This window comes from Ascaphus truei, unplaced genomic scaffold, assembly GCF_040206685.1.
Source record: "Ascaphus truei isolate aAscTru1 unplaced genomic scaffold, aAscTru1.hap1 HAP1_SCAFFOLD_1427, whole genome shotgun sequence".
Classification (NCBI taxonomy): Eukaryota; Metazoa; Chordata; class Amphibia; order Anura; family Ascaphidae; genus Ascaphus; species Ascaphus truei.
The window spans coordinates 17,264-85,000 of NW_027454310.1; the positions used below are offsets into that span (position 1 = coordinate 17,264).

At 43.4% G+C, this 67,737-nt stretch overlaps 1 protein-coding gene across 1 annotated transcript; it reads left to right on the forward strand.

Annotated features, from left to right (window-relative positions):
* The first annotated feature begins 4,381 nt into the window (after positions 1–4,381).
* Positions 4,382–60,294, forward strand: PDCD6IP (programmed cell death 6 interacting protein). Its single transcript, XM_075581578.1, has 10 exons — positions 4,382–4,546; positions 5,350–5,409; positions 5,809–5,878; positions 6,162–6,289; positions 22,502–22,655; positions 38,726–38,826; positions 54,111–54,227; positions 55,224–55,446; positions 56,256–56,379; positions 60,082–60,294. Exons 1-10 carry the CDS (start codon positions 4,382–4,384, stop codon positions 60,266–60,268), a joined length of 1,329 nt encoding a protein of 442 aa, XP_075437693.1. The 3' UTR covers positions 60,269–60,294.
* The last annotated feature ends 7,443 nt before the right edge of the window (positions 60,295–67,737 follow it).

Here is a 67,737-nt window from a genome sequence, read left to right on the forward strand (position 1 = left end):
CGCATACTATAAGCGCTTGCAACGGTTTCAATGGCTTTGTTTTGGAGTGACGTCGTGTCTCCAGGCTCTATAAGCGCAGCTCAAGTATGCTGGTTAGAAAGCACATCGACAGCAGATGCCAATTTTATATATATATATATATATCCAGGTGCCTGTGATTGGCTTTGAGGAACGGACCGCAGCTCTGGCAATTTAGAAATTTGTATAAAGACTAGCTCACCTCCACTTGTCTGTATCACTCCGGGATGAAGCCCACCCACGGGCGAAACGCGTAGAGTGCTTTCCTTTTGGCGGCTTCTTTCACGTTATCATTTACAAGCAGGACTCTCACTGCATGATGCAGTCTCTGTGGACATCTATACCCTTTAATACCAACACACAGAGGAGCTGAAAGAACCGGGAACTGACCCCTCTGTTACGACACGGCGGCTGAGTATAAAAATATTTTCTCTCCGGCTAGGAGTCAGGTTTTCCTGCGATACATATGCTCCTGTGTGCTTGGCTAATTTAAGGATGTCGGCACCTTAATATATCTTGATATATACTTTTGCATCCTGTCTACCTTTGTGCCTGGACCCCAGAGACTTTACACACTTTTCCCATGCTGTATTTTTTTGACCCTCATTATTATATATATACTTTTTGGTATTTGCTGGCCAGGGTATGAGTTTTGATAACATCCCCTTTTTTTCTCCCCTGTGCTTTTCCCTTGGTATAATTTGTTTTTTGTCCCATGCACACCTTTGTGTGTAAAGGTTTATTACATGTTATATTTTTCCAATGCCTGTAGCTTTAACTATTTTAGTATAGCTAGGGGTTTTTGCTTTAAGGGTGTCTTTTCTTTAACTTAGATTTGTGTAATATTATAATTTGGACACATTCTAGTTATTTGATTACTAGTTAATTTTGGTATATAAAATATATTTTTTTAGGAGTCAGAGTCAGTGCCTGTTTCATATTCTTTAGAAGCTGCCATTTGTGTGTTTATGTTTTTTAAACAAGTTCACGTTTGTTGCTGTTCTAAATAAAACCTTGTTCAATTTCTGCACTTGAGGAGCATCCAGTTCTTTACACATCAGTTTAATTTAATTTAATTACATTTGTGGTATATTTTAGAGTGCTTGTCAGGGGATTGTCTTAGTTCTTTTTTGTGTGTTTTATATATATATATATATATATATATGACAGTCGCCACATGTGACTGTCTCTAAACCAATCACAGAGTGGTGTCCTCCTTGGTGACGTCACTGGCCTTGTCGCCAGTGACGTCGCTTAAAACTAAAGTTTAACTTTTCGCCAGTGGCGCCGGGTGACGTCATCGGTCCCGTCGCCGTCACTATAAACGTGGCCATAGGGAGGCTTTGTTCCTATAAAACTAGTTACAGGGGCTAGAATAGTATTAGTTCTGATCTGGAGCACATTCATTGGAAGCCTAAGAAAATTAGCGTTGGTCCCTAATAGCATTTGTTACAATCTTGTCCGTGTTTAAAAACAGTTTGTTTTGGGAAATACAATTTTCAAGTGTCAAAAAGTCAGATTGAAGTACGTGTTCAAGGTCGGAGAGGCTTGGGCTGTTTGCATGCAAGATTGTGTCATCTGCATAAATGTGTATTGAGGCTCCCTTACAAGCTGTAGGAAAATCATTGATGAACACTGTGAGAAAAGTAGGGGCCCCAGAACATAGCCTTGCGGGACACCGTAGGTGATATCCAAAGGGTTTGGAGTTAGTGTTACGTTGGTATCTACCTGATAGGTAGGAATGAAAACAGTTTGAAGCATGCTTTCCTATTCCAGCGCACTGGAGTTTGTTTAGCAAGATAACATGATAAACAGTATCAAAAGCATTATTGGATCTTATTGAAAAAAAATTTGTGCTAAGTTACCGTGGAGTGATTGGAGGCGAAAGCCAGATTGGAATTGGGTAGGGAAATTTGTCTGTTATAGTAATCTCTTAATTGGGAATGAACACATTTTCAATGACTTTGGATAATATTAGGATAAGAGAGATTGGCCTGTAGTTTGAGACAGAGTTTTCATCCCCACTTTTGAAGATTGGGACAACTCTGGCAGTTTTCCAGGTCTTAGGGATATGGCCTAAAGACAAGATAGAGTTGATTAGGGAAGCAAGCGGTTTGACAATGGCTGGAGCACCAAGTCGTAGGACTATATGGTTTTTGTATTTTTGGGTGGTTTTAATATATGCTATAATATTGTTAATCATGTTTGTATTTATACATTAATGTGACAGTGTAGAAGTGTAATAGTATTAATCACTGGTAGTTTGTGTTGTATATTGGATGGAATGAATATAGCTCTAATCTCGGGTTTTACTAGTGCTATAGAGGGGTTAATTGGAGTCATTGGTAGTGTATGTATAATGGCTTTGTGTGATTTGTCTCTAATTGGTTTATGGGATACGTGTGTCACTGTGGAGTGGTTGAAAGGGAATAGGATTTTTAAGCACCAATGGAAAACAAATTGAATTATGAGGCATCCCCCTATATAAGGGGTATCCTTTGAGTGCTAGGATACACCCCCTGAAGTGTTGCTGAAACACGTAGAGGTATCCTGAGTTTCTGCGGGACGTGTGACGTCATCGCAGGACGCGGCTGGGATTCCCACAATTCACCTCCCTTCCCTCAGTAGCGGGCGTGCAGCTTGAGCTCCGCTGCTAGCCCAGGTGTTATTAACGTGGACATCATCCACAGCCTCCGACCGGGACCGGTTGCGAGGGAATAATACTAAGCACTGAGGTAATTGTTTACATCTCAGGAAAGGGGGTGTGTGGGAATGTGCCGTTACTGAAGATGGTCTTATTTATTGTATGTGCTGTTAACAATTATGTTTTTACCATTAATTGAGTAAATATAAAATTATTTAATTGATTATGGTTTTTCTTGCGCCCCTTTCTTTTATATCATACATACTGTAGTGCCGAGGGTTATTCTAAAACAAACCAGTGGCAATTATCAAAGTGTTAATCCGATGGGCCATTAGCCTCTGCAGAAATGTCACTAAAATGTACCCAGCATGTACCTGGCTAGTTTAAGGCAAGTTTTAGGATGCTCGTGTTTGTGTGTTTGTGTGTGTGTGTGTGTGTGTACACACATACACTTCTGGAAGCCAGATTCGAGGAGGTGAAGTAGTGGGATCTTGCTGTGAATAGTGTAAATACGTTCATATGATACAGATGCATTATTCGAACATTTACCTGGGTACATCCCGCGTTACACCGCGTGGTGGACCCGAGATGGTCAGTTGCAGACATAATGGCCCACAGGAGTAACACAGCAGGGTTTTTTTTAAATGTAATTTAAAGGGAATGATGCCAGCTAATCAGAATGACTGTGCTTCATTTCCCTTTAACATGACGTCACTAAGCCGGCGTCACATGGTATTTCAGCCAATCAGATCGTGGTTAACAAATCCCCAATCTTATTGGTTGTTGTACACCATGTGACTCCCTTTGGATGACGTCACATACTTGACCTAAAATGACTCCGTCACACAGTGTACGAGCCACTCAAGGGCCCCAGATACCTGTGGGAATGACCCGGGAACCCCCAGACACCCTCGGGACCACCCGTGGATCCCATTGGGGCCCGCAGGGACCACCTGGAGACCCACAGCGTCTAGCGGGGACCACCCGGAGACCCCTAGACACCCGTGGGTACCCACCAGGGTGCACTGTGGGGCCTGCGGACACCCATCGGGACCACCAGGGACCCCCGTCGGCCTGGAGTATTAATCCTGTGTGTAAAATAATAAATCATGGTTTTATGGGTGGGGTATTGGTGCTAACTACAGTAAATATTTTTACATTTAAATTGTATTCCTAGTGTAGATGAGCAGGGGGTCTCCGGAGCAGAACCGCGTTGGTTTCAGGTCCGAGGACCTTCTGCTTCCCGAGATTCAGGCCCCGGTATGGGGTGCCGATATCCCTCTGCTTTGTTTACATACCACGCTGATTTTAACATGGAGATGCCGGCACCCCATACTGGGGCCAGTAACTCAGGAAGTAAGGGGTCCCCGATTCTGAAATTTAATTTGTTCAGCTCAGGATACCCCCTGCTCACACACACTATGAATAAAAATAAAATGTAAGCAGCTTCATTACAATAGCAGCTATCCGCTAAGTAATGATTTTTTTATTTGGGGGGTAGAGGGGGGTTTGATACGAGTGTGAGGGAGCAGGGGTTCTCCTGAGTTGAACAAAGTTGATTTCAGCCTCGGGGACCCCCTACTTCCCGAGATACAGGCCCCGGGCCATTAGTCTGCCGCGGCGCAACTCGTGAGAATTTCGGGCATATCTTGAAATTATATCCCCTTTTATTGGTTTATAGTGAGGGACAGTGTCCTGTTTAGGTAGAATCCCACTAAGATGGTTTGCTTCATCACAGAGGATTCATGGAGAGGCAGCCTATGCCCAGAAGGGACTCAAAAGACCGTAGTCCTGAGGCATATTCTGACCGGCCCCATCGGAGGGTCTATAGCTATCCCCAATTCAAGATGCCACAAAGTGACTCAGGGCCCAAGGGAAGGACCCGTATCCCCAGTTTAGGGAGGTTAGCACCAGTGCTGACGGGCCCATATGGACAAAAGGTCTACCGAAGTCTCCCTGAAGAGACAGCTAACCAAGTGAATTAAGCCTCAGCACCTCCCTAGTGGGCCGAGTTGGGGGCAGCTATGGAAATAGGTTCGCGGGCGTCCGAAAGCATGCGGTTATGTCTATACCAAGTTACCAGTGTATATAAATGTAATAATAAAGATGCTGTTGAATTAATAAAGTTCCTGGTGCTCATCATTGTTTTAGCATCAATCAGCCGCTCAAATCCAACACCCTGATAAGGTAACCACATGTGAGAGAGCCACGATAAGAGACATTGATGTAAACTCCCTAGGAGGCGGGCAGGGAAGGTTACCAATTTTCACGAAGCAGAAACTGGCTAGTTCTGAATAAAGTTTACAAGATGTATGGCTACAAGGTGTGTTTTCTATTTAGCATTGATGCCTTTAGGAGACATAATTTTTCCCTAAAAATTGTAATGTATTTTAGGAAAATGGAATAGATGCAGGAACAAAGACTACAGTAACGTGACCTGCAAACCGCTCTGGCAAGAATGAGGTTATGGATGATCTTTGTAAATAAACTGCTGCTTCAGTGACCGCTTACTGTACTTGCTTGTTTTGTTGTATAATACTTTGTGTTTGAAAAACTACACATGTGAAACATGTACTATTTGAAGATCTGTTTAGTGTGTGGGCTAAACAAAGTTTGGTAAATGCTAATGTAGACAAACTGGAGGACACATATCCTGATTTAATTCTAAAACCTGCTCATTTTCTCTTTCTAGGTATTATGATCAGCTATGTTCCATTGAGCCAAAGTTCCCTTTTACGGAGAGCCAGGTAAGATTTACTGTATTTTTCAGATTGCATTTTCGTAAATATGAAATCCATATTGCACATATCGTAGCACAATTGCAAGAGTTGTCACTAAATTGCAGCAACAAAAGTGCAAGGAAGCTAATCAATAACATCTTTGAAATTGTTAACCGTGGCAACCCTTTTTTTATTTTTTATTAAAATTACAAATATTTAGCACAGTAAGCAGTGTTATTTGTCCTTTTTTAATGGCCTTTGGGTTTTTGGTTAACATGGGGTTTTTCGTGATTCTGCTTAATGAATACTGCACATGTACATGCTCCCGAAACCCACTCATATCTATCTTGTCTGTTTAAAATGCACACGTTTTGTTATACCTGTGAGTAGTATTTTTATATATTGTTTTTCCCCCTTCATTTTCAGTTTTGTTTAACTTTCACATGGAAAGATGCTTTTGACAAAGGATCACTTTTTGGAGGATCTGTGAAACTTGGTATGTTACGTTTTTATTACAGCCCTTGTAAAACTTTGCGTCGATCAGTTGCATTAAATAACACAGTATCTGACACAACCTCACTTACAAGAAGGAACCAATATATTAATTGCTTGGCTAAGCAAAATCATTTCCAGCATAGTAAAGATAGCTCCATTATATACCCAAACAATTATATTTTAGAGATTGAAACAAAATAGGGCACTGATAACTGCATTTTTATGAAATGTATTGTTTTACATCTTATGCCTCTGCCTTTTATTTATTTTTTTTCCTTTTATAGCTTTGCCTAATTTGGGATATGAAAAAACATGTGTTCTGTTCAATATTGGTGCTTTGGCTAGTCAGATTGCATCTGAACAAAACCTTGACAACGATGAAGCATTGAAAGCAGCTTCTAAATTTTACCAGGTATGACAATCATGTTGGTTTTGCAATTGGCGCTCTTTTTGTTGAAATTAGCTCCCACTATCACTTGCTATATTTACATTTTTGAATGTATGTTGGCTAATTGGAAATATTTAACCTCAGTTGAAAATGTCATATGCGGTGTCACAAATGGCACATCTGTGAGCATGTGACTTCTGTATGTGACATGGGTTAATACAGGGGAGCGCAAACTTTTGCTGCGCTCCCTGTCTTGCCTGCCTCAGTGCTCGCGCCCCCCCCCCCCCACCTTGTAGCTGTCACATGACCCGCGGAGTCATTTGGCACCGTGTTGCCATGGTGATGCGTCGCAGTGTCTGAATCATGGTAAGTAGAGTGTTGCAGAGGCCAAAATGCAGTTCTCTTCCAAGCGTGCAAGTTTAATTAGGGCCCAAAGACATACATTTTAGATTTAATATACAAAAGTAGTACAGTGTTTAGTTACAGAAAGTTGTTACAAGAAACATACAGTATAATATATACAGACTGTTTAATAAAATAAACAGAAAAAAATAAAAAAAACCTCTAAGTATGTTGTACCTAACAATATTGGATTTATCCACAATTCATGGATTTAGAAATAAGAGAATTCACATGTCCTCTGTTGAATTCTAAATTCATATTTCAAATACAAACCTTTTATCCACAACCTTTGTAATGGGACCAGACTAAGCCCACCCTTCTGGGTGTGTCATATTTTCCCACTCATCCATCTCTAATCTAATTTTTATGGGTTAAGAGAGGACAGGTGTGTTTTATTTTTATTTTTATTTTTTTTAATTAAAAAATGTCTCAGAGGATAAGGTCTTCACTCTATACTCGTAATTCCTACAATTATTGTGACCCACTTCATTGCGTTTGGGCAAGTTTGCTGCTGGCAAGTAGATCAGGCTAGACGGGGTTAATGCTAAGTTTGAGAGAGAAATGGATATCTGGCCTTTGCACCCTAACTATCGTGGTTGTTTAGCATCACTTAATTCTTCAGATTGCAAATGTTAAAAACATATATTTTGTTATTCTTGTGGATCATATCAGATCCACAATATTTTATAGTTCGTAAACTTACACAGATATCTGAAATGTCTACCTGACAACACCCTCTTGCGTTCCCCAGATCACTTTACAAATTTGTTAAAGCTGCAGTTCTAATATGTGCATCAATACAATCTGCACACTGACCAATGATTAGCTAAGCTGCAGATCGATACATAGTAGATGAGGTTGAAAAAAGACATACATCCATCAAGTTCAAACTATGCTAAATTTAGACAACAGATTATTTATCCTATATCTATGCTTATTGATCCAGAGGAAGGCAAACACAAAACCCCATTAAGGGGAAAAATAAATTCCTTCCTGACTCCAAGAATTGGCAATCGGATTAATCCCTGGATCAACATCCTTCCCATGTATACTTATTTGGTATATCCCTGTATACCTTTCCTTTCTAAAAAGATGTCCAACTTCTTTGAACAAATCTATTGTATCTGCCATCACAGTATCCATGGGTAATGAATTCCACATTTGAATTGTCCTTACTGTAAAGAATCCTTTCCTTTGTTGCTGGTGAAATCTCCTTTCCTCCAACCTTAAGGGATGGCCCGAGTCCTTTGTACTGCCCGTGGGATGAATAGTTCTTTTGAAAGCTCCTTGTATTGTCCCCGAATATATTTGTATATAGTTATCATATCCCCTCTTAGATGCCTCCTTTCTAATGTAAATAAATCTAATTTAGCTAGCCTCTCCTCATAAGTTAGAATGTCCATCCCCTTTATTAATTTGGTGGCTCTTCTCTGCACTCTCTCTAGTTCCATAATGTCTTTTCTTAGGATTGGTGCCCAAAATTGTACTCCATATTCAAGGTGTGGTCTTACAAATGCTTTGTAAAGGGGCATAATTATGTTTACTTCCCTTCCATCCATTGCCCGTTTGATGCAAGATAAGATCTTGTTTGCCTTTGCAGCTACTGCATGACTTTGGGCACTATTGCTAAGCCTGTTGTCTACAAGCACTCCTAAATCCTTCTCCATCAAGGATTCCCTCCAATATATCTCCATTTAATTTGTAAGTCGCCTTTTTATTCTTGCATCCCAAATGCATAACCTTACATTTATCTGTATTAAACCTCATTTGCCATTTACTTGCCCACGTTTCCAGTCTATCCAAGTCCTTCTGAAGAAAAATTACATCCTGCTCTGATTCTACTACCTTACACAATTTAGTATCATCAGCAAAGATGGAGACTTTGCTCTCGATGCCAACCTCAAGGTCATTAATAAACAAGTTAAAAAGCAGGGGTCCCAGTACCGATCCCTGAGGTACTCCACTCACGACTTTAGCACAACCTGAAAAAGTTACATTTATGACAACTCTCTGTTGTCTGTCCTTCAACCAGTTTTCAATCCAGTTGCATATATTACCAAGTCCAATTTTCTTTATTTTGTACTCCAACCTCTTGTGTGAAACCGTATCAAAAGCCTTTGCAAAATCTAAGTAGACCACATCAACTGCATTACCCTGGTCTAAATTCCTACTTACCTCCTCAAAGAAACAAATAAGGTTAGTTTGGCATGATCTATTCTTCATAAATTCATGCTGACTATTACTAATAATTTTGTTTTCCATTAGGTATTCCTGAATATTATCCTGTATTAAACCTTTGTTAAAGCTGTATAAATGTTAAAACAAAAAAGGTAGTTATCAAATGAGTTTATTCAGTGTACACAGGAGAAAGCTTCTGTAGAAAAGCTCTCTAACAGTTAGTATGGTATGACATATCTTTATACCCTAAAAACTAAAACATACACTCCTTTGAGGTCACTTGTGCGTCATAAAAATAACGTAATTGTATAATAAAGAAACAAAATGAATATATGTAAATCAGCAAAAAGGATTACATCAACTTCAGTAACCTTTCCTCCACATTATTATTGATACTTTGTTTCTGAGTTGCAATGTGAGAAACTGTGCTTAACTCAGACTCTAGCTAATTCTACCAAGGTTTCTCATTATTGCCTGGACTTTTCTCTACCTCCCCACACTCCCACATACTCCTTCCGCATCACCTCATCATTTGCAGCTGGTAAAGGATGCAAAGAATCGGAGAGCCCAACAACCCCTGCTTCTCACGTTCACACAGACAAGTTTCACAGAAATCTGCACATAACACATAGAAGACAGACACAGACTGAATGACATACAAAACTTATAGCAAACAAGACAACATGGCTGACGAGGATAGTCTGCCAAAATGGCTGCTGAGATTTGAATGCTGTTTACGTTAGACCCCCTAATGTCAAATTTCTCAACATTCTTACCTTAAAGTAGTTTCCCCACTATTGAAGTCAGGCTTGCAGGTCTGTAATTCCGTGGTTGTGATCTAGCTCTCTTTTTAAATATAGGCACCACATCTGCTTTACGCCAATCTTGTGGTACTGAGCCTGTGGAAATGGAGTCTTTGAATATTAAATATAATGGTTTGGCTATTACTGAGCTTAACTCCTTGAGAACTCTTGGATATGCCATCGGGGCCAGGTGCCTTGTTTACTTTAATTTTTTCAAGCCGCTTATGAACTTCTTCCTCAGTTAACCAATTGTTCATTAATATGGAGGTTGTGGCTTCCTCCTGCGGCACTACTATTGAACTTGATTCTTCCCTGGTAACCACAGAGGCAAAGAATTTGTTTAATACTTCTGCTTTTTCCTTATCTCCAATAATCTGCCTACCCATCTCACACTGAAAGGGTCCTATATTTTCTTTTCTCATTTTTTTGTTAAGGTACTTAAAGAACTTCTTAGGGTTGATCTTATTTTCTATTGCAATCCTTTTTTCATTATCCATTTTTGCTCATTTGATTGCCTTTTTGCAATTTTTGTTACATTGCTTATAATTCTGATATGTCTCCGTCTCTTCTGAATTAAAGAATCTAAACGCCTTCCTCTTCTTGTCCATTTACTTTCGTACCTGTTTATTTAGCCACATTGGTTTTGACTTATTTCTTTTATACTGATTACCCATGGGTATACACTGATAAGTGTGCGTTTCTAATAATGTTTTAAAGACTGCTCATTTATCTTCTACATTTTTCCCTGCAGAAACATCATCCCAGTGTATTACTACTAGATTAGACCTCAGTTATTAAAATCTGCCTTTCTAAAGTTTAAAGTCTTTGTTGAACCCAAGTAATCTGTTTTTTGATCATTTATTTCAAATGAGACCATGTTATGATCACTGTTACCCAAATGTTCCAGGACTTGAATATTTGTTATTACTTCTACATTGTTTGATATGACCAAATCCAGAACTGCCCCTGTCCTGGTTGGTTCCTCAACAATTTGGATCATATAATTGTCTTTAAGCACCCCCAAAAACCTGTTTCCTTTTGTTGTAACGCTAATCTCATTGCCCCAGTCTATGTCTGGATAATTAAAATCCCCCATTATGCAAACATGACCCAGTTTTGATGACTTCTCCAATTGCAAAACTATTTTAGCTTACTCAATCTCACAGATATTTGGTGGTTTATAGCATATCCCTACAAACATTTTCTTTATACTTTTACCTCCACTGCTAATTTCTATCCACAATGTTTCTACATTTTCATCATTTCCATTCATTAACATCGTCACTTATAATAGGTTTTAGATCCGGTTTGACATATAAACATACTCCACCTCCCCTTCGATTTGTTTGATCCTTCTGAAAAAGGGAATAACCCTCTAAATTAACTGCCCAGTCATGAGTTTCATCCCACCATGTTTCATTAATGCTTATGATAACATACTGCTCCCTTGCAGCTATTAATTCTAGCTCCCCCATTTTATCTGTCAGGCTTCTTGCATTAGCAAGCATGTATTTCAGTTTTTTTCAGCCTGTACTATTATCTTATCTGCTCCTTCCTTTCTGCGCCCACTTGGTTTAGTCTTTAGAAGTTTTCTTGTATAAATCTGTATTTACTATGGGTGTCTCACTGCTTGTTAAACTCGCACTTGCCCCCATTCTACCTCCATAACCCCTTGTATCCTCCTCCTATTCTATTTAGTTTATCTGTTTCATTCCCCTCCCCCCTCCATCCTAGTTTAAAATCTCCTCCAACCTTTTTAACATTCTCCCCCCCTAGCACAGAAGATCCCTCTTCATTGAGGTGCAATCCGTCCCAAGAATATAGATGGCACCTCTCAGAAAAGGATTCCCAGTGCTCTAAAAACCCAAAACCCTCCTTCTTGCTCCACTTTCTTACCCATGCAAGTTGCCTCTTCAGATCAGCAAGCTCTGACTCTAAAGAGACCACCCGCTCACAATTCCCACAGCGGTATGCTCCTTTGAGCAGCTGCTCCAAGTGCACATACATGTGGCAAGATGTGGATTGAGTGACATTTTCAATCCTGCTCATTCTAGCAACTATGAAGTTTAGAAGTATTAACAGTAAACTGTACTTCAATATACTATACCTTGTTTAACCGCTTCCTTGTTCAAACTGCTTCTGGTTTTAACTGCTCACGTTAAACAACCAGCCCTTCAAATCAACCACACAGATCAGTATATACAAGTCTTGTTCAACTGTAATCGATCACTTATAACACAAAGAAAAGTGCTTAGGCGCTACGTGCAATAAAATAAAATACTAACAATAATAACACAATGTGTACACTAGCAGAACAACACCAGAGAGAACACAAAGAACATATACCGACCAGCGCCCAAAAAGAATCCAAAGTCCCTAATAGAGTCCAAACAGATGGAAGGGAAGATAATCCAAATGCTCCAATCACTGTAAAATCTCCAATCCGGGGGTCCGTGACATAGGGACAGAAACAAAGAAAAATAATAGTGTAATACGTAATGTTAAAATGGGACAAACAACATGAAGCACTTAACAGAAGACAAACATAAAACAATCAAGCTGAAAGAAAAATAACTATTTAATAAAACAAACGGAGCCTGCTGCAGCGGGTCATCAAGGGGTTAAAACCCAAAACCCTACTTACAGCAGGACTGGAATAACAAGCATGTGTAACCATGTGGGGCAGATGCCTGCAGCAGTGGGGGTCCTCAGGGGCTCCCTGTGTAGTATCTTTCCCTCTAGCTTCAAAACACTCTCCAAGATGGACGCCGAGTAAGGGAACTCCACACTCTTTTTGGGCGCTGGTCTGTATATGTTCTTTGTAATCGATCACCTGCTCCAGGTTATTTAATTCAGTTCTTGCAAGGCATTCTGGGCAATGTAGTCCTGGAATATGATTGACTGGGCAGTTACTAGATTCTATTGGTGCACTGCTAGAGACAGGGTGGGGCTCAAGAGCCAGAGCCTATCAGAAGGGGATGGGGGCTGACACTTTGGAAATGCTTCCTACATTAGAAACATTAAAAATGTCTTTAAAACATTTTTATTTTTTTTAAATATTTTTCCTTTATTGGTGTCAGTCAGCGTATTGGTACATGTTACAAACATTGGAAATCAAGCCATCATGGCAATGAGGCGCATTACATGTACATGGTATGGGGATAGATGATGACACACAATAATCCATTTTCCCATTTTCAGTGGTGAAAAAGAGAGGGGGAGACGAAGGGTGGGTGGATAGTTGGGAGCGACTTGGAAGAGAGAGGGGGGGGAAAGAGGGGAGGGGGGGGAAATCTTGTAGGGGTGGGGAGCTTTGGGGTTCGGAGGTCTGGGGTCTAGGGCTGCGATAAGATTTGTGTCAGAATCGGGGTTCCTGATCCTGGCCAAGGTTCCCAGGTTGTGTAAAATTGCGGCATTTTTTGCTTCAGCATTGCCGTCAATCTTTCCATACTCTTAATTCCATCTATCCTAGTGATTACCGTTCTCCTGGAAGGGGCTTTGACTTTCTTCCAAGCCGCTGCTACGCAGCATCTGGCGGCCGTTAGGATCACTACTGTGAGTGTAGCCGTGGGGGCGGGGAGGTCATCGACTGGTTTACCCAGCACATAGGTCAGGGGGTCCAGTGGGATTTCTACATCCAAAGTCTCGGTCAGGAGACTCTGGATCCGGGTCCAGAATTTTTGGATCTCCGGGCATGTCCACCAAATGTGGGACATGTCCCCCCTTTGACCACATCCCCTCCAGCATTCGTCGGGGGTGCCTGGGTAGATTTGGCTCAGTCTACTCGGGGTCAGGTACCAGTGAAATAGTATTTTGTAGATGTTTTCTTTTGTGACGGAACAGATTGATGTTTTGGTAGCTGCCTCCCAGATATCCTCCCAGTCCTCAAGGTCTATGGTGTCTTTAAAACATTTTTTAAATGCTACAAGTATTTTCTCATAGTACAGAACTGATTTATTTAAAAAAAAAAACACGTAGGATATTGCTTGAACTGCTGCTTTGAGGTGTATATAAAAAGGGCTTTTCTTATTTCCACTGCTAAAAAGAGTTGTGCTTCTAGGGTTTTAATCCCCCCTTAATACCAGAACGCCCTTAGATAAACCAACACAGAACTAGATTGGGATCATTGCTCTGACTTCTCATAAAACATTACCATGTATTTTTATAATGCAACTAGTAACTCAAATTAACCTTTTGTGTGTCAGATTATTAAAATACTGATAAACGTAATGATAGTATCAAGACATGCTGCATTGTATAATGCTCAGTACTTCTCGACAATTGTGTACCCTTTTTTAATGTTAAAGGAAGATGTTTTTTTGGGGGGGGAGAAACACAACATATTTTAGAGAAGTGTACAGTTGAGCGGTGCGAGTAGAAGTGCTATTTTTTGTAATCATTTTTGGGTGTATACAAAAGTAGCTTTGAAGCTGCGTTTCATAGTTGCATAGTTACATAGTAGATGAGGTTGAAAAAAGACACACGTCCATCAAGTTCAGCCTATGCTAAATTTAGACAACAGATACTTTATCCATACTTACAGTATATTGATCCATAGGAAGTCAAACAAAAAGCCCCAGTGAAATATCCAATGATATTTTATAAGGGGAAAAATAAATTCCTTCCTCACTCCAAGAATTGGCAATCAGATTATTCCCTGGATCAACATCCTTCCCATGTTTACTTATGTGCTATATCCCTGTATAGAGAACACACAAGGTGTAGACCACTCAGTCTATAAGTGAATGAATTACTTACTAGAGGGGTGCTAAGGGAAATTACATATGTGAATAGAAGCACAAAAAGAATCTCTGAAGAAAGCACTCTGCCTCTACTAAAATGACCATGAATACATAATGCTTTATTTTACAAATAATTGAAGAGAATAAACACAATAATTAAAACCTAAAAGACACCAAGTGCCTTAAACCATCCCATTTACAAATCGGGGAAAAGTATCACTTCAAATTCCCAAACAAGCAGATATAGCAAGGTACAAACTAACAAGCTGAATCTATAATGCAGTCAGACTGTAGCTGCATTGTATGTAAAAGCCGTATGTGCAATTATATTTACACCGGTAGGATTATGTTCTACCAAAGCACCCCCACATCACATAGACAAGGCTAAGTGTGCACATGGAGTCGGTGTACTCATATAATTAGATTTAACTCATTTAGATCAAGATGTGTACAAACTAGTCACACATAAACAACCGGAAACAGTATAACAGTAAGGTTCGTAAATTATACACTCATACCATACATCTACTGCACGTCTCAGGGATGTCCGTTATAACTCAAAATGCCGCCTCCATTGTATAGACCTCCGGTGTAAGAATTCTGTGTGCTACTGCTCCGAGTGGTAGTTACAATACTGGAGTGCTGTTTAACACTAGTGGATGCCTCCTGGGCCCACATCTTAATTTAGCTTGCTAAAACAATTACAAAAAGCCGAAAGGGGTATGGTGGTTGAGACCGCAGCCGAACACTAGCGGTCGCGTCCATGACGTCATAGTTTTTGCGTCATCTAAGCCCCGACGTGCGTTTTGTTCCAATAGGGAACTTCTTCGGAGGTGGGTGTTGACAGCGTTGCTGTTCTCCTTTTTGTATCCTCCCACACTAGCATAGGTAGACTGCTCCACCAATCAGAACACTCCTTTCGGGCTGATCATGGAAGGTAAAATGGGACACTACTATTGCCTAGGTTAAAAGCTGTACTTGAAACACAACGCTATGCTCAACAAAGTGGAGAATAAGTTAATGAATACAAATCTTAAAGGGAAGATATAGAAATGCCCATTATAAACCTGAATGTGTTAAGTGGATTATATTAGCAAGTATAAAATACTACCACTTCACAGCTACGGAGTGGAGTAAGGCTAAGGTCCTGCTGGAGGCTGCTGCACGCGTGCCTGGCTTTTTGGCGGCACGTGCACAGCTGACAACCGCGATCTGCGATGTGCTATCGGCGATTGGAGGTGCGGGGGGCGTGACCTTAACGGGGCTCGGAGCAGAGTTGTTTCGATCCATACAGTTGACTGCAATGAATCCTAATGTATTGACTCCAAAGACAGATTTTCTCTGCCCCTTCGCACCAGAGAGACAAACAGACACGGTACCAGGTAAAGGGTTAAACCATCGCACTCTGACCCTCACTTCCTCTTACCGGATCACTTAGTTCCCCGCTCACTTCACCATATAAAAGCCTTAAAAAAAGGATTATACATAGTTTTACTGTAGTTGCCAATATCCAGCCTCAGATTGGCTCCCTGGCGCACCATGTGACGCGTCGCCACTTGGGAAACCAATCCTTTTGTATCCTCTGCTGGCTGACATGTCACAGTGTGCAGTGATATAACAAAGAGTAAATGCTGCACACCACAATATAACGAGTGATACAATTACCGGTGCTCCCATCAATGTACGATCGGCTGCATCCAATCCACGGCATACAAAAAGGAATGAAGATGGGGCACACGGATTTCCAAAATAAAGAGATTTATTAAAGCATACACAACGTTTCGACCCTAAGGTCTTTGTCAAGTGCAAAAAGTGGTTAGTGTGCAGTGAGCCAGGAAGCAAGGGAGCACTGGGGACAGCTAGGGAGGATGTAAGGGGCTGGTGAGAGGGGCGCACGCAGCCGAGCGCGCTGCCGGCTGCACTGGGGACCTAGCTTAACTGTCCTCATATGCTTGACTTGTAATTCCACTATAATGGCTGTAATGACCATCATATTAATAGATATGATTCTATTACTCATATTATAAGGTTAGTTAAGATAATAAACACTTACTGGTGAGTCTTTACTACATTTGTATCTTGGTTCCCAATATATAGTTCTCTAAAGTTGACCAGGTAAGTAGAGTGATCTACAGGGATACCAAAAGTTGAATTATATGCTGTACCTATTAATATCAAAATAATTAAGTATGCCAAGATTAATTAATTCCAGGGGGAAACTGTCCAGAGGGTAAAACCGGAGTGCTTTATAGTAAGATATGTCAATTAAAGCAATAATGGTAATGAACCAAAAAAAAAAAAACTTTAAATTGAAATATGCTCAGGAAAGCCACATAGCTAAAAATTTCACTTAGTCAATGTGGTGATTGTGTACCTAACATATAGATCCATTTTGCCTCGGACTTGAGCAGAATGCTCTCCAAATCACCACATCTAGCACCTAGGGCAAAATGATCAATGCCATGGAAACTTAAAAAATCCGCATCCCCGTTATGCATATGGTTTACATGCCTGGCCACCGGCGTATCCACGTCATTCCTTATACAGCTAAACCCCGTTATAACGCGGGTCTCGGGGTCCACCCCGAGACCACCGCGTTACTAACGGGGTCGCGAGAAAAAAAAATGGCCGCCGCGCTTTAGCGCATATTCATCCCGCGGGACAGGAGATGGGAGCGGGCATGTCCCTCCGCTCCCCGCTTCCCCCTGTCACCGCGGGACAGGCCGCGGGGCAGGAGATGGGAGCGGGGATGTCTCTCCTGTCCCCGCTTCCCCCTGTCACCTCGGGACAGGCCGCGGGGCAGGAGATGGGAGCGGGGATGTCTCTCCTGTCCCCGCTTCCCCCTGTCACCTCGGGACAGGCCGCGGGGCAGGAGATGGGAGCGGGGATGTCCCTCCTGTCCCCGCTTCCCCCTGTCACCTCGGGACAGGCCGCGGGGCAGGAGATGGGAGCGGGGATGTCTCTCCTGTCCCCGCTTCCCCCTGTCACCTCGGGACAGGCCGCGGGGCAGGAGATGGGAGCGGGGATGTCCCTCCTGTCCCCGCTTCCCCCTGTCACCTCGGGACAGGCCGCGGGGCAGGAGATGGGAGCGGGGATGTCTCTCCTGTCCCCGCTTCCCCCTGTCACCTCGGGACAGGCCGCGGGGCAGGAGATGGGAGCGGGGATGTCTCTCCTGTCCCCGCTTCCCCCTGTCACCTCGGGACAGGCCGCGGGGCAGGAGATGGGAGCGGGGATGTCTCTCCTGTCCCCGCTTCCCCCTGTCACCTCGGGACAGGCCGCGGGGCAGGAGATGGGAGTGGGGATGTCCCCTCAGGTCGCCGCTTACCTCAGAACCATGCTGCCTGCATGGAGGTTGTAGCGGGGGGTTTCTTCTCCCCACCGCTGTCCCCGGTGCTCCCGCTGCCTGCGCGGGAGGAGGGGGGGGAGCGGGTGGTGGTGCTGGTCGCGGCCCGTCTGTGTAGAGTGAGAGAGTGTGTGTGTATGTATATATGGGAGAGAAAGTGTGTGTGTGTATATGGGTGTGTGAGTGTGGGTAAGTGTCTGAGTGTGTGTGTAAGTGTGTGTAAGTGTGTGTGAGTGTGTGTGAGTGTCTGTGAGTGTGTGAGTGTGTGTGAGTGTCTGTGAGTGTCTGTGAGTGTCTGTGAGTGTCTGTGAGTGTCTAAGTGTGTGTGAGTGTCTGTGAGTGTCTGTGAGTGTGTAAGTGTGTGTGAGTGTGTGTGAGTGTCTGTGAGTGTCTAAGTGTGTGTAAGTGTGTGTAAGTGTGTGTGAGTGTGTGTGAGTGTCTAAGTGTGTGTAAGTGTGTGTGTGTGTGTGTGTGTGTGAGTGTGTGTGAGTGTCTGTAAGTGTGCGTAAGTGTGCGTGAGTGTGCGTAAGTGTGTGTGAGTGTGCGTGAGTGTGGTCAGTGTGTGTGCAGTGTGTCAGTGTGAGCAATGAGCAGTGTGTGTGCAGTGTGCAGTGTGTGTGCAGTGTGGCAGTGAGCAATGAGCAGTGTGTGTGCAGTGAGTGTGTGCAGTGTGTCAGTGTGAGCAATGAGCAGTGTGTGTGCAGTGTGCAGTGTGTGTGCAGTGTGGCAGTGTGAGCAATGAGCAGTGTGTGTGCAGTGAGTGTGTGCAGTGTGCAAAAAAAAAAATGTAAAAAAATTTTTTTTAAAAATTTTTTTTTTTTTTTTTTTTTTTTTTAAAAAAAAACGGGAGCCACGGGAAAACCGCGTTATAACCGAATCGCGGTATAACGAGGCGCGTTATAACGGGGTTTAGCTGTAGTTCCAATATGCTCGAGGAACTGTCTAGTGGTTTTGCCCACGTACTTCATCCCACATCTGCACGTGGCCAGATATATCACACCATGAGTCTTGCCATTAATAAACTTCCTAATGGTAAATTTTTGGCTTTTATCCCAATTCCAAAATTCTTTAGACGGATTTAGAAAGCTGCATCCTTTGCAGGACCGACACACATATGTGCCAGCGGTCTTGGAGTGTAGCCACTTTTTTTTTTTTTTAATTGGTTCCACTTAATGGCTATGGACCAAGAGATCAGACAGGTTTTTTTTGTCTTTTGTAGGTAATTAAGGCAATTTTATTGAGGGTTTGTAACAGGGGACTTATCCCTGTTCAAAAATGTGCCTCTAATCCAGCAGTGTGGTGGTTAACTGCTGGTAGGCAATTAACCAACACCACCTGGCTGATTACAGGTGTCAGAAAAAGCCTGCCTCTGAGACAGGAAGGGGAGATTCTTCCTGAGCTCACACGTGAGCTGTGCTGACCCAGGAAGCAGAAAGAGCAGAATTCCTTAGTCTCACAATTGGGGGACTGAACCAAGGAAGGACAGATGTATTGAGCTGCAAGCTGACAACAAGCCAAAGAGGACAAGATTCTAAACCTGGATCCTGACATTGCCTTAACACACAAGGGTGCGGACCCAAGAGAGCAGAGAAACCTCCCCTACAGCTACAAGAGACAGATAAGACTTTGATTTTGTTTGCGGATTTTCACATGTTTGCTGTGTTTAAAGCGACAGGCGCAATAAAGCCTCACTTAAGTTTAACTTTAAATGGTCTCCATTGCGTGCCTCTGAACACGTCTCTTACAGGGTTCCTCTCAAATCCTCATTCTCCAACAAAATGTGCCAGTGGCGATTGAGTACGTCCCGGACACTGTGCCACTTCCTGTTGTATGTGCCTATAACTCTAATCGTCTGTTTAGGTGTAACTTGGTTGCTATTCTTTGCATACAGGAGGCTGTGGTGGTTTGTACTCTTAGTTCTCATATACGCCTTCCTTACAGTAGTTTTACTGTAACCACGATTCAAAAACTTTGATCTCATTATTTCTACCTGATGTCCGAACAGTGTCATTAGAGCAATTTCTCTTTGCCCTTAAGAATTGGCATGTGGGTATTCTCCGTACTAGAGCCCTAGGGTGGTGGCTTGAAGCCAACAAAAGATTATTCGCTGCCATGGTTTTTGTGTGGACAGTGGTGGTTATGGTACCATCTGGACCCTTGTTTATTACTACTGTAGGTCAAGAAGTTAGATTTTTACTTCATTTATTTCACACATTAATCTTAAATTGTGATTGTTCTGATATTGACGAAGTCGTGGAATGGGTCCATGGTGCTGTTCCATAGAACCAGCACGTCATCAATAAACCTTGATCATAACTCGATTTGAGTGTAGTCAGACATTTCCTCAGTGAAAAACTTGCACTCCTCCCACAAACCCAAGTAGATGTTCGCGTACTTAGGGGCGCATGTTGTCCCCATAGCCAAACCTTGGAGTTGGTGGTACATCTTCCCATTGAATAAAAAATACTTATGAACCTTGGGGTTCTTGACCATAATAAAAATCATACTCCTTTTTTTTTTTTTTTTTTTTTTTGTGATCACTTTGTTGTGAAAGCCCTTGTTGGAGAATTGTTCTCAAAACCTTGCAATATGCTAAGGTTGGGTTAGTGGATAAGACCTCATAACAATTGCCATCCCAATGTAACCTCAAGTTCTCCTGGATATAATATTTTTCTTCCAAAAGGACAATATCCCCCCCCCCCCCTTTGTAGGAGGGTTTTATTACTACATACATATCGATTAACTCTGAGGGCTTGTCTCTCCTCAAAGTTCATATTATTTATCCCTCCTTTTTGTGTAATGACTCTAGAACTTTGGTGACCAATTGCAAGAAGGCATCAATATTTGTACATGAGCTGATATTTGGGGTGAACTTACTCCTATGACCCAGGTTGGTAAAGGAGCCATGTCCAGGCTCTCTTTCACTGTCCTTCAACAATGTCATAAGATCTCTTAAATTCGCCAAATCTGGGTCATCGGGTGGATAACTAATTAGGCTTTAACAGAAGGTGGTCCTTCCGTTTGTATAATTTACATAAGGCCAGCTTATGTGCAAAAAGATTGATATCTTTGATCTACTCAAAAAGGTTCATGTCACAATCTTTGGGAATGACAGACCCTTTTTGAGGACATTGAGCTGGTTGGTTGTTAACACTTTAGGGGTTAAGTTAATGTTGATTAATGTTGACTCCACTCCTGCCTCTGTTTCTCCCTCTCCCCCTGTACCCCCAGACATCTGTCTTTGAGTTCTCTGGTCCCTTCTTGTCTTGAACCTCTTTCTCTTGGATTCTCCCCTCTCCCGATTTCGGGGTAACCCTAAAAAATGAGGTGGCCGCTTACTCTTAGATCCTGATGGGATCTCTGTAACTGACTGCTGTTCTACCTCATCCCCTCCCTCCGTATCAGAGTTATCCCACTCAGTGGAAGAATCATGAGGTTCATGATAATGACGCTTAGAATTTTATATATCTTCCCTGTCTTAAAATCATTGCAATCCCTTTGAAATTTCCTTTTGATTTTTCTCTTTGATTTCATTTATCAACTTATCCATATTCTTTTTCAACTTAATTTCTAAATCTTGATATCCCTGTATACCTTCCCTTTCTAAAAAAATGTCCAACCTTTTGAACAAATCTATTGTATCTGCCATCACAGTCTCCATGGGTAGTGATTTCCACATTTTAACATAAAGAACCCTTTTTTTTTTGTTGCTGGTGAACTCTCCTTTCCTCCAACCTTAAGGGATGAACCTGAGTCCTTTGTACTACCCTTGGGATTAATAGTTCTTTTGAAAGCTCCTTGTACTGTTCCCAGATATATTTGTATATAGTTATCATATCCCCTCTTAGTCGCCTCTTTTCTAATGTATATAAATCTAATTTAACTAGCCTCTCTTCAATATCTTTTATTAATTTGGTGGCTCTTCTCTGTACTATCTCTAGTTCCATAATGTTTTTTCTAAGGAGTGGTGCCCAAAATAGTACTCTATATTCAAGGTGTGGTATTACTAATGCTTTATAAAGGGGCATCATTGTTTACTTCCCTTCCATACATTGCCCGTTTAATGCAAGATAAGATCTCGTTTGCCTTTTGCAGCTACTGCATGACTTTGGGCACTATTTCATATCGTAATGATCATGACACGTTTGATGTCGCCCCAAACACAATGCACCATTAGTTGTAAAAAAAAAAATCTTGGTTTTTCCAATTTGGTTAATGAATACTTTTAGCATTTCCAATGTGAATTCTTGTTCTCCAAAACGGAATGTGATTTATGTCAAATTCCAAGTAATCTGTCTGCAAATCTTCACATCTATAGTATTCATGTCCCTGTGCCTGAAGGGCCAAAATATTATTTACAAACTTTTTGTTTGCCTTCCTCTGTATCAATATACTATAAATACAAATATAGGATAAGTATCTTAACTTTCTGTTGTCTAAATGTATCATAGTTTGAACTCTATGGACGTATGTCTTTCAATCTCATCTACTATGTAACTAACTATGTAGCAGATATATATATGCGTTTTCCACATTATACATTGTTATAGTCACTGAAAGACCTCAATAAATCTCTTGCCCACAACATAAACCATTAAATGATAATTGACACAAGCTGCATTGAAGAGGAGTAGCCCTGGTGATAATGCAATGAATTGGAGGCATTGACTTGTGACCAGTGCCAGCCCTATGAAATATTGTTTTTTTTTCTATTTTGTGTGTGTACGCGCGCACTTGGGGTTCACATAATGTTTGTCTTTCTTCACAGTTGGCTAGCGGAGCCTTCTCATACATTAAAGATACTGTTTTGTCTTCATTAAACCGTGATCCTACCGTGGACATCTCTCCAGACACAGTTGGGACCCTCAACCTGATAATGCTCGCACAGGCCCAGGAGGTGTTTTTCTTAAAAGCTACAAGAGGTAAATGTGCATGAAGTATTCAGACACAACTCTTTTATGTAAATGCTTCCTATTGTTAAGCAATGCCTACAACTAAAAATTCATGGGTTCTCTAGCGATCTGGTGCCTAAAGAGAACATAATATATGCAGTTAATTTAATTTATTTTTAATTCACATTACACGACGTTTTGGTAACATATGTTTTAAGGAAATTTATTAAAAGTAAAATTTTACACAATGTAGGAGTGCAGTATAGTGAATTCTTTTAGGAGGCACATTCATTTTGTGCTCTCCTTCCCCCCCCTTTTCTGAATATATGCATTGCCCTGTACTATTACTACTACTAATAATAATAACTTTATGTAGCGCTTTTTTTTTTCCCAATGGGACACAAAGCACTTCACTGTTGCAGAAAGGGAATAAGAAGAAAACATTTACGGTTATATATGAAACCACACACAAGGAAAGATACAATACAGGATGGAACGGTACTTTAGCTATTAAATGCAGATGAGATTGTGGTTCATTAAGTAAATGCCTGGTAAACCGGTAGGTCTTGAACCTGTGTTTTTTTTTTTTTATAACTTTATTTTTATTGGGTTTTACATTGCAATGTGTACAGGAGAAAAGGAAACCTAGTGTATAAGCACTCAATCACAACTAAATGTATAATGATAATGGTAAAATACTTTATTGGCAAACAATGAATAAAAAAATGGGGTTTAAAATAAAAAATATATCAAACAGCACGTTACTGTGATCATTTGTAACATAACGTAAGTAGTTAAGTAGTGTAAACATATGGGGATCCTTGATAGATATTCAGGATCTTGTGCTATAAATATAGCCTCCTATAGATATGGAGGTAGGGCCGTGATACGACCACCATACAAATAATGTCTCATCCAAGTATAGATGTATATTGTCAGAACGTATAGTTGTGAACGCTCTGAGTATATGGTGACATTAATGTGGTATATATATTAATACATCTAGGCAAACAATGCAGAGATATGTGTGTGGCTACCTGTTATATAGGTTAGTGAGTAACTGGTGGGTAAATCCCAGTCATCCGAACACTGAAAGCTGCTTTTCCGTAAGGGTAACACTAGTGGAAGCACTACGTAAGTAAGAGCCCCTTGAGCCGTAATATCCAAAGGACTGCAGGTATATGCGCAATTAAATGATTAGTACGAACACCCTCAATAAGGTACCTTAGCATATAGTGTCAACATAGGTAGCATAGACAAATTATATGGCTTGGCTACTGGGCTAATGGAAGGGGTACTTTTGCATCCTCAGTGAAGACATAAGCAGCTGATCGTGTATATCCTCAGCATGCGGTAAGTATTGCGGTAAGTATTGACACCGATATGCAGCTGATCCGTGCTGAAGGCATAAGCAGCTGATCGTGTATATCCTCAGCATGCGGTAAGTATTGTTGCAGTGGTAAGTATAGTGTATACCGTTAACCCACACAAACCCTCTGTCAGGGAAGTATTGGCAGGTAGATGCAGTAGAAGCACTAAAAGACTGCTGATCCGAGATATCAGCTAAATAGCCGAAGAATAAAGCTAGTGCTTCCTAAATACCGCATCAGCTGTTCCATGCCGGTATTTAGGAAGCACTAGCTTTATTCTTCGGCTATTTAGCTGATCCTCTAGTGACCCCAAGTAAACTCAGCCTGTATTGAATGCATTTATCACCCGATTGAGGAGGGCCTAATTGGATGACTATTTGCCTATTATTTGCATTCCGGGCTGACAGGGTTCAAAGGGGCTCTCTCTCTTTTCTGGTGCTTCGCTCGTGATAATATCTCGGATCAGCAGTCTTTTAGTGCTTCTACTGCATCTACCTGCCAATACTTCCCTGACAGAGGGTTTGTGTGGGTTAACGGTATACACTATACTTACCACTGCAATAACAGCTACCGCATGCTGAGGATATACACGATCAGCTGCTTATGCCTTCAGCACGGATCAGCTGCATATCGGTGTCAATACTTACCGCAATACTTACCGCATGCTGAGGATATACACGATCAGCTGCTTATGTCTTCACTGAGGATGCAAAAGTACCCCTTCCATTAGCCCAGTAGCCAAGCCATATAATTTGTCTAAGCTACCTATGTTGACACTATATGCTAAGGTACCTTATTGAGGGTGTTCGTACTAATCATTTAATTGCGCATATACCTGCAGTCCTTTGGATATTACGACTCAAGGGGCTTTTACTTACGTAGTGCTTCCACTAGTGTTACCCTTACGGAAAAGCAGCTTTCAGTGTTCGGATGACTGGGATTTACCCACCAGTTACTCACTAACCTATATAACAGGTAGCCACACACATATCTCTGCATTGTTTGCCTAGATGTATTAATATATACACCACATTAATGTCACCATATACTCAGAGCGTTCACAACTATACGTTCTGACAATATACATCTATACTTGGATGAGACATTATTTGTATGGTGGTCGTATCACGGCCCTACCTCCATATCTATAGGAGGCTATATTTATAGCACAAGATCCTGAATATCTATCAAGGATCCCCATATGTTTACACTACTTAACTACTTACAGTTATGTTACAAATGATCACAGTAACGTGCTGTTTGATATATTTTTTATTTTAAACCCCATTTTTTTTATTCATTGTTTGCCAATAAAGTATTTTACCATTATCATTATACATTTAGTTGTGATTGAGTGCTTATACACTAGGCTTCCTTTTCTCCTGTACACATTTATTCCCTACCTAGCTAGCACCTCACCGTGGTTCATTATTTAGCTGTGCGGGAGTTCCTTTTATGTGTAGTTTTACATTGTAAACATGATAACACATTCCATTGTCCAATACATATACACCCCGTAGTGTGTAGCACGGACAGACACGCAAGACAACTGACATGGGTGATACCAGATCACGACTTACAGGACCGACAAGACAGACAGGACTAACGTGAACGGGGAAACGAGGTGGAATGACACCAGGAGGGGAAAAAAATGGGGGGGGGGGGGTGGTGAGGGGCTGAGCACATGGTTTATCTATGCCTCTCGTATCGTCTTCCTCTTTGACTTTGGGCACCTGTTGTGCGCAAATCTGCATGTCTTCTATTCTAGACTTTACACGGACATCGTCTCTCCAGTCTCCCTATCTGTATCGTTGCTATGTGGTCGTGGACCCTGTCTGGTTACCGGAGAATGCATTTCTTTCTATCACTGCAATATTGTGGTAACATCTACCCCCAGAATGTCCGTCTGGGCCAGCCAAGGCGACCAGACCTTTAGGAAATTTGAGCCGGAGTCATTGATCAGACTCGTCAACTGCTCCATCCGACACACATGCCAAATTCTGTTCCTGATTTTGGAGATGATTGGTAATTCAGATTGTTTCCACAATGCTGCGATCTCGCAACGCGTAGCTGTTACAAAATGTGCTACCAATTTGTGTGTCGCGTTCGACACTCCCTGAATCCGCCTGCCCAGCAGGAACAGCCACCGGTCCAGGGGGATCTCTAAGTTGAGGATCCTTTGCAACCAGTCTCTAATCTTTTCCCAAATCGGGACCACCTTTGTGTAAGACCACAGCATGTGACGCAAGTCAGCTATTTCCCCGCATTGCTTAGGGCAAAGCGGGGAATATCCTCTGACAAATTTAGATAGTTTTAGTGGGGTATGGTACCAACGCATAAGGACCTTATATGCGTTCTCCTTTAACGTGATGCAGATTGAGCTCTTGACTGCTGCCTGCAGGATCCTGTCCCAGTCTTCTTCCTCTAAGGTCTCCCCTAGGTCTACTTCCCATTGTCTGATATAACTGAGTTTTGGTTCGTCCGCCGTCTCAGGACAGATCACCTCCCTGTACATCTTAGATGTTGGTCTCCTTGTGTCCGTTCCTCTGGAAACAGCTGCTCAAAATTTGTTCTGACTGGCCGAATTGGGAATTTGTTATAGAACACTTTGATCTGGAGGTACCTAAACAATTCAGAATTTGGTATTTCCTTTTTCAGCTTTGATGTGATCGAATGTTTTAATGGGCTTTCTACCCTCCAGATCCTTCAGTCACAAATATCCCGACTGGAACCACCGTGAGAAGTTAGTGCTATTCATGCCTGGAGCGAAATCTGGGTTGCCTACCAGTGGGGTCATCAAGGAATTTTTAGTGGTGAGAGAACAGCTACATTTGGATGCCTCCCACACCGCCAAGGAGTTAGAAACAGCCTGCAGCGGCAATCCTAGTGTAGTCCTACACTGTGTGGGTAACCAAATTAAGTTGTGCAGCTCCACTGGTGGACAGCACTCTCTCCAGTGTCACCCATCTCCGGAGGCCCGGGTCTGTGTGCCACTGAACAATTTGACATAATTGGGCTGCCTTGTAGTATGCCAACAAGCAAGGTACCGCCAACCCCCCCTCTCGAGGTAGGCCTCCTCAAGATATTTTTCTTCATTCTCGAACTCTTTTTATTCCAGATAAACTTCGTTATTCTCGACAATAGAGAGGATGTCTTCTTTTAGTAGGGGAACTGGGAGGGCTTGGAAAAGGTACAGCACTCTTGGAAGAAGATTCATCTTCACGCTGTGAATCCTCCTGATCCAAGAGATGCCACATTCCGCCCATCTCCTGAGATCCTCTCCTAAAGTCTTGAACAACCTGGGATAATTGGCCTTGTATAATGCCTTATAGTCCTTTGTGATATTAATCCCAAAATATTTGATCGCGGAGGTTTGCCATTTAAAATTGAAGTTTAATTCAATCAGTTTTTCTATCAGTTTGGGCAAATTTATGTTGAGGGCTTCTGATTTGGCCTGGTTAATTTTAAACCCTGAAATTTGGTTGAATCTCCCCAATATTGCAAAAACATTGGACAGAGAGGTAAGCGGTCTCGACAACGTTAGGATCACGTCATCTGCGTACAGTGCCACTTTATGTGACTGCTCTTTCAACGAAATCCCTGTTACATCGGGGTTTAGTCTCACATGCGCTGCCAGGGGTTCTACACATAGGGCAAACAGCAACGGGGACAAAGGGCAACCCCTTCCTTGTTCCGCTACGAATGTGAAATTGTTCTGATGGGAAGCCCTGGTGCCTCACCCTTGCCGTTGGGCCCTCGTATAGTGCCTAGTTGGCTCTCAGGAGGCGTTCTTCAAAGCCGAATACCTTCAGCGTCTCTCTTAGGTAAGGCCAATCTATTCTATCGAAGGCTTTCTCTGCATCCAGACTTAATACCATTGACGGGATATTTTGCTTCTGGGCCAGATCGATCAAGTCTATTATACGTCTGGTATTGTCTGCCGCTTGCCTGTCCCCGTTGAACCCTACCTGATCCGGATGAATCAACCTGGGAAGGACACTACCCACCCTGTTTGCTAGCATTTTGGGAAAAAAATTGATGTTGGCATTAATCAGAGAATTGGGCCGGTAGCTCTTACAGTCTGCCGTGTCCTTTCCCGGCTTATGGATCAGGGAGATAGACACCTGTAGCATTTGTGCTGGGAACGAGGCCCCTGCCAGGATTGAATTGAATAATTTTAAAAACTGTTGGGATAGTATTTTCAAATACTTTTTTATAATACAGGTTTGAAAAGCCACCTGGGCCTGGCGCCTTTGCTGGTTTAAGTGACTTTATTACCTCTGCTAGCTCCTCTAATGAGTAGTCTTTCTGTAACGCCTCTCGCTCCTCTCTGCTCAATGCCGGCAGCTGTGCTTCTTGTAGAAACCCTTTCAGATTCTCCCTCGTTTTCTAATTGTGGTCAACCTTATCTCCATCATAGAGCTTTTTGTAGTAGGATTTTAATTCCTCCACAATTCGCCTAGGATTAGAGGTAAGGTCCCCTCCCTGCATTCGGATAGATTGTATTTGGTAATTTGGCAACTTATTCCCAATCTTATTGGCAAGCAGGGTATCTGGCTTGTTCGCTTTTTCGTAAAACCTACGTTTGGTCCAGCCTAACTCCTTTTCGGCCTGGGAGGATAGCAACAAATTAAATTGATGTTTGGTGTCTAGTAGCTCTTTCAGAATATCGTCCTGTTTTAGTGTCTTAGGTAGAGCAGAAAGGGATACCAATTTCTCCCGCAGCTCCTTGATCTTACACTCACGCTCGCTTTTTCATCTAGCAGCCAAACTCATCAGAATTCACCTGAGGGGTAGCCTTATGGGCCTCCCAGAGCATGGAGTGTGACGACACACTACCCTCATGCTCCCTAAAATAGTCTTTGATCCTCTCCCCTACTTCCCTTTCAATGTCTGGGATCTTCAGCAGTAGCTCATTAAGCTTCCAGTTCGCTCCTGACCTGTCTAGCGAATTTAAGGTGCACCTCAGCTCAATCGGTGCGTGGTCTGACCACGAAATATCGTCTATCCCTGTGTGGAAGACCACTGGAACCATTCTATTAGACACAAGGAAGTAATCTATCCTGCTGTATCGGTTGTGTGGGTGGGAGAAGAAAGTGAATTCCTTAACTCCCTGGTGCTGCTCCCTCCAAATATCCACCAATTGGCAGTCCCGTAGGCCCTGTGTGATGGTTAGTATGTCCTGTCTGTGGGAAAGGTTAATCCCCGTGAATTTATCCAAGTCTGGGTTAAGCGTTCTGTTGAGGTCCCCTGCCACTATAGTGTTTCCTTTTGCTTCGTCGTGTAGCCTTCGAAAAAGAGTGGAAGAACTCCGGCGCTTGCTCACAAAGAGCATATATTGAGGCCTGGGTGAGCGGCTGGCCCTGTAGGGACCCTATAAGGATTATGTAACGCCCTTCCTTGTCTACTTGGAACGCAACTCTATTATGTATTGCGATAGCCACCCCTCTCTTCTTTACTCTGGCCGAGGCCATAAACACTGACCTAAAGTTCTTGTCCAAGAACCTGGGATAACTGTCTATGGAAAAATGAGTCTCCTGTAAGAAGACAATGTCCGTGTTGTGCCGTTTATAATCTCTAAATGCCAACTTGCGTTTAGCCGGGCCATTAAATCCTTTTACATTGTGCGATAAGCATCTAACTTCCCTACTCATCTTGAATCCATGCAGCGACCCTTCTGCTGTTGTGCGTTGAAGAGACTTTCTGGAATTGTGCCGCCACTGCGACGCCACCTTTTAATCGGCCGTTTTCGCATGCATAGAAGGGGGTGGGTAGGACACACAAGGGAAGGCCGAGGGAAAACAACATGACATAAACACATGAAACGCATAAACCTTGTCGTCGGCTTCAGGGCACTCCCTCCCCGATGCCATGTCCAGCGCCTTTGTGTTTAGGCTTATAGAGGTGGCCTCTCTCCGGAACCGGATGTTGCATCTGTGCCGCTCGTCGCCTCCCTCTGACGTGTCTCCGGGTTGCCGTCTCCATCAATGCCCACTCCAAGATGGCGTCCATCTGCCCGCCCCCAAGCTATGATGTATATCCGGTTTCCGGCGGCCGCCATTTTGGATCTGCCCTCGCACCAGGGATGAGGTGAGTGCGCGCTTTCTTCCCGCCTTCTCTGCTCTTCCTGGTCCTGCATTTCATGCTGGCTCTGGGGGGACTCCGCTGCCTCTGCCATCTTCCATCCACCAGGTCCACGCTCACAGGTATGTTTTTACTTTTTTATTTTTACAGGAACGGGTACTGCCGCGGGGTACTGCCGCGGTAGCGATGTGTATCCACAGGGTCCATCTACTGGCATTTCAGCAACTTTTTCTTTCAGCGTCCTCTTTGTGACTTTTCATGACACAACTTTTTTCCCAAGCCCCTAAACACCGGCAATCTGGGTAACTTTTCTGTGAGCATCTGCGTCCATTCCACCTCCTCAGCTCTTGTCCACTCTTGCCTTGGGGGACCTTGTATTTCCGGACCAGGTTGGCACCAGGGCTTCTTCCGCCTCCCCCCCCCACCCCCCCTCTGGCAGGGGCTCCTTTAAGGCTAAACTTGGCCACGAAAGCCGGGCCCTCCACTGGGTCTTTCATCGTGATGGCCCTCCCGTTCCGTACCACCATCAGGCCGAACGGGAAGGTCCACCTGTAGCGGATGTCCTGGTCCCTCAGTGTTTTGGTAATGGGAAGTTGGTTTAGTCTCCTGGCTAGCGTAGCCGGGGACAGATCCTGAAATATTCGCATCTTTGCGCCCTCGAATTCCACCACCGGCAGGGCCCTCGTCTTTCACAGTACCGCCTCCCTGGTAGTGTAGAAGTGCAGCCGTACTATGATGTCCCTTTGTTGCTCGGCTTGCATTGGTCTGGAACGCAGCGCTCTATGGCATCTGTCCATGGCTAATGCCTCCATAGGGCTGTCCGGGAGCATGGATTCTAGCCACCTCGAGGTAAACTCCTCACAGTCCCCTATCTCCTCTGGAACCCCCCTGATCCTGATATTATTTCTTCTTTCTCTTTTTTCCTGGTCTTCCTGACGCTCTTTTAATTCATCAATTTGTTTCTGCAGCTCCCCTGACCGGTTCTCCGTTTTTTTCACTACCTTTACCGTCAGGTCCATTTTATTTTCAAGTTCCCTGTTCGTTCCCCCAGGCTGTCCACATCTCTCCTCACCTCATTTATTTCAGCCTGCAGGAGTGCTTTCAGGTCTTTGTAAAGCCTTTCGAAATCACAGCGCCGAACAGCTAGTAAGGCTTGACTCCCCAGTCGCTCATCCTCCGCCTCCTGCTCTGTATCAGAGCCAGGATTTGAACTGGGCGCCATTTCCTCCGCCGTTCCGCTCGGTCCCGCACCTTCGAATTAGTGTCTCACGTCGGACAGTTTCTGTTTTTTTTTTCCCGTCGGCATACTCTGGACCATCTCCCCTGCTTTATACTAACTCCGCTGTTGTTTTGGGGCAACTTCTGATGTTTTGAAGGTTTTATTTTGTTGATTCTCTAAAACGAGGCACGGAGCTAGCTGATCAGACAACCATGCTCTTAGCCGTCGCACATGCGCCTTGACCCTGTTTTTATAGATTTCCTGAGATGGGGTATCGAACTGTATGAGGCAAAGTTTTCTGTAGACGGCGAGCAGTGCGGCTAAAAGCTCGAGCCCCAAAGGAAGTGAAGGAACTTCTCTGAACTTTTAGGAGTCCTTCATCTGCAGATCGAAGTGAGTGAATGGTAAAGTAGGGAACTAGAAGCTCTTTCAGATAACTGGGATTCTGGTCACATAGTACTTTGAACGTCAACAAGCCAATCTTGAAATAAATTTGCCATTTTACATGCAGCTAGTGCGGAGAATGGAGAACCGGTGTCATGTGGCAAGAACGGGCCAGATTAATAAACAACCTGGCTGCAGCATTCTGCCCCAACTGGTTTTTTGTTTTTTTCCCTGAAGTGTGCATTTCCGTTGTCCAGACGTGAGGACACAAAGGCATGGGCAAATGTAGTAAAATCCTCTGGCAGGGATCAAGTGCTTAATCCTGGCTATGTTCTTTAGATGGAAGAATGAAGATTTGATCACGACTGACACCTGATGTTTAAGGGTCAAATCATAGTCAAGGACAACATGAAGATTAAGCACATGGACAGAGTTGAGCAGCCTGGAGCACTCATGCTAAAGGCCAGTGAGTTGACGTAGCTGCAGTTTTGTTGTCTTCTGACGGGGAGTATCCACCACAAGCACTTCTTTCTTATCAGAATTCAACCTCAACCAACTGGAACTCATCTACTCTAGGAGCTCAGATAAACATTCATTGAAGTCTGATAATGGGTCAATCGTGCCTGATGCAACGGACAAGTAAAGCTTAGTGCCATCTGCATAGCAGTGATAACCGAGGCCATGCCTTCTGATTATGTCACTTAGTGGCAGCATGTACACTGCAACCAACATGGGAGAAAGGATAGAACCCTGTGGCAATCCACATGACAGGGGCATTGGTGCAGAGGAGTACATTCCTGAAAATATTCTCTGTGACCTGTCAGTGAGGAGATTTGACTGTGCCACACAATTGAAGGAAATCCATCAGGCTCTCCATTAAGATCCCATGTTCCACTATCAAATACTGCAGAGAGGTCAAGGAGTACTAAGATCTAACAGTCCCCTCCATCTCTCGCCATCAGGAGATCATTTAGCACACAAACCATTGTTGTTTCAGTGCTATACCATCTACTGAATCCTGACTGGAATGGGTCATACATTTCATGGCTTGATAGATTGTTTTTTTTTTAGTTGAGTTGCCACCACTTTCTCAATAACTTTATCTAGGAAAGGAAGGTTTGATACACACCCGAATTACCCATACAATCAGGGTCTGATGAAGGTGTTTTTTAGAAGACTAAGAAGACCTTGTTGGAAGATATACTATTTAGGAAGCCTGAATACAAATAATTTATCACATCTAGTAACATAAACTTCAACTGTGTACAATGTGTAAGCATTGACGTTTGAAAAAATGACATTGAATGTCATGGCATAAGCATAATAAGGATTTCAGATATAACCATCGTTTTTTTACAAAATATCTGGTCGTCAAAGAAAAACCTTGTAAAAGGGATAAAAGGTAATGCAATGTGTAGTGCAGAATAGCTTCCTCACAGCCATGTCGTTAACACTAACAGATTAAAAACATTTTTAAAGCTACTGTGTACCTTTGATCCGCTTTTTTTAAATCATTAATTATTGGCATAAACATTTTTATTTTTTTGGACACCATACAATTATCACGTCTTGCAAAATGTAGAATTCATTCTTAAAAGGCAAACAAGCTGAATTTGTACTTCAATTAGTTTTGCAGTTTTTTTGTATGAATGAGAGAAGAGAAGGTAGTCCACATAGTGGAATATATTAATTTGTTTATTGCTTAATACGCTTAGGTCTCTGGCATGCTTTCTCTGCCCCTCTCTCTCTTTGTCACTCCTCTTTCTTTTCCACATTGTATATCTCCCAGTATGTATGTCTTTATTTATATAGCGCCATTAATGTACATAGAGCTTCACAGTAGTAATACATATGACAATCATATAAATAACAAATAATGCAAATAACAGATCATGGGAATAAGTGCTTCAGACATAAATTTAACATTGTGGAAGAGGTGTCCCTGCTCTGAAGAGCTTACAATCTAATGGTAGGAAGAACATGCAGAGACAGTAGGAGGGCATTCTGGTAAGTGCGTCTGCAGGGGGCCAAGCTTTATGAATCATGTGTATAGTATTGGCCAAAGTGCTACTCATATACTTCTTTTAAGCAAGTGTGTCTTAATATGGGTCTTAAAGGTGGATAGAAAGGGTGCTAGTCTGGTATTGAGGGGGAGGGCATTCCAGTGATGTGGGGCAGTCAGTGAGATGTTTAAGTCGGGAGAGGGCTTTAGATGCGGGATTTGATAGGGAGCCAGGAGAGTGATTTCAGCAGGGGAGACGCTGAAACAGATTTAGGAAAGAGTTGTATGATTCTGGTAGCAGCCTTAAGGATAGATTGTAGGGGAGACAGGTGAGAGGCAGGAAGGCCGGACAGCAGGAGGTTGCAGTAATCGAGACGGGAGAGAATGAGGGCCTGAGTCAGAGTTTTAGCAGTCAAGGTACAGAGGAAAGGGTATATCTTTGTAATATTGCGGAGGGAAAAGCGTCAGGTTTTAGATACTTTTTGAATGTGAGGGGAGAATGTGAGAGAGGAGTCGTGTGACCCCTATGCAGCGTGCTTGGGCTACTGGGTGAATGATGGTACTTCCAACAGTAATGTGGAATGAGGTAGCAGGGCCAGGTCTGGGAGCAAGTATGAGGAGCTCTGTTTTTGCCATGTTGAGTTGAAGTCGGTGGAGGGTGATCCAGAATATCGCAGAGACATTCAGAAACTTTTGTCTGTACAGCAGGTGTAAGGTCAGTGGTTGAAAAGTAAATTTGTGGGTCATTAGCATAGAGGTGATATTTAAACTCAAGAGATGTGATTAGGTCACCTAGAGAGAGAGAGTGTGTACAAAGAAAAGAGAAGAGGTCCCAGGACAGAGCCTGGGGTACCCCCACAGAGAGATCGATTGAGGAGGAGGTGTTTGCAAAAGAGGCACTTAAAGTGCGATGGGAGAAGTAGGCAGAGATCCAGGATATAGCTTTGTTACGAATACCAAGAGTATGGAGAATGTGAAGAAGAGGGTGGTCCACGGTGTCAAATGCTGCAGAGAGGAGCAGAGTTTAATGACCTCTGTCTTTGGCAGCACGGGGGTCATTAGTTATTTTAGTGAGGGCTGTTTCAGTCGGGTGTGCAGTGCGGAAGCCAGATTTATTTATTTATAAAATGTTTTACCAGGAAGTAATACATTGAGAGTTACCTCTCGTTTTCAAGTATGTCCTGGACATAGATAATATGACAAATAATACATGGTTAAAAATACAGTTACATAAATGAACAGGGTATACATTATATACAATACATTGCATGCACAGTTAGAGAGGATGTATATTATAGGCTTATGTAACAGTTACAGGCCAGATTAAAATGTGAGACAGCCTTAGTTTTGAAAGAACTTAAACTGGTGGTGGATGTGAGAGTCTCCGGTAGGTTGTTCCAGTTTTGGGGTGCACGGTAAGAGAAGAAGCGGCCGGATACTTTGTTGAGCCTTGGGACCATGAACAGTCTTTTGGAGTCAGATCTCAGATGAGTGCTGCATGTGGTAGGGGTGAGGAGCTTGTTCAGATAGATGGGTAGCTTGCCCAGAAAGTATTTGAAGGCAAGACAGGAAAGGTGAACTTGTAGAGGGTGTCAAGTTTGCTAAGGTGGGTTTGGGGTGCCAAGCCAAATACTATATCTCCATAGTCTATAATTGGCATTAGCATCTGCTTTGCAATACGCTTTCTGACCAGCAGGCTAAGGGAGGATTTGTTCCTGTAAAGTACACCTAGTTTGGCATAGGTTTTGGATGTCGGGGTATCAATGTGCATTCCGAATGTTAAGTGGGAGTCAAACAATATGTCCAGGTATTTAAAACTAGTAACAGGAGTTAGGGTGGTGTTAGCGTTGGTTCTGATCTGGATCTCAGTCACTGGAAGCTTTAAAAATGGAATCTTGGTCCCAAATACCATTGTTACAGTCTTTTCAGTGTTTAAAAACAGTTTGTTTTGGGAAATCCAGTTTTCAAGTCTCAAAAAGTCAGACTGAAGTATGTGTTGAAGGTCAGAGAGGCTATGGCTGTGTGCATGTAGGATTGTGTCATCTCCATACATGTGTATTGAAGCTTCCTTACAAGCTGTGGGAAGATCATTGATGAACACTGAGAAGAGTAGGGGCCCCAGAACAGAGCCTTGTGGGACGCCACAGGTGATATCCAGGGGGTTGGCGTTAGAGCCCGAAATGGACGCATGTTGGGATCTACCTGATAGGTTGGACTGAAACCAGTTTAAAGCATGCTTCCCTTTTCCAGAGCTCTGGAGTTTGTTAAGCAGGATAGCATGATCAACAGTATCAAAAGCCTTTGCAAAATCTAGGAATATTGCACCAGTGAGTTGACCCTGTTCCATTCCACACTGGATTTCATTGCAAACTTTTAGCAGGGTAGTTACAGTGGAGTGTTTGGGGGCGAAAACCAGATTGGAATTAGCTAGGGAAATTTGTCTTGGTATAGTAATCGCTTAATTGGGAGTGGACACATTTTTCCATGACTTTGGACAGCATTGGGAGAAGGGAGATTGGCCTGTAGTTTGAGACAGTGTTTTTGTCCCCACATTTGAAGATTGGGACAACTCTGGCAGTTTTCCAGGTCTTAGGGATATGGCCTGCAGACAGGATAGAGTTGACTATGGAAGCAATTGGTTTGGCAATTGCTGGGGCACCAAGTCTTAGGAACCTAGATTGTAGTAAGTCAGGTCCACATTGGCTGCTTAGTTTTAATTTAAGGAGCGCTTGTGTAATCTCCCCTTTGGATACTAGGCCAAATTGAGAATTGTGGGCAGTGTTAGGAGTGGGTGGGGCTATATGGGTAACCCCAGGATGAGATTCAGGTGTGTGGTTTAAGTTGCGTTTCGCTAATAAGTTAGTAGCACACCCCACAAAATAATCATTGCAATGTCAGTGGGGTTTGTCAGAGTAATATCACCCTTAGTGATATTACTTGGATGTTGATGGTTAGAAGGCTGGAATATATTGTTGATAACCTTCCAGAAGTTAGCTGGGTTTGATGTATTCTGGTGGAGATTGTCAGAGTAATATTGTGCTTTTGCATGCATTGTTTGCCTTGTGCACATGTTCCGCAGGCATCTGTAGTTATTGAGATCCTTGGTAGTGCCAGTTACTTTGTAGCTTTTCCACAAGGCATCCCTGAACTGGTAGAGTGCTATAAGGTCAGGTGTAACCCATGGAAGGTGGGCACCCCATACTCTTATTCTGCGTAGTGGAGCATGGGTATCACAGAGTTTTAAGAACTTGGATTGGAAATAGTCGAGCGCAGAATCGGGGTCGGGAATTAAATCAATTCTGTGCCAGGGGCAGTTGGTAAGGTTAGACAGAAACTGTTGTGGGTTAAAGTTTTTCTAAATGTTCTAGTGAGGAGAACTTTAGGGCTTGATTGGGGCAGTTTAATTTTCCTTACACAGTACACTATTGCATGGTCACTGAAAATGTCAGGAAGGATGCCAGAGGATACGATTCTGCTGGGATTTGAGGAGAGAATCCAGTCAAGCAGGGAATGGTTGTGCGATTTCAGTTTTGTCCGTGTTGGTTGGGAAATGAGTTGCGATAGGTTAAGCGATTTGATTTGTATCTGGATTTTGTGGATTTTAGTGTCAAGCCAATTGAAGTTGAAATCCCCAAGAACTAGCAGCTCACTCTTCTCATTCAGAGAGGAAATGGAACCAAGAAACTGGATGATATCAGTCAGGGACTGTAGAGGGCCTTTAGGGGGGCGGTAGATGCCAGCAAGCATGATGGGCTTAGAAAAGGGGAGGCAGATTTTGCCAACTAGGATTTCAAAATAGGGTGGGCCTGGGGGGCAATTTAGCAGTGTAAATTGTAAGGTGTCTGCAATATAAAATAACACCCCTCCTCCTCCTCTCTTTGACCTATCTCTCCTAGTTATGGAGTATCCCTGAATGGCAATATGTGCATCAGGGGTTTTAGGGGTTAGCCATGTTTCTGTAAGAATGATGGCTTTTGGTTTATGCATAAGGCACCATGCTCTTAGTTCATTCAGTTTGAGCAGCAGGCTCCGGATATTTATATGGGCGACAGATAGCCCTTTTTGGCATTTGAAGGGGGTATTCTATGGGGTATGGGACAGAGTTGAAATGGGAGGGCCTGGGTTAGGTTCAATATCACCTGCTAAAGAGAGTAATAGTAGGATTAGAAATTTGAGTAGTTGTTTGCAAGTTGTACATTTGTGGTGTTTGCCATTAGAGTGAGCAGTGGTTGGTGTGCTGGTTTTCAGGGTTCTCCACCAACATTCAGTAGATAGTGCAAGGCTTTTAAGTAATCCAGGGTGTATGGTGATGATGGGCGTGGGCCAGGAGGGAGGAGTTTGTAATGGATAGAGGGAGTAATATTTCCATGACGCCATGAGAAAGAACAAAGTGGAGGTACATACCAGGTTCATTATGCCAGAGGTAGGTAATGTTGCATGGAGCTGTTTTGAGCCAAGTGTGTGCAGACTAAACATCAGGGGTGTGCCTTTACCTTGTCAAATGTTTTTCTGAATTGCAATGCTTGGGTTTATGCAGTGGGCTGAGTTAGTAGTAGTGCAGGAGGTTGTTGTGTGCAGTCAGTGTTGTGTGAGGCTGTAGTGAAATAAGTTGTAAAGGGGTGGGGGGTTAAATTGTGCAGGCTAACAGAAGGGATCATAGTGTGGTCAGCGTAGCTCGCCGTTTGTTGCCTTGTGTAGAAGTCAGTAGAAAGATGCAGATTGTAGAGGGTCTAGGAGAGAATAGGTGTTGAGAAAATGGAGCAAACAAGTGTCCTTTCTGTCTCTCTGCTCCATTGTAAATTCTCGGCTCAGTAAATTTGGAATCATGATCATCTCTGAATACATTTTAGTACAACGTAGGAGCTATACCTTAACCCTGATGCTGCTAAAGAAGTCTCTGATCATAGAGGCTTCATTTATTTTACCTTTTGAAGATGCATAGCAGTTGCAACATTATTTGACAACCGTATAGAAGTATTGTTTTGAAACACATGCCTTTTTACTTCTTTATAGTAGTAGTTGTTTTGTATTTGTTTTGCAGATAAAATGAAAGATGTACTGATCGCTAAATTGGCTAATCAGGCTGCAGATTACTTTGGGGATGCCTTTAAACAGTGTCAGTACAAGGATACATTACCAAAGGTCAGTAAACCTTTTGTGAACAAACTTTAATGACATTTTAAGTTGTACAATACGTTGCAGGCACTGATTGCAGTGAAATATTCTAGTCAGTAGGTGAGGAAATATTTTGGTGAATAGCAAATTGGAAATACTATCCTGCTTACCCGGGTTTTTTTTCCTCCCCCATCACCCACAAATTATTACACGTTAATACTAGGTATTTTATGGTGTTGTGACCTTGGGGGTGGGCTGTGTCTCACACACACACACACACACACACACACCACACACACACCACACACACTCCACACACCACACACACACCCACCGTTGCAGCCGCAGATCAAATTTTCTCCCTGCTTCCCCCAGCCTTTTGCAGTCACAGTAATGGATACTATCCCCCTACTCTTAAATTTCCTAATACAGTATGTGATTAGCACAGAAGAACGGGGCAGTATTTTATCAGCGCACTGACCATCAACAGCCAACCAATTCAATCAAGAGTTGGTGCCTGCTCTCTCTACACTGGGGAGAGCAGCCCTCTGTGCTCAGGCTGGGGCTCACCCAATGCTGAGGCGCTCCCCACAGTTTGAAAACGTGTTATTTTAAAACATGAAAAATGCAACACTTTTTTTCCACCGTTACTCATTCCCCCCTGTTTTTATTATACCATGTAAAAAGATTGCATTTAGTAAATACATAAAAATAAATCTCACTGTATAAAAGTCCCAGACAGTATAATTCGAGCTTGAAAGGAAATGTCCCACGGTGTCAGTAGTACAGTATACACTGAGTTCACATTAACGCATTTGATGTAATCATGATAAACACCCACGTTGCATACAGGTTGACTAGCCCAATCCAAAGGGCATAAATTGTTAACACTGCATTATAGTAGCATTTGTGGTAAACTTCTGTGTTTTGGTTAAGTAATAATCCCCTCAGAACAGGGTATTACTGGCCAATAATGCCCTGTTCTGAGGGGATTATTACGGTTATAGGCTAAATGTAGGCTTTTGTCATAAATAATAGACACTTTTGTATAGTTATATAGATTATTTTTTTTAAAATTAAAATAAAATGGTAAATGCGTTAAAGCACCTCTATATACGCTTACACTGCAGCTATCTATATCCATACACTGCCCCCCTCTGTGTGCGCACACACACTGCAGCTACACACACACACACCTCAGCTACACGCACACACACACTGCAGCTACACGCACACTGCACGCGCACACGCCACGCACTGGACACACTGCACACACTGCAGACGCATCTACACACTGCAGACGCACCTACACACTGCGCACGCACCTACACACTGCGCACGCACCTACACACTGCGCACGCACCTACACACTGCGCACGCACCTACACACTGCGCACGCACCTACACACTGCGCACGCACCTACACACTGCGCACGCACCTACACACTGCACACGCACCTGCACACGCACCTACACACTGCACACGCACCTACACACTGCACACGCACCTACACACTGCACACGCACCTACACACTGCACACGCACCTACACACTGCACACGCACCTACACACTGCACACGCACCTACACACTGCACACGCACCTACACACTGCACACGCACCTACACACTGCACACGCACCTACACACTGCACACGCACCTACACACTGCACACGCACCTACACACTGCACACGCACCTACACACTGCACACGCACCTACACACTGCACACGCACCTACACACTGCACACGCACCTACACACTGCACACGCACCTACACACTGCACACGCACCTACACACTGCACACGCACCTACACACTGCACACGCACCTACACACTGCACACGCACCTACACACTGCACACGCACCTACACACTGCACACGCACCTACACACTGCACACGCACCTACACACTGCACACGCACCTACACACCTGCACACTGCACACGCACCTACACACTGCACACGCACCTACACACTGCACACGCACCTACACACTGCACACGCACCTACACACTGCACACGCACCTACACACTGCACACGCACCTACACACTGCACACGCACCTACACACTGCACACGCACCTACACACTGCACACGCACCTACACACCTACACACTGCACACACCTATACACTGCACACGCACCTACACACCTACACACTGCACACACCTGCACACGCAGACGCGCACACCTGCACACGCAGACGCGCACACCTGCACACGCAGACGCGCACACCTGCACACGCAGACGCGCACACCTGCACACGCAGACGCGCACACCTGCACACGCAGACGCGCACACCTGCACACGCAGACGCGCACACCTGCACACTGCACACGCACACACCTGCACACACCTGCACACTGCACACGCACACACCTGCACACACCTGCACACTGCACACGCACACACCTGCACACACCTGCACACTGCACACGCACACACCTGCACACACCTGCACACCACTGCACACGCACACACCTGCACACACCTGCACACTGCACACGCACACACCTGCACACACCTGCACACGCACACACCTGCACACTGCACACGCACACACCTGCACACTGCACACGCACACACCTGCACACTGCACACGCACACACGCGCACACACACTGCACACACCTACACACGCAGATGCACACACCTACACACTGCACACGTACACACCTGCAGACACAGATGCACACGCACACATCTACACGCACACACCTACACACTGCACACGCACACACACCTACACACTGCAGACACACACACCTACACACTGCACACACCTACACACTGCACACACCTACACACTGCACACACCTGCACACGCACACACCTGCACACGCACACACCTGCACACGCACACACCTGCACACGCACACACCTGCACACGCACACACCTGCACACGCACACACCTGCACACGCACACACCTGCACACGCACACACCTGCACACGCACACACCTGCACACACCTGCACAAGCACACACCTGCACAAGCACACACCTGCACAAGCACACACCTGCACACTGCACACGCACACACCTACACACTGCACACGCACACACCTGCACACGCACACAACTGCGCACGCACACGCACGCACACGCACACCTACACATTGCAGTATTAGCATGTATCAGCACTAGCATTATTCCTTCATGCAGCCTTCTCTGTTAAGAGACCAGTGTGCAATTGTAGGCATATTGAGTGCCTGTACTGTCAGTTCATATACTATCTAGACGGCATTTATACACATATCAACTATAAGGTAACTTCCTCTATTAGAAGTTAATTAACATTATATAATCTGACACATTACTACTATTGAGTCGGGCATCTAAAATAGATATTGTTATCACTCACCTATCTTTGTATATCTCTACTGTTGGAGATACACCATTTTGCAAGGGCAATCTGCATACCAGACCCATTGGGACTATTGATCTAATACATCTCAATAGTTCCATCTTATCTGTTTATCCAGAGTACTATATGTACTCAACATAGTATCCTAGTGTGTCCTTTGTCTGCTATTTTTAATTCCCATTATTTTCATATTTATGATCAATAAAAACTGTTTTTATATTATTTAATCTAATCATTCAGTATAGGGAATACGAGTGCTAAGAATTGGGTTTCTTTTTCTCTTTTTGGTTTATTCATATTAACATACCCAACAGCACCATTCCCTACCATTGCGACCCTAACTTACTATTGAGCTGCAGCGGGGTTCCCATATTATATTCTACATTTTTCCCTTGTAAGCTGATGCACCGCCTCACAACTGCCTCCATTATTTTACAGTAGTTCGCCAGCCTTAAGCATCCTACTTCCCAGTTGCATTAAAAAATAGTTTACTGTTACAATGTTGATATGGTATATTATATAGAATGAATCATTTTTAATTATGTGAATATAATATAACAGTGTATGTATTATATAATCTTATTATATTAGTACTGTATGAATACATTTGACCTTTTGTGTATGAATTTTAACATTACTTGATAAAGGTATGTAACCAGATCCAAGGATGCTACTTTTTCTTCTAAAATCTTAGTCTATTTTTCATGCTTCTCACAGGAAACTTGCGGTGGCTTTTTTTTACATTTTTATACACAGCCGTGGGAAAACAATGAATACAATTAAATCCTACATGTGTGAACTTATTTGCCATATACATGTTGCTTATTTCTGAATATAGAATTTTTGGGGATGATATCCACAAGATACTGTAAACTGCATAATGATGGGTGATCGCATTAGCCTGTGTCTATATAGAATAGTCATACAGTTTTTTTTTATATTGTTTTAGGTAGCTGTTTATACTGATCTTTTAACTTCCTGAATAATATACGTAGCTGATCGTCGTAGAACACAAAATATATCACACACATAGAGAGACTCCCCCTGTAATAAGCACTCTAGACATCTACATATACTGGTATGAATCAATGAGTGATACCTTGATCTATCTTGAACAGTGCCCTTACCAACAACATTATTGACAAAAATGAGCATGATTATTTGTTACCCAGGACACCTACAGTGGCAACATTTTATACATTGCCTAAGATTCATAAAGATCAAAAAAGACCGCCAGGTAGGCCTATTGTCTCCGGCAATAATAACCTCACTGAACACTGTAGTGTATACCTGGATCAAATCATGCGTCCCTTCGTGTCCAACTTGCCATCTCACATTAGGGACACGAAAGACACCTTACGAAGACTAGATGGAATAAACTGTGATAACCAAACCCTGTTTGTCACATTGGATGTGGAATCTCTTTATTCCAGCATCATCCATTGCAACGGTGTTAAAGCATGTAGCTATTTCCTCTCTACAAGGGGCTCCGGTTACACTGAACATAACAAATTCATGATAGACCTCTTGCAATTTGTCCTTTGTCACAACTTCTTTCTATTTGACGGAACACTGTACCACCAGACCCAGGGAACAGCGATGGGCACCTCCTGTGCACCAACATATGCTAACCTATACCTGGGCTGGTGGGAAGATCAACATGTGTTCAGTGACAAATTTGTACAATACACACAATACATTGACTTGTGGATTCGTTTCATAGACGACATATTATTGATCTGGCATGGTCCAGCAAATATATTGGTTGAATTCGTGACTCTATTGAATGCTAATGATTTGAACCTAAAATTGACATTTGAGTACAATGCAACTGAGATAACATTTTTGGACCTGAAAATTAGTAAGGACCCAGATGGCAATGTGCAAACCACAATCTTTAGAAAAAAGACGGCTACTAACAGTCTTTTGGCGGCTACCAGCCACCACCCACCACCCTCCATCTTTAGTCAAAAGTATCCCCATTGGGCAATATCTGCGATTACGCCGTAACTGCTCTACCTTGAGAGAATTTCACACACAGGCCCAGGACCTGAAAGATCGGTTCTTAGATAGGGGATACCCGATGTCTACATTGAAAAACGCATATCATCGCGCAAGAGATAGTGATAGAGCACAATTACTGGGTCCAAATATGAAATCACCTAACACACAGGTTCGTTGCATTGGAACTTATAACTACAGGTGGCATGAGATCAAGAAGATTTTCATGAAACATTGGTACATCTTAAGATCTGATGATGACCTTGTTAAAATTTTAAAAGATACTCCAAGCATCACTAGCAGGAGATCTGCTAATTTGCAGGATGGCCTTGTGCATAGCCACTTTAAACGCCCTACATCATCTACTTGGTTAACACCTCCACCTAAAGGCATGCACAAGTGTAAGAACTGCAAAGCATGTCAATACATCAACCCTGCTAAGTTCTTCTTGTCTCATGACAAATCAACAACATTTGATATTAGACACTACATAAGTTGCAAAACCATCAATGTAATATATTTGATCAGTTGTGAGTGTGGCCTTAGATATGTTGGCAAAACTATCAGGGAGTTTAAAAAACGAGTACTCGAACATATAAACTCTGTCCATAACAAATTAGAAACACCAGTTGCACGCCATGTAAATAATATTCATCAGGGAGATATTAAGTGCCTATCTTTTACAGGCATTGACCACCTTAAAAACAATATACGTGGTGGCGACATAAATAACAGACTATTAAAACGTGAGGCTGAATGGATATACAAATTAAAAACATTATACCCTCAAGGGTTAAATGAGGGATTTACATATACTCCATTTATTTGATCATCTGTGGAGATTGACATCATGTTTATATATCCACAATATGTCTCAACTATATACCTGCTACTTATTGTCTGTACTCCCTACTTTACTGGCAAGCAAGCAAGTACATCTTTGATTATGGACTAAGTAAAGTTTAATATGCATTCAATTCAGTACGTGTTTAAATACTTCCAGCCTGCTATGACTAAGCTTTGCTACATATCACTGAACGGCTAATCAGTATCTGCCAATTCGGTATGGGTTCACAAGCCCCATATATGCCCTCATACATAAGCCCATGTCCCATATGCTGGTGATTCTTTTAAACCTTTATTAGTTACTAGCTGAGAGCCCCGGCGTTGCCCGGGATGTTTGTGGTGTGGGTGTGGCATTTGGGTGGGGAGTGGTCCACGCGGCCCATGTGCGGTGGTAGTGCTGCTGTGGCTGTACTGATGGTGATTGAATTGGTGTGCTGATTTGGGAGGGTTTGGTGCTGATGTGGGGGTGCGGATGTGGGTGTGCCGATGGGGGAGGTGCAAAGGTGGCGATGTGTGGGTGCTGATGGTGTTGATGGGGGCTGGGAATGGTGGGGAGCCGAGAATGCCAGTGTGCTGGGGGGGCATGGGATACCGGTGTGCTGATGTGGTGGTGCTGGGGTGTGTGTGTGTATACACGTGTGTGTGTGTATACACGTGTGTGTGTGTATACACGTGTGTGTGTGTATACACGTGTGTGTGTGTATACACGTGTGTGTGTGTATACACGTGTGTGTGTGTGTATACACGTGTGTGTGTGTATACACGTGTGTGTGTGTATACACGTGTGTGTATACACGTGTGTGTGTGTGTATACACGTGTGTGTGTGTATACACGTGTGTGTGTGTGTGTATACACGTGTGTGTATACACGTGTGTGTGTATACATTGTGTGTATGTATATATTGTGTGTGTGTATACGTGTGTGTGTATACACATGTGTGTATACACGTGTATACATGTTTGTGTGTGTGTATACATGTTTGTGTGTATACATTGTATGTGTGTGTGTGTATAAGTGTGTGTGTGTGTGTGTGTATACACATGTGTGTGTGTATACATGTGTGTGTATACATGTGTGTGTGTATACATGTGTGTGTGTATACACGTGTGTGTGTGTATACACGTGTGTGTGTATACACGTGTGTGTATACACATGTGTGTGTGTGTACACGTGTGTGTGTGTGTACACATGTGTGTGTGTGTACACATGTGTGTGTGTGTACACATGTGTGTGTGTGTACACGTGTGTGTGTGTGTACACGTGTGTGTGTGTGTACACGTGTGTGTGTGTGTACACGTGTGTGTGTGTGTACACATGTGTGTGTGTGTACACGTGTGTGTGTGTACACATGTGTGTGTGTATACACGTGTGTGTGTATACACGTGTGTGTGTATACACGTGTGTGTGTATACACGTGTGTGTGTATACACGTGTGTGTGTATACACATGTGTGTGTGTATACACGTGTGTGTATACACGTGTGTGTATACACGTGTGTGTATACATGTGTGTGTATACACGTGTGTGTGTGTGTATACATGTGTGTGTGTGTGTATACATGTGTGTGTGTATGTGTGTGTGTGTATACATTATGTGTATGTATACCTGTGTGTATACGTGTGTGAGTGTATACGTGTGTGTGTGTGTATGTGTACATGTGTGTGTGTGTATGTCTCCACGTATGTGTGTGTATGTCTCCATGTGTGTGTGTACGTGTACATGTGTGTGAGTATATGTGTGTGTGTGTGTACGTGTCTACGTGTACATGTGTGTGTGTGTGTGTGTGTGTGTGTGTACGTGTCTACGTGTACATGTGTGTGTGCGTGTCTACGTGTACATGTGTGTGTGCGTGTCTACGTGTACATGTGTGTGTGTCTACGTGTACGTGCGTGTGTGTCTACGTGCGTGTATGTGTGTGTCTATGTGTGTGTCTACGTGTGTGTGTTTGTGTCTACGTGTGTGTGTTTGTGTATACGTGTGTGTGTGTATACGTGTGTGTGTGTGTCTACGTCTGTGTGTGTGTGTGTGTGTGTGTGTGTGTCTATGTGTGTGTGTGTGTGTGTCTGTGTCCCTGTGTGTCCTTTGGCCCGTGACTCCGCCTCAGGGAAGGGGGGGGGGTGGGGGGGGAGGTGGTGGGGGTGGGGGGGGGAGGTGGTGGGGGTGGGGGGGGAGGTGGTGGGAAGGAGGGGGGTGGGGGGGAAGGGGAGGTGGGGGGGAGGTGGTGGGAAGGGGGGGGGTGGGGGGGAGGTGGTGGGAAAGGGGGGGGGGTGCGGGGGAGGTGGTGGGAAGGGGGGGGGTGCGGGGGAGGTGGTGGGAAGGGGGGGGAGGTGGTGGGAAGGGGGGGGTGGGGGGAGGTGGTGGGAAGGGGGGGGAGGTGGTGGGAAGGGGGGGGTGGGGGGAGGTGGTGGGAAGGGGGGGGGTGGGGGGAGGTGGTGGGAAGGGGGGGGGTGGGGGGAGGTGGTGGGAAGGGGGGGAGGTGGTGGGGAGTTGGGAAGGGGGGTGGGGGAGGTGGGAAGGGGGGTGGAGGTGGTGAGAGGTTGTAAGGGGGGAGTGAAGGGAAGGTGGGGGTGGAGGGGAGGTGAAGGGGGGGGGTGGAGGGGGGGTGGAGGGGAGGTGAAGGGGGGGGGGTGGAGGGGAGGTGAAGGGGGGGGGTGGAGGGGAGGTGAAGGGGGGGGGGTGGAGGGGAGGTGAAGGGGGGGGTGGAGGGGAGGTGAAGGGGGGGGTGGAGGGGAGGTGAAAGGGGGTGGAGGGGAGGTGAAGGGGGGTGGAGGGGAGGTGAAGGGGGGTGAAGGGGAGGTGGGGGGGTGAAGGGGAGGTCGGGGGGGGTGAAGGGGAGGTGGGGGGGGTGTGAAGGGGAGGTGGGGGGGGGGTGAAGGGGAGGTGGGGGGGGTGGAGGGGAGGTGAAGGGGGGGTGAAGGGGGGTGGAGGGATGTGGAAGGGAAGGGAAGTGGAGTGAGGGGAGGTGAGGGGTGGGTGAGGGGAGGTGAGATGAAGGGGGGTGAGGGGAGGTGAAGGGGGGTGAGGGGAGGTGAAGGGGGGTGAGGGGAGGTGAAGGGGGGTGTGGGGAGGTGAAGGCCGCTCCCTCACCCGTCCGGCCGCTCACTCACCCGTCCGGCAGCTCCCTCACCCGTCCGGCCGCTCCCACGTGGATCTGAGGCGGGAGGCAGCTTGTTGTGGCCGGTCCCCCGCTGTGTCCCGGGCGCTCGCTCGCTCCGCTGACTGTAGCGGCGCCGGGGGGGGGGTGGAGGGGAGGTGATTTGAAGGGGGGTGAGGGGAGGTGAAGGCCGCTCACTCACCCGTCCGGCCGCTCCCACGTGGAACTGAGGCGGGAGGCAGCTTGTTGTGGCCGCTCCCCCGCTGTGTCCCGGGCACTCGCTCCTCCGCTGACTGTAGCGGCGCCGGGGGGGGGGGGGGGGCTGATTTCGGGGAGGAAGAGGCGGAGGCTCCGGCGGGTATGTGAGGCCCCCCCCCCCCCCCGGGTTATACATGCTGCTAATGTACACCCCCCCCCCTACTGTGTGTGTGTGTGTGTGTGTGTGTGTGTGTGTGTGTGTGTGTGTGTGTGTGTGTGTGTGTGTGTGTGTGTCTGTCCCTGTGTGTGTGTTTTTGTCCCTGTGTGTCCTTTGGGCCGTCACTCCGCCTCAGGCCAATGAGAGGTGTGCGGGGGCGGCCCAAGGGACCAATGAGATTTCCCCTAGGGACACCGGACATCCAGCAGGCAGGCATGCATGCAGGCAGGCAAACATACAGTGCTTTCACTAATATAGTATAAGATCACTATATTGTTTGAAATTAGTGTGTACCGCTTTAATAACCGCTGTTCTGACATACAGTTCCCTACTGATCAGTATAAGCGTTGAGTAAGCCTTCTATTGGCCCGCGGGTTGCTATGGCAACCCATGACGCTATATAAACACGCTTCTGAGATCAGCTGGTTATCACTCGCCCCTGAAGAATCTCCGTCAAGGAGGGAAACGCGTAGGGCGTTTTGGCGTGGTGACGTCAGCGCGAGGGAATTGAGAGAGACGGGTAGTATCATTACTTTGTGTCTGTGTTCTCTGCTGGTGCTCTTTTTAATGCGATCGCGTCCAGGCTTGAACTGGCTCTACTCGCTCAGTGGTTTCTTGTTATAGCCTGTCTCTGTACTGTGATACACTGTGTCATTCTGCCTTGTAGCTAGCAGGGATTTAATTGCAACTGTTGCGATCTAATGCATATCTAACTTCACTACTGCTAGACTGCCAGCATCTGCTGCACACTGACACCCATTCATGTATTGATGTCTCTATGAATTGGCAGAAGGTTATGTGTGCAGGTATTTTGCCAAGGACAATTATTCACAGTATTGATTATTAATTGACGGCTTGCTCCATAACCACAGCAACAATTAGTTACTGCTTTAATACCTAGCAGAGTGTTTAGTATCAGCTTATCCTGGTCTTTTATTATTAATAGCTTGCCGGATATACTATCTGTGTAAAGTGATTGTTAAATGTCATTGGGCGCAGAATCAATCCACGTACCACCAACCTGTCATTGAGTTGCACATACAGTGATTATATCTATTAGCTAAAATATTATATTTAGTAGCTGCACACTGATTTGGGCTATTTATCAATACAGGTTGGGTGCTCGGTACGCTATGCCACATGACACACAATTCACATACACAGGGCAAGCACCTCTGAGCTCTTCCAGCTGAGTAACCCACTCCCCAATCAAGGCCTATTAGGTATCACTCCTTTTGCTTTGTACTATTAGGCATTAGCATACTATACTATATATTCTGGCCATCTATCATCTCCTCATTCCCTCCTGCCAATGTACATTATATGTAGTTATTAACATCACTTTATGTTTAGAACTTATTTTATTCCATTTACAAATTAAACGTTAAGTTTTAAAAGCCTAGGAGTGCACTACGAAATGAGCTTCTAGTTGTTTAGTGGTAGCAACAAATATGCCTTCACTTCTCAGCTGAAGTTAAAATACCTTGATACAATAATGGAAATTATGTGGCCCCTTAAACTGATGTTTTGATAGTTATAGAAATAACATTTATTTTTATTCGTTCATAACAAAATACAAATAACAGGGGTATAGTAACAGAATGAAAAGCGTTCACATCGATGAGAAGCAGCCAGTGACTGTGCCAGCTGATCGGCAGATAATACTGTTAGCTGCAGAGAGGGCCCCTCACAGGGCCACAAAGTGTAATATATTCACGGTACCAACTGTAAGGTATATTGGTATACCTCAACTTTAGTTGGCAATATGTATTGTACACAAGTCTGCATGTAACAGGATACTGTATTTTAGTGGCCACAAAGAGGGATAATGGTTACATAACAGGAACAAGTACTGAGCAATAATATAGTTGCTATATGCCCTAATGAGCACAGTGTTTTCTTTGATTGATTGTAAAGAAAACATAGTAGTGGCCACGAAAACAGATTGTGGTCAAATAACAATAAGACACTGAGCAATAAAATAGTTGCTAAAATGCTCTAATGAGCACGGTGCAAAGGCAAAATGGCCTAATTTAATGCTAGTGTGGTCAGGCACCCAACTGTATCGTAATTAGGCTAGGTAGGTAGTGTGCCCACATCTATAGTGTATCACTGTTTAGCTGGAGGTTTAACAAATACCGTGTAAGTATTTCGCCAAGTAATGTACCCACCAGTGTATAGTACAAACCTTTAAAAGAATGTTAACTGCACATAGGAGCTTAGCATATAATGCACAGGTCGCTGGTTCAATTCTGTACTGACCTATATAATACATATCTGTAGAAAGGTAGTTAGTGAATGGTACAAAGTACCGATATATCCATAGATATAGTATACAACTAACTGGTAGTATGAAGTTTATAAACTAGCACATAGATATCTGGCTAGGTTATGCATCACAGATAATTAAGTGCTGCTCGCCAATGCTTTTTATTCCAACGCTATACCCTGCTTATTTGTGATACTAGGCTCTGAAATGTATTCTTTTATCCAATAGACTCCTTCAGTGTTAGATTAACAAAAAAAATGGGAAAGGATGAACTGCTGTTTTGGGTCTTTGTATCCGTATTCATTGTATTGCAAAAAAACCAGGCTGTGTATAAAATCTGTGTATACTGTATGTCAACCATGAAATCCCCCTTTTCAGCACATTCAATAAGAACGAGTTAAAAATCCCTATTCGCTTTCCTACTAACAAAGTGTGCATGGCATTTTTCAGATTTACTTGGTTTCTTTTAAAAAGTAAATGATTTTTGTTTTCAATCCTAATCCCTTTTAGCAGATATTTGGCATCATATTAAAACTTGCATAAAGGCGTATAAAAATTGCTGAAATAAATCGGGTAAACTGATACAAATGCAAACACAGTATCGTAACTGTAGTAAATCCTTATAGCAATGAAGTGGCTAGCAGGTTACCTGGTAAAAAAAAAAATATCCGGCACATTCAGTAATCCTAGTGCTTTGCGCATCATCTTTTTAATCACTTCTCTTCGGCAGTGCATGCCTGGGTTTTTGCTGTGCGTATTTTAATAAACACTGGGGATTTCTTCTTGGGCTGAATTAAGTGGATTACCGATCCATTAGAAGCAAACAAATGATGAATATATCATACTTTAAATGCCCATCCGGGTATGTGTATTTAAAAAAAAAAAAATTATATATTTTATTTGTGTGAAAAAGAAAGTACACCCTCTTTGAATTCTATGGTTTTACATATGAGGACATAATAATCATCTGTTCCTTAGCAGGTCTTAAAATTAGGTAAATACAACCTCAGATGAACAACAACACATGACATTACACCGTGTCATGATTTATTTAACAAAAATAAAGCCAAAATTGAGAAGCCATGTGTGAAAAACGAAGTATACTTTATGATGCAATAGCTTGTAGAACCACTTTTAGCAGCAATAACTTGAAGTAATCGTTTTCTGTATGACTATCAGTCTCTCACATCGTTGTGGAGGAATTTTGGCCCACTCTTCTTTACAGCGTTGCTTCAGTTCATTGAGGTTTGTGGGCATTTGTTTATGCACAGCTCTCTTAAGGTCCAGCCACAGCATTTCAATCGGGTTAAGGTCTGGACTTTGACTGGGCCATTGCAACACCTTGATTCTTTTCTTTTTCAACCATTCTGTTGTAGATTTACTGGTGTGCTTGGGATCATTGTCCTGTTGCATGACCCAATTTCGGCCAAGCTTTAGCTGTCGGGCAGATGGCCTCACATTTGACTCTAGAATACTTTGGTATACAGAGGAGTTCATGGTCGACTCAATGACTGCAAGGTTCCCAGGTCCTGTGGCTGCAAAACAAGCCCAAATCATCACCCCTCCACCACCGTGCTTGACAGTTGGTATGAGGTGTTTGTGCTGATATGCTGTGTTTGGTTTTTGCCAAACGCGACGCTGTGCATTATGGCCAAACATCTCCACTTTGGTCTCGTCTGTCCAAAGGACATTGTTCCAGAAGTCTTGTGGTTTGTTCAGATGCAACTTTGCAAACCTAAGTCGTGCTGCCATGTTTTTTTTAGAGAGAAGAGGCTTTCTCCTGGTAAACCTTCCAAACAAACCATACTTGTTCAGTCTTTTTCTAATTGTACTGTCATGAACTTTAACATTTAACATGCTAACTGAGGCCTGTAGAGTCTGAGATGTAACTCTTGGGTATTTTCAATTTCTCTGAGCATTGTACGGTCTGACCTTGGGTTGAATTTGCTGGGACGTCCACTCCTGGGAAGATTGGCAACTGTCTTCAATGTTTTCCACTTTTGAATAATCTTTCTCACTGTAGAATGATGGACTTTAAATTGTTTGGAAATGGCCTTCTAACCCTTCCCAGATTGGGCAGCAACAATTGCTTCCCTAAGTTCATTGCTGATTTCTTTCCTCCTTGGCATTGTGTTAACACGCACCTGAATGCTCCATACCAGCAAACTGCTAAAACTTCGGCTTTTATAGAGGTGGTCACACTTGCCGATGATCAATTAATCAAGGGCATTTGATTAACAGCACCTGTCTGCTACTTGGCATCTTAATTCCTATGGAAGCAGGAAGGGTGTACTTAGGCCTCGGTCCCGCTGCGCTCGTTGGCGCGGGCGGCCATGTCGCGAGTTCCCCACCAGCAGGGGAATCCTGCTGAGCCGGTCCCGGTCCCCCCTGGCGGCACAGAGCACTACACGCTGTGGCGCGTCAGCCGCTAGGGGACACAAGAAAATGGTGATGTCTAGCGTTGACGCGTCACGTGGTGTGGCTGTGAGCCAATGGGGAGGGGAGGCTTCGGGAGGAGGAGAGGCTTCGGGGAGCGGGAAGGAGTGTGGAGTGAAAGCGTGTGTGCCTGCCTCTGTCTGTCTGTGTGTGTGTGTGTGTGTGAGTGCCTGCCTATGTGTGTGTGTGTGTGTATGTATGAGTGCCTGCGTGTGTGTGTTTAATACTTACCATCAGCAGCTCCAGCCCGAGTCCGTGGAGGGAGGGGGGGGGGGGAAGAGTAGCGGGTCCCTCCGCTCAAGCCACGCCCCCCCTCCCTGTCAAACCTCAGACTCCCGCCCACCTCCAGCTCCCGCTCCCTACAGACCGCATATCGCGGTCTGTGTATGTCAGCGCACCGCCTGTCTGCAGTGCGGGCGCGCTGACTCTGGGAGCGGGGCCTTAGCCTTAGTGTTTCACACATAGCTTCTCCATTTTGACTTTATTTTTGTTAAATCATGACACGGTGTAATATATGTCATGTGTTGTTGTTCATCTGAGGTTATATTTACCTAATTTTAACACCTGCTAAGGAACAGATGATTGTTATTATGTCCTGATATGTAAAACCATAGAATTCAAAGAGGGTGTATTTTCTTTTTAACACAACTGTATATTGTAAGCGCTATCCTAAAATCACCACTCAATTCAACCCAGATTTTTTTGAAAAAAATCATAATTTCATGGTCTTTTATCTAATGATTTAGCCTGTCTAAACCATAGATGCCCAATTCTAATTTCCTTTCTTCTTCCCCTCTTATCTTCCTTGCATCCCTTGTTGTGTCTGTGGCTGTTTTTTGTGTGTTTGGACTCTCCCCTGGTCAGTATTTCTATTTCCAGGAGGTGTTCCCTGTCCTGGCTGCAAAGCACTGCATAATGCAGGCCCATGCTGAGTATCACCAGTCCATCCTGGCAAAGCAGCAGAAGAAATTTGGTGAAGAGATTGGAAGGTTGCAAGTAGGTTTAATAAGTGTCTCTGTTACCCTTATGACAAATATTTACTAAGCAGTGCTATGTCATTCAAGTGGAGAAATTTATTTGTACATTTTAAGTAGCATGGATTTGCTGTGCAATGGATACATCTGTTACTTGGCTTGTAATAATAATAATAATAATAATAAAAAGTTTTGTCTTTCTTGTATTTAAATCCATTTTTGTATAGGTAATTCCCGTTTAAGCTAATATTAAATTAGTAAATATAAAATACTGAATAGTCCCGCACTCCCTATATAGAGAAATCAGATCACTGGTATAGAACCAAAAAGGTAAGTTTTAATATATGCACAAATGAATCAAAACAAAGCATACAATACCACACATGGAAAACTACAATAACATAAAGGTAGTACCATATATGGGGTGTGTGGGGGAAGAAAGTGGAACAAAACAAGGGGGGGGGGGGATGCGCAACAACAAAAAGGTGGGTGTACAGGGGGGCCAGGCCCGTTCCCCTCAGTCCCAAAAGGGTACTTCCCTGATCCCAGAACCCACAAAACCACATATAGGCCCCAAATGAGAGAGAATAAACCCTCCACTCATTCTGATAGCAACAATTGGTAAGTCTAAATGAATAAGTAATGACAAATATATCCTCCACTAATCTAAGTGTTCAATACTAGGCAGAGATAAACATAGTGAGATAAATGCAAAATCTAAACATAAAGATCATAAGCAGGATGCAGCACTTGGCGTTCAAAAGTCATAAGAGGTAGGTAGAATAAATCAAACCACAAGGTTCTCTGCACAATAATCAGAATGCTCCTGCTCCTCACTCAGAAGGGTGCCTGCTAATATTAAATTAGTGTAATAATACATGAATTCATAGCAAAGTTGTTAACTCTGGCAAGTAAAATTAAACATGATTTTCACTCAATGTTCTTTTACTTTTTTTTTGCCATTATCTTGCATATTTATACCCCTACATTAACTTATTTTTTTTTTTTTTACATTTAGCATGCCACAGATCTGGTCAAAACAGTGGCCTCTCGCTACGATGAATATGTTAATGTGAAAGATTTGGCAGACAAAATCAGTCGCGCTCTTACAGCTGCCAAGAAGGACAATGATTTCATTTACCATGATAGAGTACCAGATCTGACAGACCTTGATCCTGTTGGAAAGGCCTCTCTTGTGAAGCCTACGCCAATCACTGTCCCTCTGAGCCAGAAGTACAGTGGTAAGTATTGCATCTTGTTTTATGGGTTGAATATAGAATATAAATGTGGTAATTCCTTATAAAACCAGTGGATGATGTCTGATCGTACCAACATATACAGAGTATCACAACATTTCAATTTACAATTAAAAACATTTTTTTAAACATAGTATTTGTTATAGAAAGCCTCTCCACCTCTTTCAAGTTTCACAGCATAAACCTGGGGAGTGCATGATTTTTTGAGGGGTGGAGGGGGCGGTTGCAGAGGCCCCACGCTCTTCCACATGACATTTAAATGAAATGCCGGGGGATTGCGTGAGGCCTCTGCAACGTACGTCCCTTACCTTCGGCAATGCAGTGTCAATTGACGCAGCTAGGACACGTGACTTTGCAAGACAAGGTAAGGAGGGGGTGCGAGCAGGGGGGTGCAGCAGGGAAAGTTTGCACTCCCCTGGCATAAACCATTCTTACATGTTTCTAAAACACAGCCCCATGCAATACATAGAATTGGTTATGGATGATACCATATAATGTGGTGTCTGGGCAGACTAGGTCAATCAGATGGTTCCTGTCTCTTTTCAATGTATGTTCTTTGTTTGTATAACATATTGCTTTTGTGTTCTTCATTAACTAGTGAAACTTCAGACGTAGAAGTAGTGTCAAGTAAGGGAGATTTTACATTCTGAAATTTTATGCCAGTGGGACATCTATAAAACATTTTGAATGGTCTGGCATTTGATACAATTCTGAGAGAACTAATATTGCTAGAAATATATTCAACTATTCTGCTTTTAATCTATCCAATGGAATATTGGCTCTATTTGTTCCAGATCTATTTGAGAAGATGGTACCTCTAGCAGTGCAGACGTCCATGAGTGCCTACAACCAAAGGAAGGCTGAATTGATCAATTCAGCAATAGCTCAAATGAGAGAAGCCACAACTTTGTCTAATGGGTGAGGGTTGACATTGTATTTTTTTTTTAAATTTTGTCATTGTCATTTTGTCGTTTTAGTAGTGTGTTGACAGGGATAGTATTATGAGTATGACAAGATGTACACTGCTGGCATTGGGAAAGGAGATCTATTTTCTATGGCAAGAAAATCTAGTTCAAAATCCACGTGCCACACTGTGATAGGGTGAAGTCAGCCACTAACAGTTATGCCTGGGAGACATATTGTATTGTATGTCTTTATTTATATAAAGCGCCATTAATGTACATAGCGCTTCACAGTAGTAATACATGTGGTAATCAAATAATTAGACAGAGGATGAGACACGCACTCAATATCAATGGTAATAGAGGTGGGGTACTTAGCTGCCGGTGCGCTGGTCCTGGGGAGCTCCTGTAGTCCCAAATGTTCCAGTACAAAGAAGAAGAAGCAGGCACACGGTCTTACTCAAAAGGAGGTTTAATATGCCATAAAGTCCAACGTTTCGGCAGTCAAATACTGCCTTTCTCAAGGTGAAGGCTACCAAACACATGAAAACTGTGAAAATATATACCCCCCCCCCCCCCTGACACTCACCCCTCCCCATTCTGCCACATAACCAGGATGTTGACGCCCACCTGATGACGTCAGAGCTACCAAATGGTGCCCCCTAGTGACGTCAGACATCTAGGTCTAAATCCCTGGCAATACAGCATAGAGCTGTCTTGGAGGATTGCAGCCACAGCCACACCTCTCCCCAGACTGAACACTCCCCCATGATGACGTCATCGTGACCCGGCCATCAGGGGGAAAAGGGGGGGGCGTGCACCAATCAAGACTGTACTCACAGGGCTGGACAAAGATGTATCCGTCGCCATGGGATCAGTGTCAGAGCAGGGAGGAGTGAGACACTCCTATAAATCACCCTGAAAGTGTAAATAAACCACACACCAAAATATTAATAAAGCATATGTGCACAAAACTAATACAGCAATATACTATTAAAAACATGTGACTGTATATTACTGATGACATCAGTATAATCCTGCAAAGTTACAGTGAAATGCCACATAAGAATATGCAGTACATCAGTATTTAGAATATACTAGTGTGTATACCTAGGTCAGAAATGGGTACACACAGCCAGGGGGAGGGGGGGGAATGGGGAGGGAGGGAGGGGGGGAATGGGGAGGGAGGGGGGGAAAAAAAGGGAAAAAAACACACAAAAAGGATAATCTTCCCAACAGGTAAGTGCAGAGTCCATGGATGGTGCAAGATCAAATATGCCTGTAGAAAGACAAAAAATTACCTTCTATTAAGGAAGCATTTTAAATTCTGTTGCTCATTAAGACCCATACCGTTGCTGGTATTTAAAGCATGTATCCAGAATGCTTCACGTCCCAATAAGAAAGTCTCCCTATCTGGAGTGCCTTGTCTAGGTGCTACTGACTCAATACCCATGATGCGTAAAGAGGCAACATTATGATTGTGTTCCAAACAGTGTTGCACAAGAATAGAGGGATCCGTACCTTTTCGAATTACACTTTTATGTTCAATGAACCTTGTTTTTAACATTCTTATGGTCTTACCCACATAAAGAAGACCACATGGACACTTTATTATGTACACTACATATTCAGATCTACATGTGATTCTATTTTTAATTTTTATGATCCTCCCGCTGTGGGGGTGACTGAATTGACTACCGGTAGTCAGACTGTTACAGACCGAGCAGCTCATGCATCTAAAGTTACCCGGTCTGCCACCCTCCAGAAAATGAGTTCTGTAGTTACCCTCATTACCTGCATGTATCAGGCTATCCGCCAGATTCCTCCCTCTTTTGAATGCCATCATTGGTGGTACACAGCAACTTTCAGATAATATATCATCATTTTGCAGAATATGCCAATGTTTAAGAATGGTAGATTTAATAAAACCACCAGCTTGACTGTACGTAGTGGTAAATACAAGCCTGTCCTCCTTCTTATTTTTGGTAGCACTTACCTCTTTATCCAGTGCCCGGTCTAATCAAATAATTAACAGATAATATAAATAACAGGTCATGGGAATAAGTGCTTCAGACATAAAAGTAACATTAAGGAAGAGGAGTCCCTGCCCCGAGGAGCTTACAATCTAATTGGTAGGTAGGGAGAACGTACAGAGACAGTAGGAGGGAGTTCTGGTAAGTGCGTCTGCAGGGGGCCAAGCTTTATGTATCATGTGTTCAGAATATTCACAGTGCTATTCACAGTGCTATTCATATGCTTCTTTAAGCAAGTTTGTCTTAAGGTGGGTCTTAAAGGTGGATAGAGAGGGTGCTAGTCGGGTACTGAGGGGAAGGGCATTCCAGAGGTGTGGGGCAGTCAGTGAAAAAGGTTTAAGGCGGAAGAGAGGGCTTTAGATACAAAGGGGGTAGAAAGAAGACTTCCTTGAGAAGAACGCAAGAGTCTGGATGGTGCATAACGAGAAATTAAGACTGAGATGTAAGGAGGGGCAGAAGAGTGTAAAGCTTTAAAAGTGAGTAGAAGAATGGAGTGTGAGATGCGGGATTTGATCGGAAGCCAGGAGAGGGATTTCATGAGGGGGAGATGCTGAGACAGATCTAGGAAAGAGTAGAGTGCTTCATCCAGCAATCAGAGGGTTAACCCAGGAGGAAGGGTTGAGTAATCAGAACGGAGCCAACACACCTGACAACCAGGATGACATATGTCATTGCTGGTTGTCAGGTGGCTCTCTCTCAGAAACTATCCTAGACAAGCTGCTATGCAGACAGATACACAACTACAGCTCTAAAATCACAGTAAGAACTGTTCACATTATTTTTCTGACTGTATATTTACTGTTTGGTTATGGATTAGCCAGCCTGATAGGCTGGCAGTGTTGGTAAGCTCTCCCAATGTGGAGCAGGATTTCTTTTGCTGCTATATTTTGTGTTGCCTTAAAGGGACGTTGTGCCCAAATGTTAAGTTCTATTGTGGAGAAATAAAACCACTTAACATTTACTTTAAACCTGAAACTCCTCGTGTGGACTATTGACTGACCTCGCCTACAGGCCGTCCTGCCACACACACATTCTTCAGAACATCACTTTCTCTATGTGGCACAACCATGGCAAATTTTCAGATATTTGGAAAAGTACAGTTAACACCTTTAATATAATATCATTGTTTTTTCTGGAATTGCGCTGAGTGTACACAGCATTTTGTACATAGAAGTTTGCAGATACAAGGAGTCCCTGCCTCGTAGAGCTTACAATCTAATATTTGTTCCTGAGGCACAGTGAGTTAGTGACTTGCCCAAGGTCATAAGGAGCCGACACCGGGATTTGAACCAGATTCCCCTGCTTCAAACTGAAAACAATAGTGAATGACAGCCAGTGATTTCTACTCACTCAGTCACTCCCTGTAATAGTAATTGTAATAGTATCATTATTACTTTTATTCAAACCACAGAATAACTTTATATATATATATATATATATATATATATATATATATATATATAAGAACTGCATATCAGTGTAAATAATTTTGGATAACATTTGTAATGTAGTATGAAACACCGGGTTCAGTTTTCATATAGATGAAATGCAATCATTGGCAGTAGGTCCTTTATCAGGGATTATGTTAAATAACTTGAACGGTCTCGAACACACACTGCTGAGTTTCTTGTCCTCGTGGTATCATTTTGTAGAATATGCATTTCATGAAAGTTGTTTTTTCTCAGGGTACTTGCTTCATTGAATCTTCCTGCTGCCATTGAGGATGAATCTGGTCACAGCATACCTCAGTCAATTCTGCAGAAGTCTAAAGTTGTTATTGAGCAAGGAGGAATCCAGACAGTTGACCAGCTTATCAAAGACCTTCCTGAACTGCTACAAAGAAACAAAGAGATTCTTGAGGCGGTGAGATAAGAAACTTCTTTGATGTAACTTTGTTTACGGTTTTAAAAAAAAACACTTGGTGTAGCAAAATTGTTTTTTGAATCACATTCACAATATTCTGGTAAATTATTCTACTTGCCATAACTCCCAGTAGCCCACTGTTTACCACGATGATTATAATTAAAGGCTTTGATCCTGAAGGTTTTCTAATTGATTAAGAATTGGCCACTGGTGATGCCATCAGTAGAATGCACCAGTGAGATACATAAAGAGTGATGCAATCCTGCATTGAAACCTACTATTCTGATGACCCAGTGGGAGTAAGAACTGATGTAATTGTTCATGGGTTTTTTAAAAAATATTTTTGGGTGACACTTAGCAAAATTGTGCAGTGTGCCCAGGTGTCATGAAACACTGGTTAAATACACTGTAACTCTGTTACAGTTGTATTGTATGTCTTTATATAGCGCCATTAATGTACATAGCGCTTCACAGTAGGAATACACAGGGTAGACAAATAAATAACAGATAATATAAATAACAGGTCATGGGAATAAGTGCTTCAGACATAAAAGTAACATTAAGGAAGGAGTCCCTGCTCCGAGGAGCTTACAATCTAATTGGTAGGTAGGGAGAACGTACAGAGACAGTAGGAGGGAGTTCTGGTAAGTGCGTCTGCAGGGGGCCAAGCTTTATGTATCACGTGTCTAGTATTATCCACAGTGCTATTCATATGTTTCTTTAAGCAAGTGTGTCTTAAGGTGGGTCTTAAAGGTGGATAGAGAAGGTGCAAGTCAGGTATTGAGGGGAAGGGCATTCCAGAGGTGTGGGGCAGTCAGTGAAAAAGGTTTAAGGCGAGGGAGGGCTTTAGATACAAAGGGGGTAGAAATAAGACATCCTTGAGCAAAACGCAAGAGTCGGGATGGTGCATAGCGAGAAATTAGGGCTGAGATGTAAGGAGGGGCAGAGGAGTGTAAAGCTTTAAAAGTGAGGAGGAGAATTGAGTGTGAGATGCGGGATTTGATCGGAAGCCAGGAGAGGGATTTCAGGTGGGGAGACGTGGAGACAGATTTAGGAAAGAGCAGAGCGATTTTGGCAGCAGCGTTAAGGATAGATTGTAAGGTAGACAGGTAAGAGGCAGGAAGGCCGGACAGCAGGAGATTACAGTAATCAAGACGGGAGAGAATGAGGGCCTGAGTCAGAGTTTTAGCAGTCGTGCAACAGAGGAATGGGCGTATCTTTGTGATATTACGGAGGAAAAGGCGACAGGTTTTAGAAACGTTTTCAATGTGAGAGGGGAGTCAAGTGTGACCCCTAAGCAGCGTGCTTGGGCTACTGGGTGAATGATTGTACTTCCAACAGTAACGTGGAAGGAGGTAGTAGGGTCAGGTTTGGGAGGAAATATAAGGAGCTCTGTTTTTGCCATATTGAGTTTAAGGCGGCGGAGGGCCATCCAGGATGATATAGCAGAGAGTCATTCAGAAACTTTGGTTTGTACAGCAGGTCAGGGGTTGAAAGGTAAATTTGTGTGTCATCAGCATAGAGGTGATATTTAAACCCAAGATATGTTATTAGGTCACCTAGAGAGAGTGTGTACAGAGAAAAGAGAAGAGTTCCCAGGACAGAGCCCTGGGGTACCCCCACAGAGAGATCAATAGAGGAGGAGGAGGTGTTAGCAGAAGAGACACTGAAAGTACAATGGGAGAGGAAACAGGAGATCCAGGATAGAGCTTTGTTCTGAATACCAAGAGTATTGAGGATGTGAAGGAGAAGAGGGTGGTCCACGGTGCTGCAGAGAGGTCGAGCAATATGAGCAGAGTGTAGTGACCTCTGTCTTTGGCAGCATGGAGGTCATCAGTTATTTTAGTGAGGGCTGTTTCCGTGGAGTGAGCAGTGCGGAAGCCAGATTGTAGAGGGTTTAGGAGAGAATTGGTGTTGAGAAAATGGAGCAAGCGAGAGAATACAAGACGTTCAAGGAGTTTGGAGGGAAACTGGTCGATAGTTTGAAGGACAGGTTGGGTCAAGCTTGTTGTTTTTGAGTAATGGTATAACTATTGCATGTTTGAAGGAGGAGGGAAAGGTACCAGAGCAAAGGGAGGAGTTAATGTGTGTGAGCGTAGGGATTACAGTAGGACCAGGAGGTTTTAGGAGATAAGAGGGAATGGGGTCGAGAGCAAGTCATAGAGGGAAAAGAGGAGATCAACAATGACACATCCTCCTCTGAGACAGTGGAAAAAGAGTCAAGGAAGGCAGGTGCAGAGTTAGGAAGAGGTGTTGGATGGGAGGAAGAAACAGAGGGGATGTTCTGGCGTATGGATTCCACCTTTTCCTTAAAATAGTCAGCAAAGTCCTAAGCTGAGATGGAGGAAGAGGGTGGCAGTTGAGGGTGGTTTGAGTAGAGAGTCAAAGATAGAGAAGAGTCGGCGTGGGTTTGACTTGTGCGTGTTGATTAGAGAAGAAAAGTAGGCTTGTTTAGCTTGCGAGAGGACAGAGTTAAAACAGGATAGCATAAATAAAGTCTGCGAGAGTGAGATTTCCTCCAGAGGCGTTCAGAGGAACGAGGTGGAGGAACGCAGCATGCGCGTGTGGGAATTTAGCCAGGGTCTGGGGTTAGAAGGGCGAGGACGGCAGAGAGAAAGCGTGGCATGTAGATCAAAAGATGAGGACAAGGCAGAGTTGTAGTTCCTGACCAGGTTGTCAGGGTCTGTAGCAGAGCTGAGAGAGGAGAGGGAGGAGCGTAAAGTGGACTCAAAGTCAGGTAAGTGAATAGAGCGCAGGTTTCTGCAGAACCGGGGTGGAGAAAGGGAGAAGCGAGAGAGAGAGAATGAGGTGATGGTCCGAGAGAGGAAAAGGGGAAATAGAGAAATCGGAGAGAGAGAAGTTTTTAGTGAAAACCAGGTCTAGGTAGTGGCCATCCTTGTGGGTGCTGGCTGCTGTCCACTGTTGAAGGCCAAAAGAAGAGGTTAGTGCGAGAAAGCGAGAAGCCCAAGGGGGAGAGGGGTCATCAATGTGGCAATTGAAGTCCCCAAGGAGAAGAACAGGGGAGTCTGAAGAGAGAAAGAAAGAGAGCCATGATTCAAAGTGAGAGAGAAAGACAGAAGGGGAATGAGTAGAGGTAGGTGGAAGTCTCAGTTATAGCAAATAGGAGCAGAGAGTGAGAGAGAAAGAAGTCATGCACAGAGAGGAACTTGTTAGAAAGGGAGCGAGCATTCCAAAGGGCACAGGAGAAAGGGAGCTTTCAAGAATTTGGTCATTCACTTTGCAAACCAAAACTTTATAGGTATTCTCTTTCTAGATATAAATACAGATTAACAAGATTTGTATTTCTAATTGCAGCATGTATTTTCAGTAGCTCATAAAAACGTATAATAAGAAAAGATGTAATATTCTCAGGATTAAAAAAGGGGGTGCGTACAAAGTGAAACTTCTTAGCATTTTGTCACTCTAGTCTTTAATTCATGCAAAATGATACAAATCAAAATATAATTTGTGACAAAATGTATGTATGTATGTGTGTCACTTTTTGTACTCACCATAACTTAAGTGTGTTGAAACCTATCCTAAGCTTCATTTTGCAAAGCCAGTATAACCAACCCCACACTGATGAGACCCGTTAAGGTCGAAACGGCTGTCTGTGGGTGGGTTTATATGCTATGCATCTTAACCCAGGCTGTGCTCAAAGCCATGAAATGCAGCAAGCATAAGCTTACAGGGGACCATGTTATATGGTTTTGAAGCAAAAGGTGGCACTGTGTGCTCATTTGCATGTCATTTCCCAGAATCCCTTGCTGCAGTGGAAGCAGTGTGCTGGGTGATAATGGTGAAAGGCAGGGTTGCAGACCTGTCCAAGACATGCAAATGAGCATACATTAGTATTTCCATTTGAGGTGTGTGTGTGTGTCAACATCAACCAACTACCATCCAACACACTGCTAGTTACCATAGAAATAGAATCCCTTTACAGCAACATCCCGCACAAGGATGGTATTGAGACATGCTTGCAATTCCTTACAACATCTCCCCTGAATCAGAAATACAGCACTGAAGTAATTACCCATCTGATAGAAATACATCCTCACACACAACTACTTCAGCTTCAACAAGGAAATTTACCTACAACTAATGGGACTGCAAGATGCACCGCAATATACCAATCTTTTCATGGCAAAACAAAGATTCCTAACTGCATGCCCCCACAAACCCTACAAATATTACAGATACATTGATGACCTGTTTATAATATGGACAGAGGGTGAAGGAAACCTAAAACAGTTACACGAGTCCCTAAATCAAAAAGCCGAAGTTTTAGCAGTTTGCTGGTCTAGAGCTAAAGTCCATCTGTAAGAGACGTGCACAGATATAATTTTACCCCAATCGGTCTCAATTACATCTTGGCTTCATTGAGCCTGTTCCTTAATGCAGGCCAAATATACAATATACAAAAACACAAAATAACAAACCCCTATCCCTTTGTAAGGGCTAACTCATTTCCCCAAACCCTATCTGCAGGACTGGAGGGATATTCCCATTACCAGCCTATCAACATATATCACAACATTTCAGAAAACAATATCAAAGTCTTACTTTCCTTTAGGAAAAGGGTTGGAAGTCCATCTGCATAGCAGCTGTATAGGAGAGCTCTGTGGTATGAGGCTGCCACCCGCTTGCAAGCAAAGGATTCCTTATAACTCATGCTGGTTGTCAGGTGTCTGCTTTCCTGATTGCCCAGTTATTCCTCCTGGGTTAACCCTCTGAGTGCTGGGTGAAGTACTTAGACGTATGTCTCCCAGGCATAACTATTAGTAGCTGACTAAACCCTGTCACACCATCATTCTAGATTGAGAAAGATTATTCAAAAGTGGAAAACATTCAAGACAGTTGCCAATCTTCCCAGGAGTGGACATCCCAGCACATTCACCCCAAGATCAGACCGTGCAATGCTCAGAGAAATTGCAAAAAAAAAAGTTACATCTAGGGTTGTCAGGTGGCTTCTCCAAAAATACTGGACTCAATCGTGAAAGGTGCGTCAGATCACTATGTCCAGGGAGACAATACCGGACACATACATGTCCAGTATTACAGTACCTCTCATTTTTTACTGGACTGATTATCCAAATACAGTACAGTACAGTCCGGTTCAGTACCAGACACCTGGCAACCCAAGTTACATCTCAGACTCTACAGGCCTCAGTTAGCATGTTAAAGTTCCTGACAGTACAATTAGAAAAAGAATTAGAAAAAGACTGAACAAGTATGGTTTGTTTGGAAGGGTTGCCAGGAGAAAGCCTCTTCTCTCTAAAAAGAACATGGCAGCACGGCTTAGTTTTGCCAAGTTGCATCTGAACAAAACACAAGACTTCTGGAACAATGTCCTTTGGACAGACGAGACCAAATTGGAGACGTTTGGCCATAATGCACAGCGCCACGTTTGGCGAAAACCAAACACAGCATATCAGCACAAACACCTCATACCAACTGTCAAGCAAGGTGGTGGAGGGGTGATGATTTGAGCTTGTTTTGCAGCCACAGGACCTGGGAACCTTGCAGTCATTGAGTCGACCATGAACTCCTCTGTATACCAAAGTATTCTAGAGTCAAATGTGAGGCTATCTGTCCGACAGCTAAAGCTTGGCCGAAATTGGGTCATGCAACAGGACAATGATCCCAAGCACACCAGCAAATCTACAACAGAATGGCTGAAAAAGAAAAGAATCAAGGTGTTGCAATGGCCCAGTCAAAGTCCAGACCTTATCCCGATTGAAATGCTGTGGCTGGACCTTAAGAGAGCTGTGCATAAACAAATGCCCACAAACCTCAATGAACTGAAGCAACGTTGTAAAAAAGAGTAGGCCAAAATTCTTCCACAACGATGTGAGAGACTGATAGTCATACAGAAAACAATAACTTCAAGTTATTGCTGCTAAAAGTGGTTCTACAAGCTATTGAATCATAAGGTATACTTTGTTTTTCACACATGGCTTCTCCATTTTGGCTTTATTTTTGTTAAATAAATCATGACGGTGTAATATGTCATGTGTTGTTGTTGTTCATCTGAGGTTGTATTTACCTCATTTTAAGACCTGCTATGGAACAGATGATTATTATATCCTGATATGTAAAACCATAGAATTCAAAGTGTGTGTGTGTGTGTCTATATTATGCTTTTCATACAACATTTTAAAAATACACACACCCGATTGGGCATGTAAAGTATGATATATTCATCATTTGTTTGCTTCTAATGAATCTGTAATCCACTTAATTCAGATATATATCTATATCTCTATATATATCTATCTCTCTCTCTATATATATATATATATATATAGATATATCTCTATAGCTCGATCTAGATATATAGAGATATAGATAGAGATCTAGAGATATAGAGATATAGAGATCTAGAGATCTAGAGATATAGATATCTAGAGATATAGATATCTAGAGATATAGATATCTAGAGATATAGATAGATCGAGAGATAGATAGATCGAGAGATAGATAGATCGAGAGATAGATAGATCGAGAGATAGATAGATCGAGAGATAGATAGATCGAGAGATAGATAGATCGAGAGATAGACAGATCGAGAGATAGACAGATCGAGAGATAGACAGATCGAGAGATAGACAGATCGAGAGATAGCTCGAGAGAGAGACAGATAGATCGAGAGATAGACAGATAGATCGAGAGATAGACAGATAGATCGAGAGATAGACAGATAGATCGAGAGATAGACAGATCGAGAGATAGATAGATCGAGATATAGATAGATCTAGATATCGAGATCTAGATATAAATAAACAGTGTTCGACAAATCACCCAAAAATCTACTCGCCCAAGCAAAAAATCTACTCATCACCTAGACCCGCCCCCAACCCCGCCCCTACTCCCACCCCCAACCCTAGTCCCGCCCCCAATCCCGCTTTAAAATAAAATATATAAATAAAATACATTTAATAAATTCCTAGGCAGAACAACATTCGTTTTTGACATAAATGTATTTATTGTATTACATTATACTACAATTAGTCCTTGTTACGTGTGTGTAAATGTCGGATCTAGAAATAAAAGCCAGATGTGAATGACTAGTTTCCTGAACCCCTTAACCAGTATCTTGACGTCCCCGCTTCACAATATCTTAGCAGCAATCCCGCCTGGGATCTTACCTGATCCGCAGTCCCTCAATGTCCAGGTACCCTCATTCCCGCAATGTTATACATTGGAGGGGAGGTGTTCCCTACCTGTCTTCTGGGTTAGGGGGTGTTCCGATGTTTTCCATGTGAAGCTTGAGTCAGATCTGGAAGAAAGCAGTATAAATTATGTCGGTGTAGTATAGGGCAGTTAAAATATACAGGGTAAATAAGATATCCAGATCGAGAGTGTGTGACAGAGAGAGAGAGAGAGAGAGAGAGTGGGTGAGAGAGAGAGAGTGGGTGAGAGAGAGAGAGTGGGTGAGAGAGAGAGAGTGGGTGAGAGAGAGAGAGTGGGTGAGAGAG

Coding starts and splice junctions, on each gene's coding strand:
- PDCD6IP (XM_075581578.1), top strand. CDS start 4,382: ATGGTTTGCTTCATCACAGAGGATTCATGGAGAGGCAGCCTATGCCCA. Junction 6,290..22,501: donor CAGCTTCTAAATTTTACCAG/GTATGACAATCA, acceptor CTTTCTTCACAG/TTGGCTAGCGGAGCCTTCTC. Junction 55,447..56,255: donor TCTGAGCCAGAAGTACAGTG/GTAAGTATTGCA, acceptor TATTTGTTCCAG/ATCTATTTGAGAAGATGGTA.